General features: G+C 42.7%; 1 protein-coding gene across 7 annotated transcripts; it reads left to right on the plus strand.

The window, feature by feature from the left end:
- Positions 1-27,769: 27,769 nt before the first annotated feature.
- LOC118386491 (sodium channel subunit beta-3-like) lies at positions 27,770-60,453 on the plus strand. Of its 7 annotated transcripts, none has more exons than XM_052526245.1 (7): positions 27,770-27,892; positions 39,158-39,252; positions 42,866-43,029; positions 43,273-43,498; positions 53,579-53,717; positions 55,616-55,704; positions 56,333-60,453. In XM_052526245.1, the coding sequence occupies exons 1-6, from the start codon at positions 27,876-27,878 to the stop codon at positions 55,677-55,679; spliced, it is 705 nt and encodes a 234-aa protein (XP_052382205.1). In that variant the 5' UTR covers positions 27,770-27,875; the 3' UTR covers positions 55,680-55,704; positions 56,333-60,453. The 7 variants fall into 7 exon arrangements, with proteins under 7 accessions (XP_052382205.1, XP_052382183.1, XP_052382194.1 ...); XM_052526223.1 differs by having other exon boundaries at positions 55,616-55,699; XM_052526234.1 differs by having other exon boundaries at positions 55,616-55,681.
- The last annotated feature ends 7,873 nt before the right edge of the window (positions 60,454-68,326 follow it).

The raw sequence follows: 68,326 nt of genomic DNA on the forward strand, positions 1-68,326 counted from the left end.
GAGTGTGAAGGTGAACGGAAAGGCTCTGGAGCAACGAACCCACCCTTGCTGTCTCTGCCTGGCCGGTTCCCCTCTCTCCACTGGGATTCTCTGCCTCTAACCCTATTACAAGGCCTGAGTCACTGGCTTACTGGTGCTCTTTCATGCCGTCCCTAGGAGGTGTTTGTCACATGAGTGGGTTGAGTCACTGACGTGAACCCCTTGGGTTGTGCCGTGGTGGAGATCCTTGTGGGCTATACTCGGCCTTGTCTCAGGATGGTAAGTTGGTGGTTGAAGATATCCCTCTCGGAGTGTGGGCGCTGTGCTTTGGCAAAGTGGGTGGGGTTATATCCTGCCTGTTTGGCTCTGTCCGGGGAGGTCTGGTATCATCGGCTGGGGCCAGAGTGTCTCCTGACCCCTCCTGTCTCAGCCTCCAGTATTTTTGCTGCAGTAGTTTATGTGTCGGGGGCTAGGGTCAGTCTGTTATATCTGGAGTACTTCTCCTGTCTTATCCGGTGTCCTGTGTGAATTTAAGTATGCTCTCTCTAATTCTCTCTTTCTCTCTTCTTTCTCTCTCTCGGTGGACCTGAGCCCTAGGACCATGCCTCAGGAGTACCTGGCATGAGGACTCCTTGCTGTCCCCAGTCCACCTGGCCGTGCTGCTGCTCCAGTTTCAACTGTTCTGCCTGCGGCTATGGAACCCTGACCTGTTCACCGGATGTGCTACCTGTCCCAGACCTGCTGTTTTCAACTCTCTAGAGACAGCAGGAGCGGTAGAGATACTCTTAATGATCGGCTATGAAAAGCCAACTGACATTTACTCCTGAGGTGCTGACTTGCTGCACCCTCGACAACTACTGTGATTATTATTATTTGACCATGCTGGTCATTTATGAACATTTGAACATCTTGGCCATGTTCTGTTATAATCTCCATCCGGCACAGCCAGGGGAGGACTGGCCACCCCTCATAGCCTGGTTCCTCTCTAGGTTTCTTCCTAGGTTTTAGCCTTTCTAGGGAGTTTTTCCTAGCCACTGTGCTTCTACACCTGCATTGCTTGCTGTTTGGAGTTTTAGGCTGTCACGAATCCCGCTTCTTGAGTCTGTGTTTGCCTGTGTTTCTGTCCTGGAGTGTGTTTCCGGTGTCCTGGAACGCACCCTGTCTGGTTGCCGGGCGAATTAGCTTGTTGGGAGATCGATGTTCACCCGCACCTGTATCCCATCAGTAATCTGCACACCTGTCCTGATCATCACCTCTCCCCTTCAAAAGCTCTGACCTGACATCCATTCCCTGCCGGAGCGTTAGCCATGAACAGTATGTTGTGCCATAGTATCAGCCTCAAGTTGGATACAATTTGTTTTGTTGTTTTTTACGTATTGCTTGCCTTAAACTTACCTCCGTTTGTTCTGTCTTCAGTTACTCACCCGGATCATTTACCCCATTCCCGCCTGGTCGGAGGAGGATTCCGCTACTCTATTGGATCCACCTATTTACTCCCATCAATTCACCACCGCTGCCCGCTACGCCACCTGGATGTATCTACCCATTCACATTCACTTGTAAATAAATACTCACCTTCTTCCTACTCTCCTTGTCCTGGTCTGCTTCTGGGTTCGATTTTGAAAGAACGTGACATAGGCTGGGTTTCTGTACAGCACTTTGAGATATCTGCTGATGTTAGAAGGGCTATATAAATACCTTTTATTTGATTTGAAAGAAGGTTTAGGGAGCGATTTGGGACCAGCTCTGAGACTGCTGAAATGTCTTCCTACCCAGGGTCGCTACTGTCCAGAGGGCTCTCCCCTGGCCCTGCCCTGTCCTACAGAAGAGTACCAGCCCAACCCAGGCTCCGACTCCTGCATCCCATGCCGCCCAGGTTTCTACTATGAGGAGGCCATTGTTAGAGAGCCCTGCCATTGCCCCCCCTCACTCCTTCTGCCCTGCAGGTACACAGACATTGGTTATATGTAGAGCCAGGAGTTTTTCCTGACTATATGACTGTACCAGGAAAAACTCTGGGAACTAGATATGATGAACCCAAGGACTCTGAATTAACTTCGGCAAGGGTTCAATATTACAAAGGTTACATTTTTCCCGGTCAAGTCACAGGATCAGGAGAGACACCAGGCATTAGTTATACACCAATATTAAGTTAATATCGACTCATCTGGCCCATATCTACCAGAATTCAAATCCGAAAACGTTATTACAATTCAACAAGCATTAATAGGAATTGATCTAGGCGTGTAGGCCTACACAGAACAAAAACATCAACATCAGCTGCAAAAATACAACCTTGTCATACTGTTTCCACCTTTGTCTTTTCCAGGCATACGTTCACCCCTGCTGACCTGTGGTGGTTACAGGAAGAGTGGGAGTGTCTGCTCTGCCTCCCAGGGGGGTTCTGCAGGTATGGTACTAGAACAGTCTTTTCTCATTAACACCTCACTCTACAGTCAAACACTAAACTCTCAGTTACATACCAAATCAGAAAGGCCCTCAAGCATATGTGGTTCAGTGATTATGGTTCAAGAGAGTGCAAATTATAACACTTTTGAAATCGCTTATTTTGTCCTTTGTGGCCATTGCAATGCAGTTATATTGCACTTCTGTCCCCCCCCCTCCCCCATCCTCTTCTGTGAGCTCATAAGAATCATAAAACACGGGACGAGATGTTAAAAACTGTCCATTGTGCCAATAGATGGAATGCACTCACATGAGATTTGCCGTGATGTTGACAGAGTGGCATGGGAGGTTTATTTCTTAGACTGGGGTAAGATGTCAATTTTGGGACACATCCTCAGTAGTGTGCTTTCGAATCAGTGGGTGTTTCGGCCTTTAATCACTAAACACCCTCATCAAAGGTGGCCAGCTAAAGGGTAATCAAGCCTTAGCTTGTGTCCCATGCCCAATTAAGATGTCCCACGGGACTATGCAAGGCAGGGGCGTCCTCTTCCCTGAGCCAGCCATACAGCTGACCGCATACCTCATATGCCCTCCTCAAGTTGGAGGGATCTGGCCCCCCAATGGTGGAACAAACTCCCCCACGACGCCAGGACAGCGGAGTCAATCACCACCTTCCGGAGACACCTGAAACCCCACCTCTTTAAGGAATACCTAGGATAGGATAAAGTAATCCTTCTCACCCCCCCCCCTTAAAAGATTTAGATGCACTATTGTAAAGTGGCTGTTCCACTGGATGTCATAAGGTGAATGCACCAATTTGTAAGTCGCTCTGGATAAGAGCGTCTGCTAAATGACTTAAATGTAAATGTAATCTGAATTGGGTTCTCAGGTGGGGGTGGGGGGTCATGAAGTTATAGCCCAGCAAGGGTCCTTCCGTTTGATCCAGATCCACTGGCTGCCTCTTTCAGCTGCTTGAGAAACTGCCCTGACGGTCTGCCGCAGAGCCTGTCCATGGATTCCAAGTTCTTTCAGCAACCTGATGATGGAAGAATCCACGAATCCTCTGCATCCCACTTCAACTGGCCAGACCTTTGCATTCCAGCCACGCTGAGTTGCGTCTGCTGCCAACTCTGTGTAACGCAGTTTCTTACGCTCGTAGGCCTCTTCAACAGAGTTTTCCCACGGGACTGTGAGCTCTATGATTGTCGTACTTGAGTAAAAGTAAATGGTATCAGATTCTATATCTTAAGCAAACCAACAACAACAAAAATACAAATAATTATGGACAGACAGGGTCACATTCTGACATATTTACAAATGCAGTATTTGTGTTTAGTAATCAAAGGCAATAGGTATGATAACGCGTTATATTGATAGGTGCTTGAATTGGACCATATTACTGTCCTGCCTGAGCATTTGAAATATAACTAGTACTTTTGGGTGTATGGTAAAATGTATGGAAGTAAAAAGTACAGATTTTCTTTAGTAGTGGAGTAAAATAAAAGTTGTCAAATATAGAAATAGTAAAGTACACATACCCCAAAACACTACTTAAGTAGTACTTGAAATTATTTTTACTTAGTTACTTTACACCACTGGCTATCAGAAGAATACTAATTTAGTGGTGTTTATGGAGGTCTTAGGTCATGTTAGAATAAAATAAAAAATATATAAAAATATAATAGCATTTTCGTTAGTTTGTTACGGTAGGCTAGGGATCATCAACTAGATTCAGCCGCGGGCCGATTTTTTTTTTTCTTGAGCGGATAGTCGGGGGCCAGAACATAATTACAAATAATTTGTAGACTGTAAATTAACCGCAAGAAGCCCAGACAGATATAGTATTGGACTAAAACATAAAAATGTCAAACCTTGCTTACATTTGTTTATGATCACGTGTTTCTCTATTACTCGTGGAAATACAGATTTCCCAAATTAAAATCACTTGAAGCTGATTTCCTGGTGCTTTTATCATTTTTTAAATATCCAACAATGAAAATTCAATAAACAAAGAACTTGGGGGGGGGGGGCACTGAAACACCACAGTTCAATAGTTAAATCAAACCCAAAGAAATCCATATTCATTTTGGCAGGTCTTAAGAAAAAATGAACAGAAAAGCATATTTGAAGTTGTATTACTTTACCAGTCTTTGCTTAGTAGCCTGAGCAATGTTGCCATGAGTGCTTTCAGTGCTGTTATTCTTGAAAAAAGTAATATTTTGAAATAGAACTGAATTTTGAGTTATTTAACTTTCTGGGAAACCGGCCCTTCATGCATAGTAATTAAATGCTTGTTTGACTGTAGACGCAAAGCGCATTTTCCCGAAAGGGATTCATTTAACTTAATTCAAAGTCATAGATTAGGTTGTGGTAAGATGCTCTGTGCCTGTAGCCACAAAACGTTTCAAAGTAGACGTGCTGATCTGGGATCAGTTTAGCTTTTTAGATCAAATTAATAATATTATATGGACAGATCCTAGATCAGCATTCATACTGTGAGATGCTTTATGGATATGGGCCATGGTCATTAATAATGTACTGTAACTATTCTAACTGTAGGACTGGTAAGATCCAGGGCTGTTGTGCAGCAGGGTATCTGTGTATGTCTGGCTTCACTCCAACTGGAGCCGGTGTGAATGGGGAATGCAGTGTGCCGGTCCTTGTTCAGAAAGTGGGTCACTTTTTATGAGTTGTTCAAAAACAGGATAACATACAGTGTATTATTTCAAAGTCCAAGATCATTACAGGGGTGTAATTTATTGTCCATTTACTGTATATGAGAGAGTTTGGCTTATGACTTTGGAATTCCTGTGTTCGACGTTTGTTGTTACAGTACTTGGGCATACAGGTCTGTGTATCGATTTTAATGTGTAATAATTTGTAGTGTTAGTTGTCTCTGGATTCTACTGCCCAGACGTTTCAGAGGAGCCTGAAGTCTGCTGTGACAACACTATCAGAGTTTTACCTGGAGCAGCCAATATCCATTGTCCACCACAATATCCATTGTCCACTGCCTTGTCCACCACAGCAAAGGTGCAAAAAAAGGTAATTATAACGCCAAATAATAATGATGCCTTATAATGCTTATTCTTTCTACCCATTTTAATCAAAATATTGGAATTCAAAGACATGATGTACTATGAGACACCAGACCTAGGTTCAAATAATATTTGAGATTTTCAACTATGTGGATGGGCGGGGTTTGTACTTTTGGGACTTTTATATTGGTTCCATTGCAAAAGGCAGCTCAATCTAGCACAGTTAAATAATTTTTTATTTAAAAAATACTGGACAAAAATATAAATGCAACATGTAAAGTGTTGGTCCCATGTTTCATGAGCTGAAATAAAAGATCCCAGAAATTTTCCATATGCACAAAAAAGCTTATTTCTCTCCAATTTTGTGCTCAAATGTGTTTACATCTCTGTTAGTGAGCATTTCTCCTTTGCTATGATAATCTATCCACCTGACAGGTGTGGCATATCAAGAAGCTGATTAAACAGCATGATCATTACACAGGTGCACCTTGTGCTGGGAACTATAAAAGGCCACTCTAAAATGTTTAGTTTTGTCACAAAACACAATGCCACGCATGTCTCAAGTTTTGCGGGAGCGTGTTATTGGCATGCTGACTGCAGGAATGTCCACCAGAGCTGTTTTCAGATAATTTAATGTTAATTTTTCTACCGTAAGTTGCTGCAACGTTGTTTTAGAGAATTTGTAAAAACGTCCAACCGGCCTCACAACCGCAGACCACATGTAACCACGCCAGCCCAGGACCTCCACATCCAGCTTCTTCACCTGCGGGATCATCTGTGACCAGCCACCCGGACAGCTGATGAAACTGAGGAGTATTTCTGTCTGTAGTGAAGCCCTTTTGTGGGGAAATAGTCTTTCTGATTGGCTGGGCCTGCCTCCCAAGTGGGTGGGCCTATATCCTCTCAGGCACAAAGATGGCAGCGCCCCTGCCCAGTCCTGTGAAACCCATAGATTAGGGCCTAAGGAATTTATTTCAATTGACTCATTTCCTTATGTGAACTGTAACTCAGTAAAATCTTTGAAATTGTTCCATGTTGCGTTCATATTTTTGTTCAGTATAGTATTTGAACCCACTTCTGTGAGACATTCTCAGTATTTTGTCCATGAACAAGGCAATTTTAGAATTCCATTAAACTCTTCTACAGGTGACACTGTTCTGTACCGGTGTCCTGCTGGTCACTACTGTGATGGGGTGGCTTGTAGTGACTACGACCGAGGGGTGGGACCCAGGGCATGTCCATTCTTCACCTACAGATCCACCCCTGGGACAGCCAGCAAGGGGGACTGCCACACCTGTCCCCCTGGATCCTACTGTAACTCTACAGGTCAGACTGAAACACATTAGACTTCAATATCTTACCATACTATTACTGTAGCATTGGGGCGGCAAGTAGCCTAGGGGTTAAAAAGCGGGCTAGCAACCAGAGGGTTGCCGGTTGGACAGAGAAAAAATGTCTGACAGGGAAAACATTTGGCAGGGAAAATGTCTGACAAGGTAAAAAAATCTTGTCCTACATGCCATCTCCTGCCTTTGTGCCTTTGAGCAAGCCACTGAAACCATAAACTGCTCAATGGGCTGCCCTAATACGGCTGCCCTTCTCCAACCTCTGTATGTCGTATGTGTCTTTCCGGGGTTTGGAGTAAAGCAGAAGGCAGTTTCTGCCATTAGACACATTAATGCATTCTTCTTTCATTAAGATCTTTCGGGAACGACAACATTCGTCTGAGTTCTAAAACACATTTTCCTGAGACAACACAAATGAGTACCCTGTGGATTTACATGTAACTATAGTAATCCATTTACTTTCCTTGACAAATGGCATACTATTAGGCCTACAATTATCTTCCAACCACTTGCATTTGAACAAAGCTACGTTGTAATCATTAGGCTCAAATCACCAGTATACTTTTACAGTGATTGCTCTGCCTGGGTTTTTTTTCAGGTTACTCTGGCTACCCCTGTCCCCCGGGCTACTGGGGCGGCAGCTGCCAGTCAGTGTGAGCCATTTGCAGGGGGCACCTACTGCCCTGACCCCATGTCCACAGGGCAGCCCGACATTGCTGGAATCTCCTGTTGTCACGTTCGTCATAACGAGGAGACCAAGGCGCAGCGTGAAAACATTCCTCTTTAATGAAAGAGAAAACTGAACAAATATTACAAAACAAACGTGACGCTATATATCTACCGAGTGCTGACATGCAAATACACATAGGCAATAACCCACAAAACCAAAATGGAAAATGGCGACCTAAATAGGATACCCAATCAGAGACAACGATAAACAGCTGTCTCTGATTGGGAACCAATTCAGGCCACCATAGATATACAAAAAACCCTGTCTACCATGTAAAAGACAGGACAAAAATGCATAGACAATACAACACTAAACCAACCACCCTTGTCACACCCTGACCTAACCAAAATAATAACGAAAACAAAGACAATTAAGGTCAGGGCGTAGACCACCTTTAGACCCTCGTACCAGTGTGCCCCTGGTAGGTGATGATGTATGAAGGAATGTAATGTCTTAGGGCCAGGAGTTTTTCATGACCATAAGTGACCTGACTTGGGAAAGTTCCAGGCCTTAGTTAAGTAGGTTTTTTCTGACCAAAAAACCTGATTAAGCAAAACCCCAGGCCCTAATGTGTGTGTGTGTGTGTGTGTGTGTGTGTGTGTGTGTGTGTGTGTGTGTGTGTGTGTGTATGATGGTCAGGTGCGGTCTTAGAGAAGCTGTATAATGCTGACACCTACTTTGGGCCCCAGACTGCAGAATCTGAAATCTGTCCTGAAAGCTACCACTGTCCAGAGGGATCAAACACTTACAACACACCAAACCAAAGGCCTAACGTAAAACCATGATGTAATACTTACCCCTGTTCCTAGGCACATTCATTATGGTCCTTAACATGACAAGAAACAGTAACATTTATATTACATTTATGCCATGACATCATAGATTTACTTTGAAGATAACATTTAAAATCTGATCATTTGTCATTCCACAGTTGCATGTTTCCCTTCTACTGTCCTGCAAACAGCTCTGCCATGCTGTCCTGTGAGGGGTTTCTGTGCCTCAACACCAGTGGCCCCAGAGCCTCCCAGGAGAGCAGCTGTGGGCTGTGTGAGGCAGGGACCTACCGACCCCCACCCTCACTGTCTCAACTGCCCACTAGGGTACCGCTGCCCTCCAGGTCAGCTGTTTGTGTTACTTTTAGTTTAGTGTGATTGCTTTAGCAAGATTTAGTGATGCTTTCCACAATCCATCCATCTTTTCAACCATCTTTTATCCATTTGTTCATTCTTCCAACCTTCATTCATCCTTCAAAGTTTTATCTATACTTTCCATCCCTGTCTACCATGTAGCGGAACAGAATGTAAGCTTGTGAAATCAGGATGGTTCATACGAGGCTAATACCTTCTTGCCTACTTAAATTAATCCAACCAACAAACCATCATCCATCTATCATACCGTCATCTTCCTTCCTTCCATCCATACATCTATCCAGTCTTCAAGCCTTTCCTTCATCAATTTTTTTCAACATTCAGTTATCCATCCATTCTTCTTTCTTCATCCATCAAACGTTTCATCTTTCTTGATTTCAAAGCTTCCTACCCGTAAAGCTGTCCAATATTTTCTGTCCATCGGGGACAGAGCACTACCACAGCAACCCCTGTCCCCTGGGCTACGTGTGTCCGCTGGGCTCATCCTGTCCCTTGCAACCCCTGAATAATTTGATAATCACGCTAACGCTGAACACCTGGAGGACTGCTACCAATGTCCACATGATACCGTCAACCATCTGGCTGCCCAGAGAGTTTGTTCCTCTACTGGACCCCAAAGCCTGATCCAACAGGCCTACTACACTAAGGGCCGGGTGTTTTTCCCGATCAGGTGACCAGACCAGGAACAACTCCTTACCCTTTGTGTGTATGTGTGCATTTTTTGTGTAACATAATTAGGGCCATGTGTTTTGGACTATCATGTCACATTAGCTAGATTTTTAATAATAATGATGATAATAAAAGTAACAATAATAATAATGGTAACACTTTATTTTATACATGTTAACCACTAATTTGTAGTTTATAAGTAGCTTAAAGGCCTTTATTAGGTCTTATTCGCCATATATTAGGCCTTATCTCAGTAGTTTATTATTCAAACATAAGTCATGTAATACTGGCCAATCCTTAACAACCCAATTATTAACTAGAATAAAGGCATATTTATAGTTAATAAAGAAAAGGTTACACAAGAAACCGATTCTTAGTAAGCTGTCTCAATGTGGGACTAATTAGGGCATACTACCTCAATATGTGTTCCCTATTCTGAATTGTGACTGTATTATTACATGCAGAATAGTTTTTCTCCAGGAATGACCTCATTGGACTGACAGTGGCATACCTCCCCTCACGGATGCCATTCAGCCAACATTCTCACGGTGAGATGAAAGATCTGACATATAGGATGGGGCTAAACCAAGCCTAGCCTTAAATGTGATTAAATGTGATTAATATTCTCAAAGTGACAGGTAGCCAGTGTCGAACGTCTAAAATAGGTGTGATATGGTTACATTTCCTGATGTTTGTTAAAAGCCGAGCTGCAGCGTTTCGAACTGTAGACGATGGAGTGATTTTGAACATACAGCTTGATGTTTAGGTCAGGGTTAAAGAAGACACCAAGGTTTCTGGCCATTTGCTTTACATTTGTGGACAAATTACCAAGATTATTTACAATCTGAATTCTAGCAAGGTAGAGGCCAAATACAACCTCAGATTGTTTTATCATTGAGCTGAAGAAAATTGTCAGACAGCCAACATTTGATTTCAGCAAGACATTTGTGAAGGTTAGCTACGCTAGCTTTGGTCACTGGGTTTTATTTGTAAATAGAGCTGTGTGTTATCCACATATCAGTAAAACTGAATTTTATGATTGTGGATGATCAAAACAGGGAACCATATACAAGTTAAAAAGGATGGGGCCCAGAATTTACCCCTGAGGGACACCGTATTGAAAAGGTGCTTGGGACAATACTGAGCCACCCATTCTCACTGAGAAAAGTGAATTTTCGAGTTGTGGGAGTGCTCAGAGATCGCGATAGATAAGTAGTTAGCTCTTGCATCTTGAATAGCAACATTGTAATTTCTCATAGAATACTTGGAGGTTTGCAGGCCTTCCATTTATGTTATGCCTTTCGAATTTCACTTTTTAAAGCACACATGTGGTTATTTAACCAGGATGAGACACTGGCAGACAATTTATTATTGATTTTAACTGGTGCCACTGAGTCTAAAGTACCCTGACATACACTAAATGACCAAAAGTATGTGGACACCTGCTCATCAAACATCTCATTCCAAAACCATGGGCATTAACATGGGCCCCCCTCCCACCCACCCCTTGCTGCAATAACAGCCTCCACTCTTCTGGGAAGGCTTTCCACTAGATGTTGGAACATTTCTGCTGGTACTTGCTTCCATTCAGCCACAAGAGCCTTAGTGAGATTGAGCATTGATGGTGGACAATTTTCCTGGCTCGCAGTCAGTGTTCCAATTCATCCCAAAGGTGTTCGATGAGGTCAGGGCTTTGTACAGGCCAGTCAAGTTATTCTACACTGATCTCAACAAACTATTTCTATATGGACCTTGTTTTATGCACGGTGGCAATGTCATGCTGAAACAAGAAAGGCAAGAAAGAAACTGTTGCCACAAAGTTTTGTCTAGAATGTGATTGTATGCTGTGGTGTTAAGATTTCCCTTCACTGAAACTAAGGGGCCTAGCCAAACCATGAAAAACAGCCCCAGACCATTATTCCTCCTCCACCAAACTTTACAGTTGGCACTATGCATTGGGACAGGTAGCGTTCTCTTGGCAAACACAGATTCGTCCGTTGGACTACCAGATGTTGAAGCATGATTCAACACTGCAGAGAACACGTTTCAATGGCGGCGAGCTTTACACGTATCCAGCCGATGCTTGGCATTGCGCATGGTGATCTTAGGCTTGTGTGCGGCTACTCGGTCATGGAAACCCATTTCATGAAGCTCCCAACGAACAGTTCTTGTGCTGACGTTGCTTCCAGAGGCAGTTTGGAATTCAGTAGTGAGTGTTGCAACCTGAGGACAGGTGATTTTTACACACTATGTGCTTCAGCACTGTGATCTTGTGTGGTCTACCACTTTGCGGCTGTCGTTGTTGCTCCTAGAAGTTTCCATTTCATAATAGCCGCACTTTCAGTTGACTGGGGCAGCTCTAGCGGGGCAGGAATTTTTCAGAACTGACTTGTTGGAAAGGTTGCATCCTATAATGGTGCCACGTTGAAAGTCATTGAGCTCTTCAGTAAGGCCATTCGACTGCCAATGTTTCTCTATGGAGATTGGATAGCTGTTTGCTCAATTTTATACACCTGTGTGGCTGAAATATCCGAATCCACTTATTCGAAGGTGTGTCTACAAACTTTTGTGTATATATAGTGTATGTCATCGAATCTGTTCACTAAATTATCGGTGTGAAGATAAAGAACAGGATCAGTGGTAGGGGATAGAAAAGCATTTGTAAATGTACTAGCAGTCGTGGAGTTAATGATACAAGAGCGAGTGGGGAAAGACATTTTAGGAGGATAAAGCATTTTAAAAAACAACACTGAGATGGTCAGTATTGATATCAATAGTTTCCAAGTTATCAATATTCAGACCATAGCACAATATCAAGAGTATGGGCTTTGTGATGTGTAGGCCTTGTGGCATGTAGCACAAGTTAAATTATTCTAACAGGTTAAGAAACTCCCCTGCTAGTGCATTGTTTGGGCAACACACATGAATGTTTAGATCTCCATGAATAATTACCCTGTCATATTTAGGCGTAACCAAAGAAAGCAGGTCAGAGAATTCATTACGAACAAACGATTATGTTTAGGAGGGTGGTACACTAAAAAGGTGGCAAAATATGAGAATATATTTCTCAAATGAGGAAAAGTTGCCACTTGACACAGGGCTCCATATAAACTTGTCTCTATGAATGACGGCTACCCCACCACCATAGCCAAACGGCCTTGATTTCTGTAGTTAAGAAAAGAAAAGGATGGAGGGGTAGTTTCATTTAGAGAACTTAAATCCTCAAGTTTAAGCCAAGTCTCGGTTAGCTTGAAAATATCAATGTCATTGGAAATAATAAAATCATTGCATATGAACAACTTATTATTTTAGAGATCTTGACATGGATAGCTGTCACGTTCTGACCTTAGTTCCTTTGTTTTGTCTTTGTTTTAGTATGGTCAGGGCGTGAGTTGGGGTGGGCAGTCTGTTTGTTTTTCTATGTTGTATTTTGCGTTTGGCCTGGTATGGTTCTCAATCAGAGGCAGGTGTCGTTAGTTGTCTCTGATTGAGAATCATACTTAGGTAGACTTTTCCCACCAGTGTTTCGTGGGTGATTGTTTTCTGTGTCTGTGTGTTCCACACGGAACTGTTTCGGTTTTCGTTTCTGTCTTTCAATTTGTTATTTTGTATTTTCGTGGTCAAGTGATTTTGTTCATTAAAACATGACAAACACGTACCACGCTGCATATTGGTCCGATCTCTCATACTCCTCGTTAGAGGAGAACAAATCCCGTTACAATAGCTGCAGGATTTACCGAGGTATTCAGGGGAGTTAGAGGAACATAAAATGAGGTTACTTACATTAACTGCGCTACGGGACATAATATACTTTTCATGTCCTCTGTTGCTAATTATGGAAGGGAGGACTGGAACACTACCGGAGCCAGGCCATCAGTCGTCTCAAACAATTTGCAATGTTGCTGAATGTAACCCTGGAACCTTGCGGTTAGGGTGAATCCCATCTATGTTAAAAAGTGCTGGTTGCTCCTCCCACAGCAAACAAAATTGTCACTAAAGGAGGTATGTCATAGCAAAGTTTCTTCAAGTACTCGTTTAGGGCAACGAGGCATCTGAAATGTTCTGAACCCCTCCGACAACCTTTTATTTGAGCCTTTTCCAGAAATAAAAAATGTAACAAAAAATGTAAGCAATTGTCTGAGGATAGTGCTGGACCGTCTGACACAAAAATAAAAGGGGACAGTTTGATGAAGCTTTAAAGGTCATGCGACACAACTTTAAGAAAAGGTCATGTGACATGATTGTCCAAAACACAGGGCCCTAAAATGATATGTAACTTATATTTGATGTTGCCTCATAAGTTTGAAAGTCTGCTTCAATAAGGCTGCGTTTACACAGACAGCTCAATTCTTATCTCTTTTTTTTTTACCACTCTTTTGACCAATCAATTACCAATAATAATATCAGAATTGGGCTGCCTGTGTAAATGTAGCCTACGTATCACAACTTGACTTTTATCTTCTTATATCACAGGCACTTGCGTTTGGAAGAACGGTGCTTTCCAGCACTAAGATGGCTCCTGTCTGTGTCAAACTGGATATTTTCTACAGAGATCTGTATTTCAAGAGCTCCAGCTCTGACAATGAACTGGACTGCCAGTCTGAGGTTCGATTCAGCAGTCAGTGTAGTCGGATGCATCAGTGTTTGGCTGCTCGGATACAAATGTAACCACACATGACACTTGTCATGTTTTAGAATCAAATCAAACTTTATTTGTCACCTGCGCAGAATACACTGTGTAAACCTTACTGTGAAATGCTTGCTTTTACAAGCCCTTAACCAACAGTGCAGTTCAAGAAAGAGTTAAGAAAATATTGACCAAATAAATTAAACTAAAACATTATAAAATGTGACATAATAAAATCACAATAACGAGGCTATATACAGGGGGTACCGGTACCGAGGCAATGTACGGGGTTACAGGTTAGTCGAGGTAATTTGTACCGCTTGCCGTGCAGTAGCAGAGAAAACAGTCTATGACTTGGGGGGACTGGAGTCTTTGGCAATTTTTTGGGCTTTCCTCTGACACCGCCTAGTATACAGGTCCTGGATGGCAGGAAGCTAGGCCCCAGTGATGTACTGTGCCATACGCAGTACCCTCTGTAGCGCCTTACGGTCAGATGCCGAGCAGTTACCAAACCAGGTGGTGATGCAACCAGTCAGGATGCTCTCGATGGTGCAACTGTATTACTTTTTGAGGATCTGGGGACCCATGCCAAATATTTTCAGTCTCCTGAGGGGGAAAAGGTGTTGTCGTGCCCTCTTCACGACTGTCTTGGTGTGTTTGGACCATGATAGATCGTTGGTGATGTGGACACCAAGGAACTTGAAACACTCGACCCGCTCCACTACAGCCCCGTTGATGTTAATGGGGGCCTGTCCGGCCCGCCTTTTCCTGTAGTCCACGATCAGCTCCTTTGACTGTTCCTTGTGAGTGCATGTTTGTATCCTGCTGAACTAAGGGAGGGAATAGGAGTAGGAACCCTCTCTGGTCTCTGTACTGTAGGTGAACAAGAGCTGTAATGCGGAACAGGTGCGTCTTGCTGTGTCCAGAGAATGTTTCTTTCCCGTCTCATCACTCCTGTAACATCCCCTGTGGACCTCAGGAAGGGAGTCTGGATGTGGAGATGGGCATGTGAGTACTCTGTCAATGTAATATAGTATAACATATGCCATTTAGCAGACACTTTTATCCAAAGCGACTTCTTTACGTATGGGTGGTCCCGGGAATCGAACATCCTGGTGTTGTAAGCGCCATGCTCTTCCCACTGAGGTACAGAGGACCACATGTCCAATTTTTACCATGTCAAATATTTCTGTTGTATTTACTGTTGGCTTATTCAAAACTATCTCTGGTCTTTTGAATTAACTGTAATATTGTTCAATGTTACAGTCGTCCAGTATCCTTTTTACCGACCGTTCTGTGTGACTCAGTTGGTAAGCATGTGGTGCTCGCAACACAAGGTCATTGTTCAGTTCCTGCAGGGATCACATATACTTACTATGTACTGTAGGCACTCCCTGTAAGTCACTTTGGATAAAAGCATCTGCTCAGTTATATTACAGTTGTATTTGTGTATAAGCAGATCTATTTTATATTAATCTATGCCATTAGTCGCTCTGGATAAGAGCGTCTGCTAAATGACTTAAATGTAAATGTAAAATGATGAATAGTAGGCTATATAAATCCCTCCTACTTCCAACTCAGTAGCTTACAGTCTCTCTCCTCATCAGTTGCCACTGTGAGCGCTACATATCAGCAGAGGAGCTGTGCAACACCTCGTGTCTGTCCAGACTGCCCCACATATCTGCCAGGCTCTCCCCAGATGGACAGCTGCTGCTGGGGATCAAAGAGCCAGATGAAAGCTGAGTGTGGAGCAGAGTGAGCACCACCAGCCACCACTGCATGCTTACTGTACAGCTTTATGGCCCGATCCATCTGGAACTTTCTGAGAAGTAACACACTCAAGGGACCTGACATCCATCACATGACTGTGCCCAAGATGGCTTCAGTAGCCTCAAAGCCATACTGTATGTGCTATAGCCAACTCTGCTGTCGTGATGGTATTTGGATTTGTATCTCCATAAACTGCTGTCAAGGCAGCAGCTACTCTTACTGGGGTCCAGCAAAATTAAGGCAGTTATACCATTTTAAAAGCATTACAATACATTCACATATTTCACAACACACTGTGTGCCCTCAGACCCCTATTCCACCACTACCACATATCTACAATACAAAATCCATGTGTAGGTGTGTGTATAGTGTGTATGTTATCTTGCATGTGTCTATGCATATGTTTGTTGCTTCACAGTCCCCGCTGTTCCATAAGGTGTGTTTTTATCTGTTTTTTTACATCAGTTACTTGATGTGGAACAGAATTCCATGTAGTCATGGCTCTATGTAGTTCTGTGCTTCTCTCATAGTCTGTTCTGGACTGTGAAGAGACCTCTTGTGACATATCTTGTGGGGTATGCATGGGTGTCGAGCTGTGCACCAGTAGTTCAAACAGACAGCTCGGTGCATTCAACATGTCAATACCTCTCAAATGTAAAAGTAGTGATGAAGTCAATCTCTCCTCCACTTTCAGCCAGGAGAGATTGACATGCATATTATTAATATTATGCCCGTGCTGCCCAATTGCAATTTTCCTGCGTCCCTTTTTGTGGCACCTGACCACATGACTGAACAGTAGTCCAGGTGTGACAAAACTAGGGCCTGTAGAACCTGCCTTGTTGATAGTGCTTTTAAGAAGATAGAATAGACTTCTCCCCGTCTTAGCTACTCCTGTATCAATATGTTTTGACCGTGACATTTTACAATCTACGGTTACTCCAAGAAGTTTAGTCACCTCAATTTCCACATTATTTATTACAAGATTTAGTTTAGGTTTAGCGTATAGTGAATGATTCGTCCCAAATACAATCATTTTAGTTTTAGAAATATTTAGGGCTTGTCACGCCTTGGTCTTAGTATTTTGTGTTTTCGTTATTTATTTGGTCAGGCCAGGGTGTGACATGGGTTTATTTTGTTGTGTTTCGTATTGGGGTTTTAGTAGGCATTGGGATTGCGACTGAGTAGGGGTGTCTAGCATAGGCTTGGCTGCCTGAGGCGGTTCTCAATCAGAGTCAGGTGATTCTCGTTGTCTCTGATTGTGAACCATATTTAGGTAGCCTAGGTTTCACTGTGTGTTTCGTGGGTGATTGTTCCTGTCTCTGTTTGTTTTCGCGTTTCGTTTGTTGTTTTGTAATTTAAGTTATTTCATGTATCGTACATATTTTCATTAAAGATCATGAGTAACCACCACGCCGCATTTTGGTCCGACTCTCTTTCAACAGATGAATGCCGTTACAGGGCTAACTTATTCCTTGCCACCCACTTTGAAACTAACTGCAACTCTTTGTTAAGTGTTGCAGTCATTTCAGTTGCTGTAGTAGCTGACATGTTGAGTCTTCTGCATACATATACACATTGGCCAGTGGCATTTCATTTGTAAAAAAGCAAGGGGCCTAAACAGCTGCCCTGGGGAATTCCTGATTCTACCTGGATTATGTTGGAGAAGATTACATTAAAGAACACCTTCTGTGTTCTTTGGACTGGTAACTCTTTATCCACAAAATAGTAGGGGGTGTAAAGCCATAACACATGTTTTTCCAGCAGCAGACTGTGATCGATAATGTCAAAAGCCGCACTGAATTCTAACAAAACAGCCCCCACAATCTTTTTATCATCAATTTCTCTCAGTCAATCATCAGTCATTTGTGTAAGTGTGAATGTCCTTCCCTATAAGCGTGCTGAAAGTCTGTTGTCAATTTGTTTACTTTAAAATAGCATTGTATCTGGTCAAACACAAATGTTCCCAAAAGTTTATTAAGGGTTGGCAACAGGTTGATTGGTTGGTTATTTGTGCCAGTAAAGGGGGCTTTACTATTCTTAGCTAGCAAAATGGCTTTTGCTTCCCTCCAGGCCTGGGGGCACACACATTCTAGTAGGCTCAAATTGAACATTTGGCAAATAGGAGTGGCAATATCGTCTGCTTATTATCCTCAGTCATTTTCCATCCAAGTTGTCAGACCCTGTTGCCTTGTCATTGTTGATAGACAACAATTTTCTTACCTCTTCCACACTCCCTTTACGGAATTTAAATGCTTGTCTTTCATAATTTGGTCAGATATACTTGGATGTGTAGTGTCAGCGTTTGTTGCTGACATGTCATGCCTAAATTTGCTAATCTGTCCAATAAAAAAAATCATTAAAGTAGTTGGCAATATCAGTCCTTTTTTTAAATGAATGAGCCATCTGATTCAATGAATGATGGAGCTGAGTTTGCCTTTTTCCCAAAAAATGTATTTAAGGTGCTCCAAAGCTTTTTACTATCATTTACTATCACTACTTTGTTATTTATCTTTGTTTCATAGTGTAGTTTCTTATTTTTATTCAGTTTAGTCACATGATTTCTCAATTTGCAAAACGTTTGCCAATCGGTTGTGCAAGGAGGCTTATTTGACATTCCTTTTGCCTCGTCCCTCTCAACCATACAATTTTTCAATTACTCATCAATCCACAGGGATTTAACAGTTTTTACAGTCATTTTCTTAATGGGTGCCTGTTTGCTCATCATTACACACCATGGACCAACAAATATTCTTTACATCAACAACAGGAATTACTACAAAACTTATTGTATGACCTATTTTACACCATATTAGGCCCAGCCGGGTTTTCCTAGATATGGCTACTATATTATTATTATATTATAGAATAAATAGACCACTATATAGGGAATAATAGGGAATAAGATGCCATTTCAGACTTCTTTTACCATATACGGTATATGCCCTCTGAGACAGAGAAGTACAATATGTGAATGGTCTCTGGGAGAAAGTAGTGCACTATATACACTCTTAGAAAAACAGTTGCTATCTAGAACCTTGAAAGGTTCTTCGGCTGCCCCCACAGGAGAACCCTTTGAAGAACCCCTTTTGGTTCCAGGTAGAACCCCTTTGCTTCCATGTAGAACCATTTTGGGTGGAATGTAGAACCCTTACCACAGATGGTTCTATATGGAATCCAAAAGGGTTCTACCTGGAACCAAAGGGGTTCTAACTGGATCCAGAAGGGGTACAATTTTGTGGCTTGCTATATCTAGGATTGGAGGGACTCTCCACAACTATATTCAATGTGCGGGACAAAATTGAGGCCATGATTAAGAAGTTGGTGCTCTTCCTCTTTCTGCATTAACAAAGACAGGACACAGGTCTTTGTATGATTTTTTGTGTGTAAATGAACTCAAGCTTACGGACAATGTCAAATGTGATATAGCGAAGCACCTGAGTGAGTTGGGTGCGCAATTAAGTAGGTATTTTCCCAAAATGGATGACACAAACAACTGGATTTTTTATCCTTTTCATTCCCTGCCTCCAGTCCACTTACCGATATCTGAGCAAGAGAGCCCCATCGAAAATGCAACAAGCGGTTCTGTGAAAATTGAATTGAATCAGAAGCCACTGCCAGATTTGTGGATTGGGCTGCATACAGAGTATCCTGCCTTGGCAAATCGCACTGCTAAGCCACTGATGGCCTTTGCAACCACGTACCTATGTGAGAGTGGATTCTCGGCCCTCACTAGCATGGAAACTAAATACAGGCATAGACTGTGTGGAAAATTATTTAAGACTGCGTCTCTCTCCAATACAATCCAACATTGTAGAGTTATGTGCATCCATTCAAACACACCCTTCTCATTAACCTGTGGTGAGTTATTCACAATTTTCGATGAACACATAAGGTTTTATATGTAAGATGGCTAAATAAAGAGCAAAACTATTTATTATTATTATATTATTATTTGTGCCCTGGTCCTATAAGAGCTCTTTGTCACTTCCCACCAGTCAGGTTGTGACACAAACTCACACTAATTCTTATGTTTCGTATAGTGTGTGTGTGGCAGGCTTTCAATGATGGCAGAAAAATATATATTTGAGATTGTGCTGACCCTGGTGCTAGAGGGGGTGCGCAGCTGGACGCTGAATGATTGAAGGGGTACGGGACTAAACAAAGTTTGGGAACCACTGCTTCAGTGGAATACATCTACAGTGGAGAAAGGTCAGCCAGACGCAACCAAACGATCAATACTGGTTTATTCTATTAGCTTTTATTAGCTTGGCTAATAGCTTTCAGGAAGTGTGCCAGCCATTTATCTGACATCTGATCTCACCACAGTTATGATTGAGAGTTGGTAGATAGCAGGGAATGGCTCTACTAACAGCTTTCTGGTCAGAATTCAATCATGGCAGATAATGGGTTCTCTGAATGGTATTTTCAGAGGTGTATTTTATTTCCACTGCAGCATGTCCCTTAGAAATCAGCAGTCCTGTGGTATTACCCATTCAATTCTGATAGTGAGCATGGCTGAGAAGTCTTCAGGTGCTTCATGCAACAGGACTGTTGTTTTTTAAATCCATCCATCTGACCAGGGATACCTTGCTGTGCAAGTGAAACTCCTCTCTGAAAACCTCACTCTGAAAATCCACTATCTACAATTATTGACTTCTATCTTTTGTTTTTGTCTCAGCCTGAATGGCCAGGGCTGCAGAGGAGTGTGAGAGGGGGCCGAGGCTGAGGAGCCTGCAGTCTACTGTGGAGGAGGTGACTAAACTCAGTTAAATTAGTCACTGCCTTAATGATGATAGGTTCATAGTCATGATGGGTTAATCCCCATCTACACCGCAATTTCACAGCCACCTATGCATGGTACAGTACATACAGTTGAAGTCTGACGTTTACATACACCTTAGCCAAATACATTTCAACTCAGTTTTTCACAATTCCTGACATTTAATCCTAGTAAAAACTCCCCGTCTTAGGTCAGATAGGATTTTAAGAATGTGAAATGTCAGAATAATAGTAGAGAATTATTTATTTCAGCTTTCATTTCTTTCATCACATTCCCAGTGGGTTAGAAGTTTACATACACTGAATTAGTATTTAGTAGCATTGCCTTTAAAATTGTTTAACTTGGGTCAAACGTTTCGGGTAGCCTTCCACAAGCTTCTCACAATAAATTGGGTGAATTTTGGCCCATTCCTCCTGACAGAGCTGGTGTAAGTGAGTCATGTTTGTAGGCCTCCTTGCTTGCACATGCTTTTCAGTTCTTTCCACAGATTTTCTATGGGATTGAGGTCAGGGCTTTGTGATGACCACTCGAATACCTTGAATTTGTTGTCCTTAAGCCATTTTGCCACAACTTTGGAAGTATGCTTGGAGTCATTGTCCATTTGGAAGACCTATTTGCGACCAAGCCTTAACTTCCTGACTGATGATTTGAGATGTTGCTTCAATATATCCACATAATTGTCCTACCTCATGATGCCATCTATTTTGTGAAGTGCACCAGTCCCTCCTGCAGCAAAGCACCCCCACAACATGATGCTGCCACTCCCGTGCTACACGGTTGGGATGGTGTTCTTCGGCTTGCTAGCCTCCCCCTTTTTCCTCCAAACATAACGATAGTCATTATGTCCAAACAGTTCTATTTTTGTTTCATCAGACCAGAGGACATTTCTCCTAAAAGGACAATCTTTGTCCCCATGTGCAGTTGCAAACCGTAGTCAGACTTTTTTATGGCGGTTTTGGAGCAGTGGCTTCTTCCTTGCTGATCAGCCTTTCAGGTTATGTCGATATGGGACTCGTTTTACTGTGGATATAGATACTTTTGTACCTCCAACATCTTCACAATATCCTTTGCTGTTGTTCTGGGATTGGTGTGTACTTTTCGCACCAAAGAACGTTCATCTCTAGGAGACAGAACGTGTCTCCTTCCTGAGAGGAATGACGGCTGCGTGGTCCCATGGTGTTTATACTTGCGTACTTATTGTTTGTACAGATGAACGTGGTACATTCAGGCGTTTGTAAATTGTTCCCAAGGATGAACCAGACTTGTGGAGGTCTACAAATTGGCTGATTTGTTTTGATTTTCCCATGATGTCAAGCAAAGAGTCACTGAGTTTGAAGGTAGGCCTTGAAATACATCCACAGGTACACCTTTGAGTCAATACTCAAATTATGTCAATTAGCTTATCAGAAGCTTCTAAAGCCATGACATAATTTTCTGGAATTTCCCAAGCTGTTTAAAGGCACGGTCAACTTAGTGTAACGGTATTCGTCGTCTGAAGAAGAGGAATCATCGGACCAAAGCACAGCGTAGTAAGTGTTCATGCTTGTTTTATTAAAACTGAACACCATAATGAAAATCAACAAGAGAATAATCGAAACAGTCCTGTAAGGTGAAAACACTAAACAGAAATTAACTACCCACAAAAACACTGTGGGGGAAAAAGCTACCTAAGTATGGTTCCCAATCAGAGACAACGATAGACAGCTGTCCCTGATTGAGAACCATACCCGGCCAAAACAAAGAAATACAAAAAACATAGAAAAGGGAACATAAAAAAGGACCAAACCAAAATAGAGACATAAAAAGCTCTAAGGTGTATGTACACTTCTGACCCTGCCGGAATTGTGATTCAGTGAATTATAAGTGAAATCATCTGTCTGTAAACAACTGTTGGAAAAATGACTTGTGTCATGCACAAAGTAGATGTCCTTGCCGACTTTCCAAAACTATAGTTTGTTAACAAGAAATTTGTGGAGTGGTTGAAAAACGTGTTTTAATGACTCCAACCTAAGTGTATGTAAACTTCCGACTTCAACTGTATACAGTCATGTACAATATTATTTCCCCCACTCGATGAATAGTTAACGTTTTTGATTATACCCACATATCCCACATATCATAGACACTGAAATACAATGGGTAATAGGTTCAGGGGTATTTTGGTATCAATTTTACATTTTATAGCCATGATAATGTACAAGTGAGGTTATTTCTATCAATGACATGATCAGTAGTCTTGCCTTTAGCATTTCAAGTTAATATTATTATCCACTTTCTCCACCAATGCTTCCCAAGGAATCATGACTGGAAAGTTTGAGCTGGAGGAACTCAACGTGAAAATTATTTTCTACAAGCTGGAGGATCAGAAGCTGCATTTGGCATCCCAGCTGGCCAGGCACCGCAAGGACACCCAAGAGTTCTACCGAAATATCTGCCAACAGACAGATGCCCAGAGGGTACGCAAAATATGGCATAATTGGACGGAAGAAAGTAAGGGACCTGAGTTCAACTACTATTTGAAACCTTTCAAATACTTTACCTGCCTGGAAGGCCAAGTGAGCAAGTTTTGCACTTTTGGGACGTTTCTATTGGTTCCATTGCAACAGCCATGTTCAATTTAACACAGATGAAATATATTAAATTATTTCAAGTTGTATTTTAACTCAGGTTAGAAATAGTCCTCCTCAAATCTGCAAAGTAAAAGAACATAAACATCACACCTATCAGTACTTTGAACAGTGTAACTAGTGGTTTTATGTTTTATTAGGATGTTCTGGAGAACATGGAACCCAACATGTTGAGTCTGTTGAAAGAGCTGTTGAAACGTGATGCCTTGCAGAATGATCCATACACCAATACTGATGCAGACGGAGATGGACATTTCCAATAAACACAAGGTAAGACTAAATTATGTCAATAATTCTGTGGCTGTGGCTTGCGATATAAAGCAAAACGAGTGACCTAAGCGACTTTGAGTATGGTGTGATCATCGGTGCCAGGTGCGCCGGTCCTAGTATCTCAGAAATGGCCGGTCTCCTGGGCTGTTCACGCACAACAGTGTCGAGGGTTTACAGAGAATGGTGAAATATTTTTTTTTTTATTTGCAGTCCTGTGGTCGCAGTACAACAGTGGTGTGCAGAAAGGCATCTCGGAACACACAACTCGACGGTTCTTGTCACGGTTGGGTTATTGCAGCAGACGACCACGCCGGCTTCCACTTCTATCAGCTAAAAACAAAAAGAAGCTGCTCCAGTGGGCACGCGATCACCAACGCTGGACAATTGAGGAGTGGAAAAAACATTGCCTGGTCTGACAAATCCCGGTTCTTGTTGCGTCGTGCTGACGGCAGAGTCAGGATTTGGTGTAAGCAGTAGGAGTTCATGCCTGGCGTCAATGGTGGTGGTGTATTGATGTTGGGAATGATTTCCTGGCACACGTTAGGTCCCTTGATACCAGTTGAGCAATGTTGCCTTGTAAATGTTGCCAGAATTCTGGCTGTTCTGGAGGCAAAGGGGGGTCTGACCCGTAATATGTGCTGTTTAGCAGACACTTTTGTCCAAAGCGACTTAGTCATGAGTTCATACATTTTGGATGGTCCAGGGAATCTAACCAACTATCTTGGCAATGCAGGTGCCATGCTCCACCAACTGAGCTACCGAGGACCACCGCCAATCACCGGCAAAGTTGTATTTACATTTTCTTTGAGAATCTATAGGAATGTGGGATGTGGATGTTGTTTCTAACTCATCGACTAATAGCTCATCATAGTATTTCCGTTTTTAGTTTTCCAACACGACCAAACCTGCATCAAGCCATGAGACAGGACCACCACCTCACGATCTAGGTAGGATACAGACACTGTACACATTTTTCCCCTGATGTACACCTGTAGACTCATTCACCAGCTGTGAGTATATTTCCACACAACTTCTTATTGGAATGAATAGAAGAGTCAGTCATATTGCGAGAATATGTAACCTCGGTCCACTGTGAACTCAGTAGATAGTGTTAAGTTAAGAAGTGAGGAGACACGGACACCGTAGTTGGGTCACGTTTAGGAAAAGTGGTTTTGTTTATTGAACCTGAAAGACTTTAATACTTTTCAACGCAGTATTTTTAAACTTCGTCAACTTGCATCGCCCTATGAAGTGGGACATGCAACTACTCCCACACGTATAGGACATTGTAGTGTTGTGTAATTCATTTCTGAGTTATCTTCTGATTTCTTTGTACTAGTACACCTACAGAGCACAGCCCCCTGTCTGAGTGAGCAGGACCTGTCCAAACTTGTGGCCATGACCCCTTTGTCCAGGACCCTGCAGGAGATACAGGAGTTCCTCTAGAACCTATCCAGTGTAGACAGAGGGTAGGGACAGCTTGAACCTCTCGAAAGCTCCATGTTTCTCTTCTCTGAGATAAGAGATAATCCTCTGTAACTGTTGATTGAAATGTTGGAGATAACAACTGATACTCGAGACGGACTCGAGTCCAACACAATATTGACTAGAGTGCCCATCATGGGCTATGGTCAATTATACTGTACAACAATAAATGCTGCATATTACTTTTATTCACATACATTCTATAAAAACTTAAATAAATATTGATATACCAATCAATTAAAATGTCATTGTCCTCATAATACAGAAATTGTTCAGTAAGTCACTCAGAAAAGTAGGCCACAAAAAGACTATCTTAGTGTTTATCTGGGTATCTGACTTTATCTGGGTATCTGACAGTACACGAATGATGTCCTCTGACACTATAGTTTGTATTCCAGCCAGTACTGACAAGAACACAGAGGACCCAGCAGTGCACCTGATCCCCGTTGCCCTGGACAACGTCTCCCCACAGCGCTTTGCCTTCTTCCTGTTCGGCTGTCATGTTGTGAAATCGCTGTGCAACACCCAAATCTTCCCTCCCGGTCACACTGCTTCTGGCCAAAATGGTTCCTGTCTCAGCCTACGAGGGCGTGGTGTCACACTGCAATGGGCACTTTTAATTTGACACCACCAATCAGATTCTGTATCTCTGTGAGGCAAAGCTTGAGAGTGTTGGACAGTTTATTGCCACTCTCCTACAGTCTATGGCCTTTATTGCTTCAGGTAAATAGATAAGAAATAATGTTGTGAAGCATGGTCACATTTTAAGCAGATTTTTTTTACAACTTTGTTGTTGATGTTCTCCCACTGTAGGTTTATCATGTCAAATCAACTTCCTGTATTTAGGTTCCAAGCCTGAAAGCTTCATGCAAGCCCTCCGTCATGCCATCTATGCTTTGAGCCTTCAGTTGTTTAACTCCTCTTTCACATATGAAGCAAACAAGGTAAGAAGCCTTGAAGTTTCTGTTACACATTTATTCAAAGTTAAATATACTGTAATGATGCCTTACTTTTACAGGCAAAGAGGGACATCTCACTGAATTCAGACCAGCCTCCTGGGAAGTTAGAGGGGGACTTTCTCAATGTCTCTGTCCCCACTGAAAGCCCGTTCACAGAGCACCTCTTGTCAGACAGGTTTGTGTTACACTTTTGAGAATTACTTTATGAAAATTGTAAAATCGTATTAAACGGGGATGAGCCAGTGCCAGCTAGACGACAGTCCAGAGGAAAAGGAGCACACCAGAGAACACCCAGAGCCAGACAACCATAGAGCAGAAGGTCAGGAGGAACACAGTAATTATCCAGACCATGAAGATCTAGAAAGCAGGGTACCAAAGAACCATAAACAAGAAGATAACCAGAGCCCATACAATCAGGAAGTAGAAAGCTAGGGATCAAGCAGTCAGATGACACCCATGGGTAAAAAAGGCTACACAGAACTAGATGTATGGGAATGAGCCAGTCAGAAGCATGTGAAAATGGAGCACTATTGAAGTGTGTGGTTTTGGTATGATTTGTCTTCTTGTGATTTTGTCAATCACATCTGATTTAATCAAACTGGTCATTTTCATTGGACTGATATTTATTAAAGATATGAATTATGCTTGTGCCATACCACTTCTATCACAATGTCGCCAAGTAGAAATACTTCCCAGGTCATCGGCCCTCCATATATTTCAGGCTTCAGCCACCATTGTCAAATCAAAACATCACCGTTTCATTGAATGACCAGTCTGCTCTGGCGCCTGCTTCTCTTTGTTTCAACCCAACATCTTTGGACGAGTAACCCAGAACGTTTTAAGAGTATTTATTCATATTTTATTACACAATATTCTTTCTTCCATTAATGGTCATATCCCTCTCTCTCCGAGCAGTGGTAAATGTATTGTCATCGCTCCAACCCCAGGACCCGTTCCAGGCTGAGTAATCCAGACAATAGTCACTCTGTTAATAGAGAGGGAGTATTCCTACAGGTGGGTGGGGATTGGGGGGGGGTAGACTGTGAGCAGATTTAGGAGGTCTGTGGCCAATCGTCAATGGCTATCAGTATCAGTGCCCACAACTCGGTGCCAAGTCTCGGTTTAGTTCCATAGGCTGACTCAGCCTGACAGACCCTATCATGGAGATTAGAAACAATGTCTGACTAAAAATCATATCTCATACCACCCAAGATCTGACTACTTGTCATACCTCGCTCAGCTGGCACTGTGCGTTCATCCACCTCTGGCCTGCTCGCCTCCCTACCACTGAGGAAGTACAGTTCCCGCTCAGCCCAGTCAAAACTGTTCGCTGCTCTGGCCCCCCAATGGTGGAACAAACTCCCTCACGACGCCAGGACAGCGGAGTCAATCACCACCTTCCGGAGACACCTGAAACCCCACCTCTTTAAGGAATACCTAGGATAGGATAAGTAATCCTTCTCACCCCCCTAAAAGATTTAGATGCACTATTGTAAAGTGGCTGTTCCACTGGATGTCATAAGGTGAATGCACCAATTTGTAAGTCACTCTGGATAAGAGCGTCTGCTAAATGACTTAAATGTAATGTAAATAGAGAAAGGGTTGCCAAAGGGTTCTTTGTGGAGCGGTAACCCGTAGAAGCCTTCATGGTTCGAGGTGGCACCTTTCCTTCAAAGAGTGTAAACCTGCATACATCTTTCTCATGTACGGATTTGCAATATTACAATATTATTTCTGCTCCGGTTGCTTAAACGAGAACAACAGTGATATTTATAGAAAGCAAAGCCCTGTGTATGTTTTTGTCCTCAGGTTGGCATAATGTTACCTTTTGCCAGCTGCTAGTGGAGCCCACAACTATTCCTGTCCCTTCACTGTCTGTCGATAACAAATGGACAGACAGCTGCAAAACATAGTCCATGATACAAACACAAAATACTTTTCCCAAATGTTATTTGAACTTGTTTGGTCATTACAGTTTTGTTTGGAGCAGCACATATTTTTGAGGAAATGCGTTTGATTAAGTAAGATTTTTCAGGATCCTATGGATACAGACTCACTGTAAGTGTTGCTATTTGATTTCATTTGGGGGCGGGGGATAATGCTGTGTTACATACAATTAAAAAGTTATATTTGCTGCAGTATTAAAATCTCTAATTGTGGTACATAAATATTGAAATTGATGAGTATATCAGTGATGCCACAAAAAAAAAGATGCTCAATAACAATGATCAGACCCTTCAAAATCTATCCTCCTCTTCATGTAGGAGTGTGTAAACCCCATATGCATGTTTTGTATTGAACATCTGAACTACACCACTGGGGATAAGCATGTAGTCTACTTCTCATTAATTTAGCACTGAGTTTGAATAATTTAAAATGTTTCTATAGTTGCTGGACAGATTTCGCAGTTAAGTTCCAACATTTCCCATTAGTGTCCACATGCTGTAATCATGTTGTAATCTTGAAATCCCTCCAAATCCCCGAAACTCTGTTCACTTGCCCCGGACACCATGCAGTAGTAAACATAAGTTAGGGTTTTATAAACGTTGGAACAAAGCGTTTTAATGTTTAAAAAAAATGTTTTTAAATGTTTTACTAAATTCTTTTAATGTTTGTTTTTGAGGGAAAACATTTAAGTTTGTAAGAATATTTTTTAATAATATACATATATATACACATATATATATATATATATATATATATTTTTATTTTTTTTTTTTTTTTTTTACAGCAAATGTCTTTCTTATTGGACAGTACTGTACCTTCCTATTTCACTCTGTTCCAAAAAAAAAAAAAAACATTTTCTCCTTACTGAACTCCACCCACTTGTGGTGAGCCTCATAGTTGTGCTAGTTATAATTTTTGGTCATCCCAATTCACAGTCTCATATTTCTACTGAGCTAAAGTGTCACTTGACCAGTGCATCTACTTACCAGTTGGGTGTCAATATCCAATCAGTCTACTTTACCGTAAGTAGGCCACCAGTGATTGCTTGTATTTGCTTGGTGTGCATTACCACCACCCTCAAAGCTTAGTGTTGTGTGTACCTTTATTAGGACATGATCACTTGATTTTCACACTACACAGTACCCACTGAGGACAGATGTCAATTTTTTTTTTTAATGTTATTGGTCACATGCAGATGTTATTGCGTTTGTTTGCAAGTGTAGCAAGTGTAGCAAAATACATGTGTTTCAAGCTCAAACAGTGCAGTAATATCTAATAATTGACATCAATATACACACAATACAGACACATCTAAGTAAATGAATGGAATTAAGAATATATAAATATATCGACAAGCAATGTCAGAGCGGCATAGACTAAGATACAGTAGAATAGAATAGAATACAGTATATACAAATTAGATGAGTAATGCAAAATATGTAAACATTATTCAAGTGATTAGTGTTCCATTTATTAAAGTGACCAGTGATTTCAAGTCTATGTATATAGGAAGCAGCCTCTAATGTGCCACTGATGGCTATTTAACTGATGGCCTTGAGATTGAAGCTGTTTTTCAGTCTCTCGGTCCCAGCATTGATGCACCTGTACTGACCTCACCTTCTGGATGATAGCGGGGTGAACAGGCAGAGGCTCGGGTGGTTGTTGCCCTTGATGATCTTTTTGGCCTTTCTGTGCAGTTGCCATACCAGGCGGTGATACAGCCCGACAGGATGCTCTCAATTGTGCATCTGTAAAAGTTTGTAAGGGTTTTAGGTGCCAAGCCGAATTTCTTCAGCTTCCTGAGGTTGAAGAGGTGCAGTTGTGCCTTCTTCACCAGGCTGTCTGTGTGGGTGGACCATTTCAGTTCGTCAGTGATATGTACGCCGAGGAACTTGAACCTTCTCCACTGCGTTCCCGTCGATAGTCCACTGCTGTTTCCTGAAGTCCAAGATCATTGCTTTTGTCTTGTTGACATTGAGTAAGAGGATGTGCGCTCCTTTTTTAGTCCGTGATTGTCTGTAGACCCTGCCACATACGTCTCGTGTCTGAGCCGTTTAATTGTGACTCCACGTTGTCTCTATATTGATGTTTTGCTTGTTTGATTGCCTTACGGAGGAAATAACTACACTGTTTGTATTCTGCCATATTCCCAGTCACCTTGCCATGGTTACACAAAAATATGTCTGGCCTAATAATGTAAGAAATAACATATAAAAAAACCAAAATACTGCGAAGTTGCCTCGTGGCTAGAAGCGCGGCTACCCTCTCTATCGGAGACATTCAACGTCTATTCCACGTTGGTTTCACATAATTCTGTGGAATCAACGTTGATTCAACCAGTGTGTGCCCATTGGGTAGGAACAAATCCATTTGTTTTGTTCTTAGAAAGGAGAATGATAAACAAACCAGTGTGGTTCCTTCTCAGAGCTGAGCTTCTCCTGTGTTAGTCTAAGGGTTTTTCCTTTTCTCTGCCGTGTTCCCGTCATCCGGTCCTTGTGCATCACTGTTGCCATGGTTCCCTTATCTCTGGGATGTGGCAGTGGCAGCCACCAGGCCTGCCATATTTAGTGTTTCTGAGACACCCAGCCTGCTGGGAACAACACACTGCTTATTCTCCACTCCCATTTTCATTGTTTATGTGTTTTCATTAGAAATAATATGCCGTGGGATTAGTCATTCAAATGATTGCTGCCTACTTGCCTGATGCCATGGATATATCAGCCATGTGCTCTGATATTTAAACAGTGAAAAAAATGTATGACATACAACATCCACAGAAATAGAATGGCAACATACTCCAAATTAAATTTGTAATCCATGGTAGAAAGCTGAAATCATTAAACCTATGGTATACTTTGAGGTAAGCCTTTCTTATTCCTCCATGCACACATACTGTACATCGGCCACTAGATTAAACACAGTGATCTCATTGTTAAGAGTACACTGAATTATTTTCATTTGAGCACTACAAATACACTGTATCTGCTTCATGAAGTTGAATGGAGTTTTAAGATATCTTCACTGGATAAACCTTTGATTTTTTTTTTCCCAGATTAAGACCATTGAAGAACAATCGAGAGTTTAAGAGGTCGACGTGCCATAGAGAAATGTAGAAATACTGGTTAGAAGATTTCGGAATAAATATCACAATAGCTTTACTTGAGATGCTGGGTTCAGAATGAACTGTATTTATGCAATGTATGGAATACTCACACACACAGTACCATCCATTACAGTACAAATCTGATTTATCATATTCCATATGTCAATGCCTAACAGTTCGTTAAACAGCGTAGTCTTTCCTAAATAAATGTCTAGGAAGGCAAACATAATTCATACTCAATGTGACTCATGGAGAATAATGGGTATAGTTGATACCATGCCGATCCTTCATAAGTACTTTAGCGCCACGTCTCAAAAGGTACACTATTCCCTATAAGTGTACTACATTTGACCAGGGCCCATAGTGTCCTCTGGTCAAAGGTAGCACACTATATTGGGAATAGGGTGACATTTGAGATGCAACCCAGGCTTCTTTCACACTGGTGTGTGGGTGAACTGGTTGGGGGGTAATGACTGCTCTCAGAGGTAATGGCAGAGAGAAGCAGTGAAGCAGAATGGAATAAAACATAATCGAAAAACTCATCGCTTTGTGTCAAATGCAGATTACGTTTTATGTAGATGAAAGGTCATTGCATCATCCTGCTATAAGCACCAAATCTGAGCGAGAATCATGGGGATTGTAAAGGTTGCATTAGAAGCTCTGTAGGCTGGTTTTTCTTGGCATGCTCAGAATGATGTGTTTTTCAATGGCCTACACATGCCCTAGTTTAATGCCCTACACACACCGTACACACCGATGTCAGAGTATACATTAAATCAAGAGTTAAAGATCTATTCCAGGGTGATCTTTGAGCTCTATCACTGCTGTGTGATTCTTTGGAGATGCCTGAGGGGGTGAAGACAAATATATGTGCTTCACTGATCTGTATTAAATGAGTGGCTATGAGTAAGCACTCTCCTTCCAGATGCTCAACAACATTATAGAACATTTGTGTGGTTGTGGTGGTACATTGGATGTCTGTTGTCATTTTTGTTCATAAGTCTTAAATGATTTGTACGAGAGGACCTCGCACTTGCAACTCATAACATTAACGTTGAATCGCCCTTCAGAGAAATTCCCTCCTGTACATTTTTTGGTGGTAAAAAAGTTAGAATTGGATGTGTTTATAGGGCACCCGAACTGACATTGATAGTTTTAATGATGCCCTTGCATCAAGATTGGTTTTAAGGTGTCGACCGGTTGCACCCTCTACAACCATAATAATATTATTATTATTTTACCCTGCTGGTCATCTCTGAACGTTTGAACATATTGGCCATTTATAATCTCAACCCAGCACAGCCAGGAGAGGACTGGCCATCCCTCAGAGCCTGGTTTCGTCCTAGGTTCCTGCCTTTGTATGGAGTTTTTCCTAGCCACCATGCTTCTACATCTGCATTGCTTGCTGTTTGGGGTTATAGGCTGGTTTCTGTATAGCACTTTGTGACATCGTGTTAAAAGGGCTCACTGACATCAGGGTTTTTGAATACTTTATACACCAGCTGTCTATATCTCCTCAACTACAAAGCCCACAAAAGTGACCAGTTCATCGGTCATCCTTATTAGTAATATTTTTACTGATTAATTGAATAATGTGGCAAAAACAGGTACACTTTATACTGACATTTATGGCCAATTTCCAATATTCCACTTCTCTTTGTCAGCTAGAAAAATGTACAAATGAATAGGTGGGAATGAATAGTAGCATTAAATGTAGAATATTTGACCAAAGTATTTACCGAGCACTTGAATATGTTGATTGATGATATTTAATGGGAACATTTTTATAATAATTTACTGTGGAGTCTCCTTTACCCGACTTTTCTCACATCCTTCAATTCTGTATTTCAGCGCTGCTTTCCCTTATTCAGACCTCATACGAGAGCAGCAGATTGGTTCTGGAAACAATCGTTTACAACCTGTCTCCAAAAATCCTCAGTAAAAAAAAGTTTCTCAAAAATCCTCCCCCTCTTGAATTCTGCCAATTCAAAATATACTCAACAAAAATATAAACGCAGCATGTAGTGTTGGTATCATGTTTCATGAGCTGAAATAAAATTTGTTTACATGCCTGTTCGTGACCATTTCTCCTTTGCTAAAATAATCCATACACTTGACCGGTGTGGCATATCAAGAAGATATTATTAAACAACATGAACATTACACAGGTGCACCTTGTGCTGGGGGCAACAGCTGCAGCTGTACACAGCCCATCTGTAAATAGTAGCCCAGTGGTTAGAGCATTGGACTAGTAACCGGAAGGTTGCATGTTCCAACCCCCGAGCTGACAAGGTACAAATCTGTTGTTCTGCCCCTGAACGGGCAGTTCACCCACTGTTCCTAGGCCGTCATTGAAAATAAGAATTTGTTCTTAACTGACTTGCCTGGTTAAATAAAGGTAAAATAAAAAATCCCCATACTGTATTAATTTACTTTTTTGCTCTTTTGCACACCAGTATTTCTACTTGCACATCTATCACTCCAGTGTTAATTTGCTAAACTGTAATTACTTCACTACTATGGCCTATTTATTGCCTTAACCCCTCACAACATTTCAACACACTGTATATAGACTTTTTCTATTGTGTTATTGACTGTACGTTTGTTTATTCCATGTGTAACTCTGTGTTGTTGTTTGTGTCGCACTGCTTTGCTTCATCTTGGCCTGGTCGGAGTTGCAAATGAGAACTTGTTCTCAACTGGCCTACCTGGTTAAATAAAGGTGAAATAAAAAAATAAAAAAATTGCTGTTTTGTAAGACAACACAATGCCACAGAGTTTTTAGGGAGCGTGCAAATAGCATGCTGACTGCAGGAATATCCACCAGAGCTGCTGGCAGAAATTTGAATGTTAATTTCTCTACCAAAAGTCACCTGCCATGTCGTTTTAGATAATTTAGTAGTACGTCCAACCGGTCTTACAACCGCAGACCAGGTGTAACCATGCCAGCCCAGGACATCCACACCAACTTCTTCATTCACCTTCTTCTGAGACCAGCCACCTGGACAGCTGATGAAACTGAGGAATATTTATCTCTGTAATAAAGCCCTTTTGTGGGGGAAAACTCTGATTGGCTGGGCCTGGCTCCCCAGTGGGTGGGACTATGCCCACCCATGACTGCGCCCCTGACCAGTCATGTGAAATCTATAGATTAGGGCCTAATGAAGTTATTTCAGTTGACTCATTTCGTTATATGATCTGTAACTCAGTAAAATCGTTGAAATTATGCATGCTGTGTTTATATTTTTGTTCAGTATAGTATAACAACACATTTATCCATCTACTTCGGATATCCACAAAAATATACTAGCAAATTACAAGAATATGCAAACAATATAAAGTCAACATGGAAAATCATCATATGTTGAACAAGAAAAAAGTCTTCTTCAGCTCTCCCATCTCAATTCAATGTTGGAAGTAAGACCTAGGGTGAACCTTTGTTATTTTATGTGAATTTAATAACTTTTTGTGAACTGCACAGTAGTCTCCTCCATGTAGCCTAACTCTCATGCACACACACAAAACAAAAGTATTACAGTACACTGAATCTATTATGCTTTGTTTTAATTGATTGACCAAATTTATTGTACACACACTGTCACGATCGTCTGAAGAAGTGGACCAAAGCGCAGCGTGGTGGCGTACATTTCTTTATTTATAAAATGTCGCCAACAAAAACAATCAAAACAACCATGAAGCTTATGAGGGCTACAGAGCCACTAACAAAGACAACTTCCCACAATAACAAAAGTGAAAAAGGCTGCCTAAGTATGATTCCCAATCAGAGACCAATATTGACAGCTGTCCCTGATTGCGAACCATACCCAGCCAAAACATAGAAATAAGAACATAGAATGCCCACCCAAATCACACCCTGACCAAACCAAAATAGAGACATAAAAGGCTCTCTAAGGTCAAGGTGTGACCCCCCCAAACCCCCCCCCCCCAAAGATGCAGACTCCGGCCGCAAAACCTGAACCTATAGGGGAGGGTCTGGGTGGGCATCTATCCGCGGTTTCTGCTCTGGTGCGGGACATAGACCACGCTCCACCTCTGGCTCACCCCACTTTGGTAGCGCCGAACTGGGGACCCTCACTGCCGGCCCTGGACTGGGGACCCTCGTTGCGGGCCCCAGACTGGAGACCGTCGCTGGAGGCTCCGGACTGGAGATCGTCGCTGGAGGCTCCGGACTAGAGATCGTCGCTGGAGGCTCTGGACTGGAGCTCGTCGCTGGAGGCTCCGGACTGGAGACCGTCACTGGAGGCTCCGGACTGGAGACCGTCGCTGGAGGCTCCGGACTGGAGACCGTCGCTGGAGGCTCCGTACCATGGATCGTCGCTGGAGGCTGCGTGCCATGGATCGCCATTGGAGGCTGCATACCATGAATCGTCACTGGAGGCTGTGTGCCATGGATCGTCACTGGAGGCTGCGTGCCATGGATCATTACTGGAGGCTTCGTGCCATGGATCATCACTGGAGGCTTCGTTTGTGCAGCAGGCACAAGACTCACCAGGCTGGGGAGACACACAGGAGGCCTGGTCCATGGATCAGGCACAGGACTCACCAGGCTAGGGAGACACACAGGAGGCCTGGTCTGTGGAGCAGGCACAGGACTCACCGGGCTGGAGAGACACACTGGAGGCCTGGTGCGTGGAGCAGGCACCGGATATACTGGGCCGAGGAGGCGCACTGGAGGTCTGGAGCGTAAGGCTGGCACCACCCTTCCTGGCTGAATGATCAACCTAGCACGGCAACTTCGGGGTGCTGGCATAGGAAGTACTGGGCTGTGGAGACGCACCGGAGACACAGTGTGCAGAGCCGGCGCAGGATATCCTGGGTCGTAGAGACGCACTGGAGGCCAGGAGTGCTGGGCCGGCACCATCCGTCCTGGCTGGATGCCCACTCTAGCCCGGCCGAGGAGCTGGGTTATAGCGCACCGGGCTGTGAACGCGCACTGGAGACACAGTACGCTCCACCGCATAACACAGTGCCTGACTAGTACCACGGTCCCCACGGTAAGCACGAGGAGCCAATCTCCTCGTGTGGCTGCCTCTTGGGCTTGCTTCGTTGCCGTGACTCCTGGTATCGTTGTCGTTCCTCCCTCGCTACTTCCACCTGTTTCCATGGCAGGGTCTTGTCCCCTGCCATAACCTGCTCCCATGTCCAAGATGTCCTCCACTCTTTCTTCTCCCGGGCCCAGGATCCCTGCTCCTCCTAGCCACGCTGCTTGGTCCTTTGAAGGTGGGAAGTTCTGTCATGATCGTTTGAGGAAGTGGACCAAAGCGCAGCGTTGTGAGCGTACATTTCTTTATTTATAAAATGTTGCCAACAAAAACAAGAAGCAACCAAAATGACCATGAAGCTTACGAGGGCTACAGTCCCATTAACAAAGACAACTTCCCACAATAACAAAAGAGAAAAAGGCTGCCGAAGTATGATTCCCAATCAGAGACAACGATAGACAGCTGTCCCTGATTGAGAACCATACCCGACCAAAACATAGAAACACAAAACATAGAAATCAGAACATAGAATTCCCACCCAAATCACGCCCTGACCAAACCAAAATAGAGACAGAAAAAGGCTCTCTAAGGGCAGGGCGTGACACACACACACACACACACACACACACACACACACACACACACACACACACACACACACACACACACACACACACACACACACACACACACACACACACACACACACACACACACACACACACACACACACATGCTGTACATATACAGTACCAGTTAAAGGTTTGGACACACCTACTCATTCAAGGGTTTTTCTTTATTTTTTATTATTTTTCTACATTGTATAATAATGACATCAATAATAAGACATCAATACTATGAAATAACACATGGTATCATGTAGTAACCAAAAAAGTGTTAAACAAATCTAAATATATTTTATATCTTAGATTCTTAAATGTAGCCATCCTTCGCCTTGATGACAGCTTTGCACACACTTTGCATTCTCTCAACCATCTTCACCTACAATGCTTTTCCAACAGTTTTGAAGGAGTTACCACATATGCTGAGCACTTGTCTGCTTTTCCTTCACTCTGCGGTCCAACTTATCCCAAACCATCTCAATTGGGTTAATGTCTGGTGAATGTGGAGGCCAGGTCATCTGATGCAGCACCCCATCACTTATGCAGCCTTACACAGCCTGGGGGTGTGTTTTGGGTCATTGACCTGTTTAAAAACAAATGATTGTCCCACTAAGTGCAAACCAGATGGGATGACATATTGCTGAAAAATGATGTAGTAGCCATGCTGGTTAAGTGTGCCTAAATCACAGACAGTGTCACCAGCAAAGGACCCCCACACATCTCCTCCATGCTTCATGCTGGGAACCACACATGCAGAGATCATCCGTTCACCTACTCTGCATCTCACATTTGCACTCATCAGACCAAAGGAGGGATTTCCACCATTCTAATGTCAATTGCTCATGTTTCTTGGCCCAAGCTTGTATCTTCTTATTATTGGTGTCCTTTAGTAGTGGTTTCTTTTCGGCCATGAATGCCTAATTCACGCAGTGTCCACTGAACAATTGATGTTGACGTGTCTGTTACTTGAACTCTGTGAAGAATTTATTTGGGCTGCATTTTCTTACGCTGGTAACTCTAAAGAACTTATCCTCTGCAGCAGAGGTAACTCTGGATCTTCCTTTCCTGTGGGTGTCCTCATGAGAGACAGTTTCATCATAGCCCTTGATGGTTTTTGCAACTGCACTTGAAGGAACTTGTAAAGTTCTTGACATTTTTCTCATTGATTGAGCTTCATGTCTTAAAGTAATGATGGACTGTCATTTATTTTTTCTTATACATTTACATTTAAGTCATTTAGCAGACGCTCTTATCCAGAGCGACTTACAAATTGGTGCATACACCTTATGACAACCAGTGGAACAGCCACTTGCATCTAAATCTTGTTGGGGGGGGTAGAAGGGGGGCGGTGAGAAGGATTACTTACCCTTACTTACCCTATCCTAGGTATTCCTTGAAGAGGAAGAGGTATTTGAGCTGTTCTTGACATAATATGGACTTGGCCTTTTACCAAATAGGGCTATCTTCTGTATACCATCTCTACCTTGTCACAACACAACAGATTGGCTCAAATGCTTTAAGAAGGTAAGAAATTCCACAAATGTACAAATGTACAAGGTACACCTGTTAATTGAAATGCATTCCAGGTAACTACCTCATGAAGCTGGTTGAGAGAATGCCAAGAATGTGCAAAGCTGTCATCAAGGAGAAGGGTGGCTACTTTAAAGAATCTCAAATCTCAAATATATATTGATCTGTTTAACACTTTTTTGGTTACAACATGATTACTTATGTTATAGAGGTCCATAGGTTTGATGTTATTCTACAATGTAGAAAATAGTAAAAAATTAAGAAAAACCCTTTTAATGAGGAAGTGTGTACAAACGTTTAACTGGAACTGTACTTCGTATTGTCCATGTGCCTGGGAACAAGAAGATAGGGAGTGAAAATAAATAGGTTGTGACTTTTACGCATGCGCATCGATGGAAACGTTATCGTAGCCCTAAGTGACGACCGCTTATTGCGAAAAACAAAGGCAGTGAACAGCTGAACAGAACGTCATTTTCGGATTGTTCCTCATTTTATGAAGAGTCTGACAAGAGTATCATTTTTTGATTAAACCAATTTATTATTCGCTATTCATGTAAAACTTTTTACAATCCATCGTCATTGTATGATTGAGGATTTCTAGACGCTCACCCAAATCCCGCAATAGAAAGTGGCCTCAGCGGAGTGTGGAATCTACAGGTCTCTTTTGGGTTTTATTCATGGTGAAGCTGCGAGGAATATCGAGTGAATGACTGTGAGTTTGAGTATAATTTTTTTTTCTCACCACAAATATACTTGAATAATGTGGGATAAGTTTACTAAAAGATAAGTGATAAATCTTAGGCAACAGGCCAGTCAATGATCATATTAAATTAACGTTCTCTTCAGACACTTTTCAAATTACCATCATATAGCCTAAAGCAAGATTTTTATTACACTTTGTGAAATCTCTACAGAGAATGTGTTATATTTATCGACGACCGATCTCCTGGGTAGCGGTGCGTTGTCCATTGTCCTGAAATTACGCTCTTCAAATAGCCTAATCAAACTAGGGCATTAAACTAACACGCCATAGATATACTGTCGATGAAAATACTGTAGATGAAATATGAGATTATTCGGGGTTTAACGTGTTTTTTCTTTCTTTGATTGTGAACAGGAGAGCGTGTCCAAGACAGCTATCCCAGAGAATACCGAATATGAGAACTCGAACCAGGGTTATATTGCATTCTCTATTACTGTTGGTTTTAGTAGGTAAGTGTTTGCACTTACAATATGTGTTTTGTCTCTAATGGTTGAAAATCACACCTAAATTAGATTTGTGATGCAACGGTTTTTGACATTAATTGACACGTCACGATCAAACAAATCCCAACACTTAGGCCTTTTATGTTCCATCTACAAACTACTGTGACATTCTTGGTTTCCATGTGGCTGCATGGAACTATCAAACTATCATGGTCCAAACACATTAAGACAGTTGTGAAGAGGGCACGACAAAGCCTATTCCCCCTCAGGAGACTGAAAATATTTGACATGGGTCCTCAGATCCTCAAAAGGTTATACAGCTGCACCGTCGAGAGCATCCGTACTGGTTGCATCACTGCCTGGTATGGAAATCGCTCGGCCTCTGACCGCAAGGCACTACAGAGAGTATAGCCCAGTACATCACCGGGGCCAAGCTTCATGCCATCCAGGACCCCTATACCAGGCGGTGTCAGAGGAATGCCCTAAAAATTGTCAAAGACTCCAGCCACCCTAGTCATGGGCCGTTCTCTCTGCTACTGCACACCAAGAAGTACTGGAGCGCCAGGTCTAGGTCCAAAGGGCTTCTTAACAGATTCTACACCTAAACCATAAGACTCCAGAACAGTTAATCAAAGGGCTACCTAGACCCTGCTTTTTTTACGCTGCTGCTACTCTGTTTATTATCTATGTTACTCTGTTTATTATCAATGCATAGTCACTTTAACTCTACCTACATGCACATAATTACTTCAATTACCTCGACTAACTGGTGCCCCCACACATTGACTCTGTACCGGTACCCCCCCAGGGCGGCAGGGTAGCCTAGTGGTTAGAGCGTTGGACTAGTAACCGGAAGGTTGGAAGGTTCAAATCCCCGAGCTGACAAGCATTTCACTGTTGTATTCGAAGCATGTGATAAATGCATTTGATTTGATTTGTTTGACCCTTCATGAGCTGGTGATATGATCGATGTTGACAAATACTACAATAATAATACTACATAATAGATACAATACTACATAATAACTACAAATACTACATAATAATGGGTTGCATAATACTAACTGTGTGTTTTGTCAATCAATCACACAAAGACTCCATTCAGAAAACCACACATTTTCACCGCTCAATCACTATAGCAGCCTGGCTGGGTTTGACTGGGTTTGGTTGTGTAACGGTTTTCATTGGTGGAAGAAGGAGTAGACCAAAACGCAGCGTGGTAAGTGTTCATGTTGGAAATTTAATCAAAACTGAACACTAAACAAAATAACAACAAGGAATAACGAGAATGAAACATAGAATGCCCACCCCAACTCACGCCCTGACCAACCTAAAATAGAGACATAAAAAAGGAACTAAGGTCAGGATGTGACCCTCGGGCCGCAAAACCTAAACCCATAGGGGAGGGTCTGGGTGGGCATCTGTCCACGGTGGCGGCTCTGGCGCGGGACATTGACCCCACTCCACCTTCCGGGCCCACTTAGGTGGCGCTTTTGGAGCGGCGACCCTCGCCGGACTGGGGATCCTTTCAGCGAGCCACGAATAGACAGGAGACTCTGGTAGCGCCGGAGTGAAGGGCGACTCTGGCAGCGCCGGAGTGAAGGGCGGCTCTGGCAGCGTCGGAGTGAAGGGCGGCTCTGGCAGCGCCGGAGTGAAGGGCGGCTCTGGTAGCTCCTGAATGACGGGCGGCTCTGGCAGCTCCTGACTGACGGGCGGCTCTGGCAGCTCCGGAGAGGAGAGAGGCTCTGGAAGCGCTGGACAGGAGGGAGATTCTGGAAGTGCTGGACAGGCGGGAGCACCTGGAGGGAGGAGACGGAGAGAGACAGCCTGGTGCGTGGGGCTGCCTCAGGAGGCCTGGTGCGTGGAGGAGGCACCGGATGGACCGGACCGTGGAGGCGCACTGGAGGTCTTGAGCACCGAGCCCGTACAACCTGTCCCGGCTGGATACTCCCCGTAGCCCGGAAAGTGCGGCGGCGTGGAACAGACCACACTGGGCTGTGCTGGCGAACCGGGGACACCGGGGGTAGGGCTGGTGCCATATAACCCGGGCCGAGGAGACGCACTGGAGACCAGATGCGCTGAGCCGGCTTCAATACTCCTGGCTCGATGCCCACTCTAGCCCGGCTGATACGAGGAGCTGCGATGTAGAGCACCGGGCTATACCTGCGCACTGGGGACACCGTGCGCCTCACGGCATAACACGGTGCCTGCCCGGTCATCCTCTTGCCACGGTAAGCACGGGGAGTTGGCTCAGGTCTCCTACCTGACTTAGCCACACTCCCCGTGTGCCTCCCCCAAGAAATGTTTGGGGCTGCGTCTCGTCCCTGTTGCGCTGCCGTGCTAAATCCTCATATCGCTGCTGCTTGGCTGTAGCTGCCTCCAGCTCTTCCATGGGGCGGTGATATTCCCCAGCCTGTGCCCAGGGTCCCTTACCATCCAAAATGTCCTCCCATGTGCAGGAGTCCAAAAAAGGAACCAAGGTCATGATGCGACACGTTGCTTCCCAAACGGCACTCTAATCCCCATATAGTGCACTACTTTTGACCATATATTGCACTACTTTTGACCTGGGCCCTGGTCTAAAGTAGTGCATGAAATATGGAATATGGTGCTGTTTGGGACTCAGGCCTTGTATGTGGGGTTGATGATATTACACTCACTGCAAGTGCCAGTCTAGTGTGAAATGCACAGTTGAAGTCGGAAGTTTACATACACCTTAGCCAAATACATTTAAACTCAGGTTTTCACAATTCCTGACATTTAATCCCAGTAAAAATTCCCTGTTTTAGGATAGTTAGGATCACCACTTTATTTTAAGAATGTGAAATGTCAGAATAATAGTAGGGATAATTATTTATTTCAGCTTTTATTTCTGTCATCACATTCCCAGTGGGTCAGAAGTTTACATACACTCAATTAGTATTTGGTAGCATTGCCTTTAAAATTGTTTAATTTGGGTCAAAAGTCTTGGGTAGCCTTCCACAAGCTTCCCACAATAAGTTGGGTGAATTTTTGCCCATTCTTCCTGACAGAGCTGGTGTAAGTGAGTAATGTTTCTAGGCCTCCTTGCTCACGCACGCTTTTTCAGTTCTGCCCACAGATTTTCGATAGGATTGAGGTCAGGGCTTTGTGATGGCCACTCCAATACCTTGACTTTGTAGGAAGACCTATTTGCAAGCAAGGTTTATCTTCCTGATTGATGTCTTGAGATGTTGCTTCACTATATCCACTTAATTTTCCTACCTCATGATGCCATCTATTTTGTGAAGTGCACCAGGCCCTCCTGCAGCAAAGCACCCCCACAACATGATGCTGCCACCCCTGTGCTTCATGGTTGGGATGGTGTTCTTCGGCTTGCAAGCCTCCCCCTTTTTCCTCCAAACATAACGATGGTCATTATGGCCAAACGGTTCTGCTTTTGTTTCATCAGACCAGAGGACATTTCTCCAAAAAGTACGATCTTTGTCCCCATGTGCAGTTGCAAACCGTAGTTAGGCTTTTTTTGTGGCGGTTTTGGAGCAGTGGCTTCTTCACACACATGTATGTATCTCTGGGTGATGTGTACTGTACATGCTACCGTGTGGTGCTGGTGAGATGCTCTGTGTGTTACTATCTCCAGTGCAGGTGAGCAGGCCAGTATGTGTGGATGTGCCCTCAGAAACAGAGGCTGTTGTTGGGAACCCCATGAAACTGACCTGCATCTCATGTATGAAGAGGGAGGAGGTCAACGCGGAGACACGCGTGGACTGGTACTACATCCCACCTGACAAAGAACCCATCTCTGTAGGTCTCCTCCATCTAACATCCATTTGCACAAACAAAAACGTATACATTTTCAGTACAACTATTTCACCTGACAGGACCAGCATTATTTCCTGACCATGTGACCTGACCAGGAATGATTGCCTATAACTTTGTCCTGGTCAGGCTGTATGGTCCACAAATACTTTGAATTATGAGGGAAAAATCTGTCAAAGTTAGCTAACAACGATTAATGTGTGTGTTCTTGCTACGTTGCCCCATCAGATCTACCTGTTTGATGGAAAACCCAGGGACCTGGAGGGGCCTTGGAGGGGTCGCCTGATGTGGAATGGAAGTAAAGACCTGCAGGAACTCTCCATCAGTATCCTCAACGTCACAATGAATGACACGGGCACCTACAAGTGTGTGGTCTTCCGACAGTTTGAGTTTGACTGCTACTCTCCCTCGGTTACCAACAGCCTGATAATCAACCTGGTGGTCAGAGAGGAAGGTAAGAGTACTTCCTGTTCTGTAATTGTACTTCCTGTCATTTCAAGCTCCCTGCTGGAGGCTAAACTATCTGTGGTTTGCAATGTGTGATTTGTGTATTTATATGTGCTTTACCCATAAACCTTCTTCTTGTTGCCAATGTATTATTTTGTCTTAGGTGCTATTCGGTATGTTAATCCTATTTACAATTTTCATGAAATGTTTTTAATAGTTGTATTGTATGAGTAATTGTATGTTTTTGCTCTGTTTTTATTATCAAAGCTCAATTGAAGGCCTCATAGTAAGGGATGTTTTTTTTTTCTAACCATGTACTTTGGTTTCCATTTACTGGATGCTAGCTGGATTGGTCACCTTACTCATAAATACTATTTAATAGGTATACTTGTATATAATTATTCGCACATTCACTTTACATTGCCTCTATCTGCCTATCTATTGTGGACTGCTGGGGGCTTTAAATTGTCCCCCATCAATCTACACACAATACCCTATAATGACAAAGCAAACACAGGTTTTTAGAAATGTTTGCTAATTTGTAAAACCTAAAAAAAACGGAAATATAATATGTAAGTATTCAGACTCTTTACTTAGTACTTTGTTGAAGCACCTTTGGCAGCGATTGCAGCCTCTAGTCTTGTTCGGTATGACGCTACAAGCTTGGCACACCTGTATTTTGGGAGTTTCTCCCATTCTTCTCTGAAGATCCTCGTAAGCTTTGTCAGGTTGGATAAGGAATGTTGCTGCACAGCTATTTTCAGGTCTCTCCAGAGATGGTCGATCGGGTTGAAGGCTCTGGCTGGGCCACTCAAGGACATTCGGAGACTTGTCCCGAAGCCACTCCTGCGTTGTCTTGGCTGTGTGCTTAGGGTCGTTGTTCTGTTGGAAGATGAACCTTCGCCCCAGTCTGTGGTCCTGAGCACTCTGGAGCAGGTTTTTATCTAGGATCTCTCTATATTTTGCTCTGTTCATCTTTCCCTCTATGCTGCCACCAACGTGCTTCACCACAGGGTTGGTGCCAGGTTTCTTTCAGACATGACACTTGCCATTTAAAAAATATCTATATATTTCACCTTTATTTAACCAGGTAGGCCAGTTGAGAAAAAGTTCTCATTTACAACTGCGAGCTGGTCAAGATAAAGCAAAGCAGTGCGACAAAAACAACAACACAGAGTTACACATAAACAAACGTACAGTCAATAACACAATATAAAAAATCTATGTACAGTGTGTGCACATGTAGAAGAGTAGGGAGGTAAAGGCAATAAATTGGCCATAGAGGAGAAATAGAGGCGAAAATGATAGATGTGCAGATGATGATGTGCAAGTAGAGAAACTGCGGTGCAAAACAGCAAGAAGATCAACAACAATATGGGGATGAGGGTGTGTTATTTACAGATTGGCTGTGTACAGGTACAGTGATCGGTAAGCTGCTCTGACCGCTGGTGCTTAAAGTTAGAGAGGGAGATATGAGTCTCCAGCTTCAGTGATTTTTACAATTCGTTCCAGTCATTGGCAGCAGAGAACTGGGAGGAAAGGCGGCCAAAGGAGATGTTAGCTTTGGGGATGACCAGTGAAATATACCTGCTGGAGCGAGTGCTACGGATGGGTGTTGCTATGGTGACCAGTGAGCTGAGATAAGGCTGGGCTTTACTTAGCAAATACTTATAGATGACCTGGAGCCTGTGGGTTTGCCGGCAAATATTTAGCGAGGGCCAGCTAACGAGAGCATACAGGTCACAGTGGTGGGTAGTATATGGGGCTTTGGTGACAAAACGGATGGTACTGGGATAGACTACATCCAGTTTGCTGAGTAGAGTGTTGGAGGCTATTTTGTAAATGACATCGCCGAAGTCAAGGATCGGTAGGATAGTCAGTTTTACGAGAGTATGTTTGGCAGCATGAATGAAGGAGGCTTTTTTGCGAAGTAGGAAGCCAATTCTAGATTTAATTTTGGATTGGAGATGCTTAATGTGAGTCTGGAAGGAGAGTTTACAGTCTACCCAGACACCTAGGTATTTGTAGTTGTTCTAAGTCAGAACCGTCCAGAGTAGTTATGCTAGTTGGGCGGGCGGGTGCGGGCAGCAATCGGTTGAGGAGCATGCATTTAGTTTTACTAGCATTTAAAAGCAGTTGGAGGCCACGGAAGGAGTGTTGTATGGCATTGAAGCTCGTTTTGGAGGTTTGTTAACCTCATAGTCCGCCCCATCCCGCATGCGGTCGCGTTACTACAGCCTCAAGCTCATTACCATAACGCAACGTTAGCGATTTCTAAAAATCGCAAATGAAATGAAATAAATATGCCTGCTCTCAAGCTTATCCTTTTCTTAACAATCCTGTCGTCTCAGATTTTCAAAATATGCTTTAGAACCAGAGAAAATCAATCATTTGTGTAAGAGTGGTGATAGCTAGCTTAGCATTTAGCGTTAGCATTTAGCACGCAACATATTCACAAAAACCAGCAAAGGGATCAAATAAAATAATTTACCTTTGAAGAACTTCAGATGTTTCAATGAGGAGACTCTCAGTTACATAGCAGATGTCCAGTTTTTCCTGAAAGATTCTTGTGTAGGACACAACGTTCCGTTTTGTTATTATGCATTTGGCTACCGAAACTAACCGAAAATTCAGTCACCTACACGTCAAACTTTTTTCCGAATTAACTCCATAATATCGACTGAAACATGGAAAACGTTGTTTGAATCAATCCTCAAGGTGTTTTGTCATATATCTCTTCATTGAAATGCCGTCCCTGGAAGCCTGCATTCTTCTCTGATTCGGATGGAAAAATACTGGTAGCTGACTTTTGCGCACCAATTTCCACGCAGACACCGTGCGGGACACTTGGCAATTGTAGTCTCTTATGGTCAATCTTCCAATGATATGCCTACAAATACGTCACAATGCTGCAGACAACTTGGGGAAACAAGAGAAAGTGTCCGTTCATTCCTGTCGCATTCACAGCCATATAAGGCGATCATGGAAAACGTAGCCTCAGAAATCCTGTTCATTTCCTGGTCGGTCAAACATCTTGGTTTTGCCTGAAGCATTTGTTCTAGGGCACTCACAGTGAAAATCTTTGCAGTTCTGGAAACGTAAGAGTGTCTTCTTTCCAAAACTATCAATTCCAAGCATAGTCGAGCATCTTTTCATGACAAAATATTGCGCTTAAAACGGGCACGTCTTTTTATCCAAAAATGAAATACTGCCCCTATAGGACTAACAGGTTAACACAGTGTCCAAAGAAGGACCAGATGTATACAGAATGGTGTTGTCTGCGTAGAGGTGGATCAGAGACTCACCAGCAGCAAGTGCGACATCATTGATATATACAGAGAAAATAGTCGGCCCGAGAATTGAACCCTGTGGCGCCCCCATAGAGACTGCCAGAGGTCCGGACAACAGGTCCTCCGATTTGACACAGTGAACTCTATCTGAGAAGTAGCTGGTGAACCAGGAGAGGCAGTAATTTGATAAACCAAGGCTATTGAGACTGCCGATAAGAATGAGGTGATTGACAGAGTCGAAAGCAGTTTGGGTCTAGAGTGTCTCCCCCTTTGAAGAGAGGGATTACGCGACAGCTTTCCAATCTTTGGGGATCTCAGACGATTCAAAAGAGAGGTTGAACAGGCTAGTAATAGGAGTCGCAACAATTTCAATGGATAATTTTAGAAAGAGATGGTCCAGATTGTCTAGCCCAGCTGATTTGTAGGGATCCAGATTTTGCAGCTCTTTCAGAACATCAGCTGTCTGATGTTCTGAAAGAGGTGGTGCTCTTATTCTCCATGGACTTTAAAGTGTCCCAAAACATTTTGGAATTAGTGCTACAGGGTGCAAGTTTCTGTTTGAAAGAGCAAGCCTTAGCTTTCCTAACTGACTGTGTATATTGGTCCCTGACTTCCCTGAAAAGTTGCATATCGCAGGGGCTATTCGATGCTAATGCAAAACGCCACAGGATGTTTTTGTGCTGGTCAAGGGCAGTGGAGTGAACCAAGGGCTATATCTGTTCTTAGTTCTACATTTTTTGAATGGTGCATGCTTATATAAGATGGTGAGGAAAGCACTTTTAAAGAGCAACCAGACATCCTCTACTGACGGGATAAGGTCAATATTGAAAAAACCTACACTCGATCCCTCCGATGTCAACAACTACAGACCAGTATCCCTTCTTTCTTTTCTCTCCAAAACTCTTGAACGTGCCGTCCTTGGCCAGCTCTCCCGCTATCTCTCTCAGAATGACCTTCTTGATCCAAATCAGTCAGGTTTCAAGACTAGTCATTCAACTGAGACTGCTCTTCTCTGTATCACGGAGGCGCTCCGTACTGCTAAAGCTAACTCTCTCTCCTCTGCTCTCATCCTTCTAGACCTATCGGCTGCCTTCGATACTGTGAACCATCAGATCCTCCTCTCCACCCTCTCCGAGTTGGGCATCTCCGGCGCGGCCCACGCTTGGATTGCGTCCTACCTGACAGGTCGCTCCTACCAGGTGGCGTGGCGAGAATCTGTCTCCTCACCACGCGCTCTCACCACTGGTGTCCCCCAGGGCTCTGTTCTAGGCCCTCTCCTATTCTCGCTATACACCAAGTCACTTGGCTCTGTCATAACCTCACATGGTCTCTCCTATCATTGCTATGCAGACGACACACAATTAATCTTCTCCTTTCCCCCTTCTGATGACCAGGTGGCGAATCGCATCTCTGCATGTCTGGCAGACATATCAGTGTGGATGACGGATCACCACCTCAAGCTGAACCTCGGCAAGACGGAGCTGCTCTTCCTCCCGGGAAGGACTGCCCGTTCCATGATCTCGCCATCACGGTTGACAACTCCATTGTGTCCTCCTCCCAGAGCGCTAAGAACCTTGGCGTGATCCTGGACAACACCCTGTCGTTCTCAACTAACATCAAGGCGGTGTCCCGTTCCTGTAGGTTCATGCTCTACAACATCCGCAGAGTACGACCCTGCCTCACACAGGAAGCGGCGCAGGTCCTAATCCAGGCACTTGTCATCTCCCGTCTGGATTACTGCAACTCGCTGTTGGCTGGGCTCCCTGCCTGTGCCATTAAACCCCTACAACTCATCCAGAATGCCGCAGCCCGTCTGGTGTTCAACCTTCCCAAGTTCTCTCACGTCACCCCGCTCCTCCGCTCTCTCCACTGGCTTCCAGTTGAAGCTCGCATCCGCTACAAGACCATGGTGCTTGCCTACGGAGCTGTGAGGGGAACGGCACCTCAGTACCTCCAGGCTCTGATCAGGCCCTACACCCAAACAAGGGCACTGCGTTCATCCACCTTTGGCCTGCTCGCCTCCCTACCACTGAGGAAGTACAGTTCCCGCTCAGCCCAGTCAAAACTGTTCGCTGCTCTGGCTCCCCAATGGTGGAACACACTCCCTCACGACGCCAGGACAGCGGAGTCAATCACCACCTTCCGGAGACACCTGAAACCCCACCTCTTTAAGGAATACCTAGGATAGGATAAAGTAATCCTTCTCACCCCCCCCCCCTTAAAAGATTTAGATGCACGATTGTAAAGTGGCTGTTCCACTGGATGTCATAAGGTGAATGCACCAATTTGTAAGTCGCTCTGGATAAGAGCGTCTGCTAAATGACTTAAATGTAAATGTAAATATCCTTCCAGGATACCCGGGCCAGATTGATTAGAAAGGCCTGCTCACTGAAGTGTTTTAGGGAGCGTTTGACAGTGATTGGGGTGGTCCCATTACGGACCACGGACCCATTATGGACGCAGGCAATGAGGCAGTGATCGCTGAGATCCTGGTTGAAGACAGCAGAGGTGTATTTTGAGGGCATGTTGGTTAGGATGATATCTGAGGGTGCCCATGGTTACGGATTTAGGGTTGTACCTGGTAGGTTCCTTGATAATTTGTGTGAGATTGAGGGCATCTATCTTAGAATGTAGGATGGCCGGGGTGTTAAGCATATCACAGTTTAGGTTACCTAACAGTACGAACTCTGAAGATAGATGGGGGGCAATCAATTCACATATGGTGTCCAGGGCACAGCTGGGGGCTGAGGGGGGTCTATAACAAGCGTCAGCGGTGAGTGACTTGTTTCTAGAAATATGTTTTTTTTTAAAGTTGTTTGTGGATAGTGTAATAAGAACTCTGCAGGCTATCTCTGCAGTAGATTGCAACTCTGCCCCCTTTGGCAGTTCTATCTTGTCGGAAAATGTTGTAGTTGGAGATGGAAATTTCTGGATTTTTGGTGGCCTTCCTAAGCCAGGATTCAGACACGGCTAGGACATTCGGGTTGGCGGTGTGTGCTAAAGCAGTGAATAAATACTTTTACGGTTACAGAAGTCAACAAATGAGAGCGGCTGGGGAATGGGAGAGGTGTTGGGCGCTGCAGGGCCTAGGTTAACCCCTGGAGGAACCGAGGAGGAGTAGGATAAGGGTACGGCTAAAGGCTATAAGGACTGGTCATCTAGTGCGTTTGGAACAGAGACTAAAAGGAGCAGATTTGTTGGCGTGGAAGAATAGATTCAAGGCATAATGTACAGACAAGCATGTGGTAGGATGTGAGTACAGTGGAGGTAAACATAGGCATAGAGTGGCGATGAGAGAGGTTTTGTCTCTAGCGGCACCAGTTAAGCAAGGTGAGGTCCCCTTATGTGTGGGGGGTGGAACAAAAAGGGCTATCTAAGGCATATTTGGCAGGGCTGGGGGCTCTATGGTGAAATAAGACAATCACTAACCAAAACAGCAATAGACAAGGCATATTGCCATTAGTGAGAGGCATGTGTAGCCGAGTGATCATAGGGTCCAGTGAGTATCAATAGATGAGTCAGGGAGCCGATTCAGTAGTCGCTACTACGCTAGATGAACTGGGGACACAGTGATTCAGACAGCTAGCGGGCCGGGGCTAGCAGATGGGCCTCCAGCAACGTCGTAACGGAGGGGCCTGTTGAAACCACCTCGGATGATTACGTCGTCAGGCCAGTCATGATGGATCGGCGGTGCTCCGTGTTGGCAGTAAAGGGTCCAGGCCAATTGGCAAAATATGTATTGTAGCCCAAGAATTGGCTGGTGGACCTCTTCGGCTAGCCGGGAGATGGGCCGAGCTCGAGGCTAGCTCAAGGCTAACTGGTGCTTGCTTCGGGACAGAGACGTTAGCCAGGAATAGCCACTCGGATTGCAGCTAGCTAGCTGCGATGATCCGATGTAAAGGTTCAGAGCTTGTGGTAGGAATCCGGAGATGTGGTAGAGAAAAAGCAGTCCGATATGCTCTGAGTTGATATCGCGCTGTTCAGACTGGCAGGTATTGACCGAGCTAAAGCTTGCTTGTATCCGAGTTAACAGTGAAGAACGCTAGCAGTGGCTAATTGACTACTAGCTAGAAGCTAGTTAGCTGGCCAACCTCTGATGGGGGTTCCGGTTCTAAAGTATAAAAATAGCAGATCCGGGTGAGGTGGGTTGCAGGAGAGTATATTCAGTCCGTAGATGGAAAGTGAGATTAAAATATATAAGAAATATATACGAATAAACAAGGGAAAAAACTATATTTACATGGGACGGGAAAAGACAAAACACACGTCCGACTGATATGCCATCTTGGAACACAAAGAGGCCAAAGTTTCATCAGACCAGAGAATCTTCTTTCTCATGGTCTAACAGTCTTTAGGACTGTCGTGTGCCTTTTACTGGGAAGTGGGTTCAGTCTGGCCACTCTACCATAAAGACCTGATTGGTGGAGTGCTGCAGAGATGGTTGTCCTGCTGGTAAGTTTATTTCATCTCCACAGAGAAACTCTAAAGCTCTGTCAGAGTGACCATCTGGTTCTTGGTCAGAAACCCTGACCAAGGCCCTTCTCCCCCGATTGCTCAGTTTGGCCTCATAGCAAAGGGTCTGAATATTTAAATGTATAAGGTATTTCAGTTATTTTTTTATGCAATTGCAATTTAAAAAAAAATGTTAACAGTTTTTTCTTTGTAATTATGGGATATTGTGTGTAGAATCATTTTTGAATTTAATCCATTTTAGAATAAGGCTGTAACGTAACAAAATATGGAATAAGTAAATGGGTCTGAATACTATGTAAGAAGAAGAGAAGAAGAAATGGCATGATTGTTGAATAATACTGTTGGGTTTGCAGTATGACAATTGTTTAACTGAGGGAATTTGACTATTTGAATTTCAATATGTGCTACAATATCTAATGTGTTTTGCATAGAGCTACACTAACTGTCAGCTGGCAATAAATTGCCTGGACTATAGTGGTAGAGAATGTACTATGCATGGAGGAAATCACTAAAGCATCATGAGAGGACTTTTTGGTTATTCCTAATAAGGTTATGTGAAACACTATTCTGTATACTTTACAAATGTGATTATACTAGCAATAATTGGATCTTACCATCTTTATACGTAGAATGTATGCACACATGACTGTAAGTCGCTTTGGATAAAAGCGTCTGCTAAATGGCATATATTATTATATTATTATATTATTTATCATTGGACCATTATCCCATCAAATGTATCTTCTCAATATGTACCAATATTTTTTACAAAACATGTATCTACACACAAAGCATACCTCTTAAGGATCAGCCCTTTTTTAAATTTTTTTTGCCTAAAATGACATCTAACTGCCCGTAGCTCAGGCCCTGAAGCAAGGATATGCATATTCTTGGTACCATTTGAAAGGACATACTTGTAAGTTTGTGGAAATGTGAAAGGAATGTATGAGAATATAACACAATAGATCTGGTAAAAGATAATACAAAGAAAAAATCAACTGTTTTTTTGTACCATCTTTGAAATGCAAGAGAAAGGCCATCATTTATTATTCCAGCCCAGTTGTAATTTATATTTTGGCCACTAGATGGCTGCACTGTTTGTGCAAAGTTTTAGACTGATCCAATGAACCATTGCATTTCTGTTCGAACTTTTGTATCAAGACTGCCCAAATGTGCGTAATTTGTTTATTAATAACTTTTCATGTTCAAAATTATGCACTCTCCTCAAACAATAGCATGGTATTATTTCACTGTAATAGCTACTGTAAATTGTACAGTACAGTTAGATTAACATGACTGTAAGCTTTCTGCCAATATCAGATATATCTATGTCATGGGAAATGTTCTTGTTACTTACAACCTCAAACTAATCGCATTAGCCAACATTTGCTCAACCGTATCGTGGAAGTGACACCGATCCCTGAAGAAGTCTGCCTCCTATAATGAATGAGATTGACTTCACCTGGCTAACAGAACTAGCTGTAATGCCCACATATGGGACTGTTTATATTTTTTTATTATGAGTGAATGGATAAATCAGAAATAGATTGCTACATACTGAAGCCATTTGAATTAGAATTGCCATTTCATTGCTAGTGGCGACAGGACAGTTATTTATTATGGCTGATATGCTGGGTCTCAAAACATATTGAGAATTTGTTCACCGTCCCATACAAACAAATAGGCCTACATAGTTATCTAAATAACACATAGTTATCTTTACAGCTCTTTGCTTTATTCAGAAATCACATAATTGTAGAACAGTCTGTGCAAGATTTACAGTAAGTCCCTATCAAATAAATGCAGTTTAAATACATTGTCTATTTCTGTTGTCTTGCAGTGGTCCATCCAAACAGATGTGGTGTGGGTTGTGTCATAGAGATGGAAAGAGGGCATACCTATCTTTGCCATTCATCACTTCTGTGACAGCATGGGCAGAACCATTGAGGGCTAAATCAATTTCAAAGTAGTCAATGTCTTCTTCTTCTAATTCTATGAGTTTATTGGCGGTTTGTAATCAAACTAAAAAGGTGTATACCTACACCTATTGTGTTCGAGTGTGTATAGCCTGAACAGGCATTACGCTAAAGTTAATAATTTAACTGCCACCTGTTGAGATTGAATCTTTGCTCAGAAGTATTTGCTGATCCCTTCTGCTGACTTGGATTAAATTCTGTTATCCTTCCTTGACCCATAGGTAGTCCCACCCAGTTGCCTACTTTAAAATGGTGAAAGCCTTTGATGGCGCTGCCAATGCTGAAACCGACTTTGTAGCAAGTGTGCCCTATATCCATCTCTATGGGTTGTGTGTGTCTGTCTGGCAGCCAGTGAGGACACCACTGCCCTGTACTCAGAGATCATGATGTATGTCCTGCTGGTCTTCCTTACCTGCTGGCTCCTGGTGGAGATGGTATACTGCTACAGGAAGATCTCCAAGTCAGAGGAGCAGGCCCAGGACACCGCGTGAGTAGCTCTTAGCCATGTGTCTCATGGCTTTTTATCTGATATGCTTGTCTTGTATCTCGTAGCTTTGTATCTCGTAGCTTTGAATCTTGTAGGCTTGTATCTCTTAGCATTAGATCTCATACGCTCATATCTCGCGGTCGTGTCTTGTATCTCGTAGCGTTGTAACTCGTAGTCTCGTATCTTGTAGCCTCGTGTCTCGTAGCCTCATATCATGGCCTCGTCTCCATACTGAATGTACCAAGGCCAACTCTAGTTTCTATCGTTGCTTTGCACCACGTATCTAGATGTAGGCTGTAGGACAATGATAGACAACTAGAGTTGGCTTCAGCACATACAGCATGGATACGATGCTAAGTGTCTCATACTATATGCGGAGTTTAGGCTTTACCAACAGTAAGCATTACTGACAATGTTGCGTAAAATTCCCCTTGCTGATTTTACGACTCCTTCAATAAATTGGGGGTAGTGAATAGTTTACATTTACTGTTAGGCCATGCAGTATCCAATGTATAGGTTGTGCGTTCTGTGAAAGAGTGTAATGGAGGTGTAATTGTCTGAGGGCTCATGCTGTCGGTCAATAGTAGTCAGTCAGCTTTTTCAGTAAGTCGTCTTTCTGCTGAGGTCCCTGGATAGTTTGGAGCGCTCTGCTGACTCCTGTTCTGCCATTTTCAAACAACCAATTTAGTGCTCTGTGGATTTGCAGCCGGATCTGAAATTGACTTGTTCTGTGGCCAAGGCTTCAATATATTTTGGTGCTGTCAGCTCCCAATGATTGGTGATGGTGCTGGGCGGTAGATGGAAGTCGGTACAGTGGATTGTGGGCCATCAAATTGAAACCTTACTATAAAGATATTGGGTAATATACCGTGAATGTTTGATTCCAATGACACTTTTCCTGTACCTTACACTGGAAGTACCAGTAGTGCAGGATAGATGTACACAGAACTTACTTGGGAAATTGAGAGAATGTCTGATGGCATGGATTGAGGAAATGCGTTAAAATAATGCACTTCTGAACAAATGAAGAGAGTGTACACTGCTACATTTTACATGGCTTGTGTCAGTTGTTCCCGAAAATGCTTTTTAAATAGACAACTCTTTGCACTCAGTCTAGAGCCAATGCCTAATGACCCTATGCCCAAGAATACCACAGTAAGTTTAACCACCAGTGGTGTGTTGCAAGGCGTGACCTCTGTCCGTTCTAGTGCCGACAGGACTTAGGGCGCTGGTTAAAAAAAAGAATGCACTGTATAGGGAATAGGGTGCCATTTGGGAGGCAGATGGGCACTGAGCTGTTTGTGCAGATAAACATTAGAGGCGCACTGATGGCAGCCAGCCATAATATAGTGTATCTGACTGGCGGTTCAACAGCACAGGATAATGCATCCATTTAAAAGGATCTGAAGCATGCATTACTGATCCTAAATCACATCAATCGTGGACTGTTGGCTAGGAGACAGGATGATCCCCCACCAGTTGCAAGTGTGATTTACTGATTTCCTACCATTACCCCACTTTCATTTGACCTGCTCCTCTTACTTGAATACTTTTTTTCTTGTAGAATAATGGCTAGGAAATAGGCTAACTCATGGGTTGTGGGAATCCTATTCGCAAAGTTGAAAGAAATCGATGTCATGTTTCTTAGTCAGTGTCCAGGCTTATGTTCAGTATGTTCAGTATTGTTGTTGTCATGGCTTATGTTCAGTATGTTCAATATTGTTGTTGTCATGAATGAATAAACTGTAACATTCCCAATGGTAAGTTACCCCAATTGTCTCAATTGTTTTCCGATGACAGAGTTCAATAAGAAAGGCCCAATGAAATGTTCATAGTATGGTGCTCCATGGATGCACCACAGGGTCTCAGATTTGCCTCTCTTTTGTACCCATCTACAGGACAAACTACCTAGCCATTCCCTCAGAAAATAAAGAGAACCCGGGTGTTCCAGTTACAGAATAAAAGTGATTGTCTCAACACCAGTACGGTATTTTGAATGTGCCTCTAAATCTGATCTCGATCAGAAAATCACTCTCCACTTCAACTCACGAGTCTCTCTCTGCTGCAACTGCATCCCCCATTTTCTTCCGTAAGACATTGCTCACTCACACCATAGTAAGGAACATTCCCTTCCTCAGCCACTCATCTCTGTGCTTTTATCCCCATTTACCATCAGCTCTTTCTCACTCATAGCACTAGTACTAATGTTAAAAGTCGACCTAATAGTGAAAATAATGAGAGGTGAATACAATAGTTATATAAGAAATCCACTCTCCACGTGAGATTCTTTGGTACTTGATGTAAGTGTCGTTTTCAAAGGGAGAGTGGCCCGATTACAACAGCGAAAGAAATGAGGCCTGTGAACACTTTGAACATGCCCCCTGCTGTGTTCTCAGAACAGTGGACGGAGACGTGTATTCTTAGTATTGCTAAGGGGCTGTGTGAGGCACAGTGGTACTTTCTCAGAGTGGTACTTTCTGTTTTTTTTAAGTGGAAGAAAGTTTCTCGCAAGTTACTGTTTTACATTTCTGAATCTGTATTAGAATATCTGTTGCTGTTGTACCTAATCTGAATATTTCAACACATCAAGCAATTTAGTCTATCCTCTATTTCAGGTACTGACCAATGGTGTATGAAGCAGTTCATAGTCACCTGACGATACAGACTGAACTCTTTGAAGGGAACATTCAGTGAAGATGTCGCAACGCCTCTCAGCAACCAGGAAACCTGCCAAGTGGAGTCCCCTTTGTCTTGGTCTTGTGGTGTGAGCTAGCCAAACACTTGAATGCTCAAGTATACTCTCCCTTCTTATTTCACTCCGAACCACTATGTGCCAGACAGCAGTGATTTGATGATTTAGTAAGTTGTTTATGATATTTGAATGTCACCCACAGAAACAAAATTGAACCTACTGCTGCAGAGGATCAACCAATGGCTTCAAAGCAAATGACTTATACTTTAAATGTGAGAAATGTTGTTCAAATGGTACACTGCACATCATTGGATGCACATAAAAGCTTCTGGTACATTATTTTCAGTTCATTTTTACTCTACTGATAGAAAACGACGAGATTATGGGTCAAGGTTTTGCTCTTATACGACCGGTGTCTCGTCGTTATCTTTTTACAGAAATTGGATGGCATAGCTTTTCAAGTTTACTTCACTCAAGTTGTTTGGTAAAATGCACAGTATCATGCACAGTATGACTGTGGTTTATGATATGATATGAACACGGAGTCCTCTCGCTGGTTCTTAGTGTGACTCCAAGGCTCCATTTGGCCTTCTAGGTCAGAGGCTCCTCTTTAAGTTCAATTCTCTTCCACCGAGAGATCCTGGCTTGAGCAGATGTTGTGCATTTTGATCTTAGAGAGTGACTAGGCTATTTTACAAAAGAAGAAGAAGAAGAAGAAAAAAATGGTCACAGTACAAAGTCACAGTAATTGGTACCAGAGATTCCTATATCTTTTACTCACATCAACAATATGGCTTTTTTTACTCAGTGTTTTATGAGATCAAGTTTATTAAATGGCATCTTAAGACATTCAAAACAATGATGCTACATAATATAACTACTGTACGCACCAATAGCCAAATACTTGATCATTCTAAACCATGCTAAATCATATACTGGCTGGTGAGATTGTTTGTTTTTAATATACAGTAGAATTTAAAATGAGACTCATATGTGCCTACTTCTATAGTGTATGAATTGTGTACAATCATACTATATACAGTGCATTCGGAAAGCATTCAGAATCCTTCACTTTTCCCACAATTTGTTACTTTACAGCCTTATTCTAAAATTGATTCAATTGTTTTTTTCCCTCATTTTTGAAAATGTATTACAAATAAAATACTGAAACATCACATTTACATAAGTATTCAGACCCTTTACTCAGTACTTTGTTGAAGCACCTTTGGAAGCGATTACAGCTTTGCGTCTTCTTGGGTATGATGCTACAAGCTTGGCACACCTGTATTTGGGGAGTTTCTCCCATTCTTCTCTGCAGATCCTCTCAAGCTCTGTCAGGTTGGATGGGGAGCGAAGCTGAACAGCTATTTTCAGGTCTCTCCAGATCGGATTCAAGTCCAGGCTCTGGCTGGGCCACTCAAGGACATTCAAAGACTTGTCCCGAAGCCACACCTGCATGTCTAGACTGTTTGCTTAGGGTCATTGCCCTGTTGGAAGGTGAACCTTCCCCCAGTCTGAGGTCTGGAGCAGGTTTTCATCAAGCATCTCTCTGTACTTTGCTCCATTCATCTTTCCCTCAAAACATCACCAAAGCATGATGCTGCCACCAGCATGCTTCACTCTAGGGATGGTATTGGCCAGGTGATAAGCGGTGCCTGGTTTCCTCCAGATGTGATGCTTGGCATTCAGGCCAACGAGTTCAGTCTTGGTTTCATCAGATCAGAGAATCTTGTTTCACATTGTCTGAGAGTCCATTAGGTGCGTTTTGGCCAACTCCAAGCGGTCTGTCATATACCTTTTACTGAGGAGTGGCTTCAGTCTGGCCACTCTACCATAAAGACCTGATTGGTGGAGTGCTGGAGAGATGGTTATCCTTCTGGAAGATTCTCCCATCTCCACAGAGGAACTCTGGAGCTCTTTCAGAATGATCATCAGGTTCTTGGTCACAACCCTGACCAAGGCCCTTCTCCCCCGATTGCTCAGTTTGGCCGGGCGGCCAGCTCTAGGAAGAGTCTTGGTGGTTCCAAACTTCTTCCATTTATTAAGAATGATGGAGGCCACTGTGTTCTTGGGGACCTTCAATGCTCCAGAAATGTTTTGGTACCCTTTCCCAGATCTGTGCCTCGACACAATCCTGTCTCGGAGCTCTACGGGCAATTCCTCCGACCTGGCATGGTCAACTGTGGGAACTTATATAGACAGGTGTGTGCCTTTCCAAATAATTTCCAGTCAATTGAATTGACCACAGGTGGACTTCAATCAAGTTGTAGAAACATCTCAAGGATGATCCATGGAAACAGGATGCACCTGAGCTCAATTTCAAGTCTCATAGCAAATGTATATATTTCAGATTTTTTATTTATACATTTGCAATAATGACTAAATACCTGTTTTCGCTTTGTCATTATGGGGCACTGTGTGTAGATTGATGAGGGGGGAAATAATTGAATTAATTTTAGAATAACGCTGTGGAGTAACAAAATGTGGAAAAAGTGACGGGGTCTGAATACTTTCCGAATGCTCTGTATGTCACTGTATCTCCATATTGAGCTATTATAGGACAATGCATTCCGAATGTATCCGAACCCTTCGCCATACTTATCTAATTTGTAAAGTCCTTCAACATTCATCTTGAAAATGTTTTGATTAAAGAGTCGGCACAGAGACGAGACAAGCAGGTCGCGCGTTTCAATGAAATGCTAAAACACTCGATAAGTGTTTGTGCAAGTCTGTCTGTCAATCTCCTCAACTGATTGTGTGACTAATAACAGAGGAAGGTATTGTAAAGTTTTTTTAGATACCTCAAAAACATAACAGATAAAATAGAACTATTTAGTTATTGCCTGATTAGCGAATACCACAGGGAAAAGGAGCATCATCCCATTTGCTATAGATACAATGTGACTAGTCCACCCACAAGGTTTTGATGACATGTCTTGACTGGGGACTAGTGGTGGTGCCAGACTGGGGGTGGTGGCACGAAACTATTGAGACTGAGGAGGTAGGGTGTGAATGAATTAGGCCATATCTATGTGGGTTTAGCCATTCATCTGTACCACCCATCCTCCTCCCACAGTGCACAGCTGGTGTTAAGCACCTTAGGATGGGGGGGGGGGGCAGTCCTCGGAGAGCAATCTCACCACCACCATGTTCTTGTTCTGGGGCCACCGGTAACAGATATAGCATCTGTCGTTATAGCAACCCAGGCAAGCCCCGAGCAGAGAGCAGATTGGTATTTTTCAATTCAACCATGCCATGATGACAGAGTTGTGCGGGTCATGCACTAACCAGACATGAAGATAATGACTACACAGTACAGGGCACAAGGGTTATCACAACCCTAGCTAGTAATGCACCCTAAAGCATAGGCCTACATCATTAATATGAACGTTCAAACATTTCATTATCTGTATGCTGCACCTCATTCAGCCAGTAATGCTTTTAACCTCCTCTTCTGTTTAACAAGCATTGTAATTCTCTATCTCCCAAAGGGTACAACCCACTATTGTGACCCACATTCAATACTTTATAATTATACCAGGCTGTTACTGCTCTGAAATCAATTCATTTATCACAGAAATGTATTCAACAATGCTAGATGTTCTATTGGAGCTGGAATATTGCCAATCCCTCACAACAATCATCAACATTTTACACAACAACAACGACTGTCACACCCTGATCTGTTTCACCTGTCTTTGTGCTTGTCTCCACTCCCCTCCATGTGTTGCCCATCTTCGACCATTATCTGTTGCTAGTTTGTTTTGTCCGTCCAGCCTACCAGTGTTTTTCCCCTTGCTCCTGTCTTTTTCTATAGTTCCTGTTTTCTAGTTTTCCCGGTTTTGACCATTCTGCCTGCCCTGAGCCTGCTTGCCGTTCTGTACCTTTTCACACCGCCCTGGATTATTGACGTCTGCCTGCCCTGACCCTGAGACTGCCTGTCGTTATGTACCTTTTGACTCTGATATGCATTACTGACCTCTGCCTGCCCTTGACCTGTTGTATTCGCCAACATGTGCCAAATAAAATTAGATTTGAGCTTGATTGACTGCATCCCTGTTTGGTATTACAAGTCCTCTCTGACCGCAATGCGCCACAGAGGGTAATGTGTATGACTCCAGCCACCCAAGTCATAGACTGTTCTCTCTGCTACTGCATGGCAAGCGGTTCCCGGAGCACCAAGTCTGGGACCAAAAGACTCCTGAACAGCTTCCACACTGAAGCCATAAGACTGCTGAACAGTTAATCAAATGGCTACCCATACTATTTACATTGACCCCTATTAATGATATATCCTGATTGCCTCGTCACTTTTACCCTTAACTACATATACATATTACCTCAGTTACCTCAACTACCTCATACCTCTGCATACTGACTCGACTCCAGTACTCCTTGTATATAGCGTTGCTATTGTTACTACCTTTACAACATCAACAAAATATATTGTTATTTTTATCTATTTTAAATAGCCTTATCATTGCCAGAATGTCCCATAGGCCAGCAGCCTATCTCCCGTTTCTGTAGTGTGAGACAGCTTGATGTACAAGTACACCCTCTGCACAGGACGTTAGTACAGTAAGTGCAGTACTGGTGCATCAAAGCTGGGACAGAGAGACTGAAAAACAGCTTCTATCTCCAGGTCATCAGACTGTTAAATAAATAGTCACTACTAGCCGGCATCCGCCCAGTACCCTGCCCTGAACTTTACAGACTGCTGCCATAGGTACTATATAACTACTGCTGTACACACCTTTTCCATTCATATACTGTCTACACACCGTCATATATTTAAATTCCAAACTCTGACATGGCTCGTTCTAATATTTCTATATTTCTTTATTCCTTTATTTCAATGGTTTCAAGACTAGTCATTCAACTGAGACTGCTCTTCTCTGTATCACGGAGGTCCCTTCCGCTCCGAGAGTTGCACCCCTTCTGAAAAAACCTAAATGCTAACTCTCTCTCCAAAACCTCTGCTCTCATCCTTCTAGACCTCATTCAACTGGCTGCTCTTCCTTCGATACTGCTCTCATCCTTCTAGAACCATCAGATCCTCCTCTCCACCCTCTCCGAGTTGGGCATCTCCGGCGCGGCCCACGCTTGGATTGCGTCCTACCTGACAGGTCGCTCCTACCAGGTGGCGTGGCGAGAATCTGTCTCCTCACCACGCGCTCTCACCACTGGTGTCCCCCAGGGCTCTGTTCTAGGCCCTCTCCTATTCTCGCTATACACCAAGTCACTTGGCTCTGTCATAACCTCACATGGTCTCTCCTATCATTGCTATGCAGACGACACACAATTAATCTTCTCCTTTCCCCCTTCTGATGACCAGGTGGCGAATCGCATCTCTGCATGTCTGGCAGACATATCAGTGTGGATGACGGATCACCACCTCAAGCTGAACCTCGGCAAGACGGAGCTGCTCTTCCTCCCGGGGAAGGACTGCCCGTTCCATGATCTCGCCATCACGGTTGACAACTCCATTGTGTCCTCCTCCCAGAGCGCTAAGAACCTTGGCGTGATCCTGGACAACACCCTGTCGTTCTCAACTAACATCAAGGCGGTGGCCCGTTCCTGTAGGTTCATGCTCTACAACATCCGCAGAGTACGACCCTGCCTCACACAGGAAGCGGCGCAGGTCCTAATCCAGGCACTTGTCATCTCCCGTCTGGATTACTGCAACTCGCTGTTGGCTGGGCTCCCTGCCTGTGCCATTAAACCCCTACAACTCATCCAGAACGCCGCAGCCCGTCTGGTGTTCAACCTTCCCAAGTTCTCTCACGTCACCCCGCTCCTCCGCTCTCTCCACTGGCTTCCAGTTGAAGCTCACATCCGCTACAAGACCATGGTGCTTGCCTACGGAGCTGTGAGGGGAACGGCACCTCAGTACCTCCAGGCTCTGATCAGGCCCTACACCCAAACAAGGGCACTGCGTTCATCCACCTCTGGCCTGCTCGCCCCCTACCACTGAGGAAGTACAGTTCCCGCTCAGCCCAGTCAAAACTGTTCGCTGCTCTGGCCCCCAATGGTGGAACAAACTCCCTCACGACGCCAGGACAGCGGAGTCAATCACCACCTTCCGGAGACACCTGAAACCCCACCTCTTTAAGGAATACCTAGGATAGGATAAGTAATCCTTCTCACCCCCCTTTAAGATTTAGATGCACTATTGTAAAGTGACTGTTCCACTGGATGTCATAAGGTGAATGCACCAATTTGTAAGTCGCTCTGGATAAGAGCGTCTGCTAAATGACTTAAATGTAAATGTTAAATGTAATGTTTTGGGATTTGCGTTTATTGTTTTGTATTGTTAGGTATTATTATACTGTTGGAGCTAGCAACATAAGAATTTTGCTATACCCACAATAACATTAGCCAATTATTTTATTTGATTTGATAATAGCAACAACAGAACTTAGCGATAACATAACAAATGTGTCATTGTGTGCTCTGCCAATGCTTCTTCCTACCACTTTTACTCTCAATTTACTATCATTTTACTCTCAATTTAGTTACAGAAGAACAAGATGACATGTCAATTATTACATCAATGGTCTTTGTCTCCCTCTAGTGTAATACAAAAAAAAGGCTTAAGGCCCACCCTAACTGCGTTGTTATATTAGGTTTCATAACTTTCATAACTTTATTTCATATAAAACACCAAGTTACATAGTGATTCAATGACAATAGTATATTATAATGCCATAGGCTCAAGGCCCACCCTAACTGCGTTATATTAGGTTTCATAACTTATTATAAAATACTATTGTCATTGAATCACTTTACGGACAATGAAGTAATTGACAATGGTAAGTAGAGCTATTGTTATAGTTCGTCTTATCACTGTTGTAAAGTAGCCTACTTGAATAAAACTGTTTATTTAGTCAATTTTTTACGAGAATATAAAGCAGACTATTTCACGCTGCGTTAAGTTGTTAAGTCCCTTAATGAGCCAAACTTGACTCCTCACACCTGACTCAGCTCAGAGACTGCAGTGACAATCCCTCAATCCCTCTCCCCAAAAATGCATTTATTTATCTCTATTCAATAAGTATCTCCAGGGCTCTGAAAGATCCCCTTTTGGATAATTTTTTTCCCTGATACATCATTTACAAAAACTGGGAAGACAAAATAATATATTTTGCCCCTATATAGTTTGCCCATTTAGGCCTAGAATATTTGAGTGCATTAGTTCTGTCTGAGTTGATGTTAGTTATGGGATGAGACAGTGCAATATTGTTCTAGGGCCATAGGAGGGCAGTGTACTTGTTTACTGAAGGAATTGTGATTTTGTATGGGTGGCAGGTTGAGAGAAAACAATTGGTTTAAGCCTTACTCTACCCTATGATCTCATTGTGTTTGCTGATTTTATGTTATTGATTGGAGTATACACCCCACCCTGTGTGTGTGAATGTACCCCTATCTAAGCCAAAGTGTGATACTGGCTAAACAATGATACTCTTCTTAAAGGTTTGATAAAAAATCAACCTTTTGGAAATATACTATATGCGAAGGGAATTTTAAGCCTAGTGAGAATTAGGAATACATCTGAGTGTAAGAGATCCACAAGCAGTGATCCATTTGAATGTTACCATTGCACAACTGAATTCTGAAATGTTAATTGAAGATAAATAATGTATGCAACTGCAACAAAAAACATATAATCCAAAGTGAATTAACTGCCTGAAGTTGGGAGGGAACGTTTGTAAAATAATGAAAGCAGAAGGACATTTTTGCATAGAGAGAATTTGCAGCCTCTCATGTATTGGTGACATTCATTTTTAAGTCTCTCTTTTACATGTTTCTTCAGTAACTAAGAAATCCCTTTCCTCCTTCAAATTATCTCAGCAGATGTGGGCTTTCAACTAGGAATGTTTTGAACTCCATTTTGAAACTTGAAAATGTTTTCATGAATTTCCTTGACTCTCCCAGACTGCCAGGACTCCATAAAATAGACAACAGAAGCATTGATGTTCTTCCTCGTCACATCTCCCCTGGCCTGGACATCTTCAAAGTGTCTGGCTATGCAAGATGGCGACAACAGATAGGGCAGCTCTGCTTCTGGCTCTTACAAGCATTTTGCTACACCCGCAATAACATCTGCTTAACATGTGTCTGTGACAAATACAATTTGAATTGATTTGAGAAACCCACAGGCAAAAATGCCAGCATGTTTAAGTAAGCACTGTCTGTCTGCAGCACAACACTAAATTATGCTTAAGTAGTCAACAGAGCACCCACAGAAGCTCTTCTCAAATCCAAACGTCAATCTGATATGAAAGAATGCAAATTACTGCATTTTCAGAGGTGAGGGCTTAAGTTAATTTGATCAAACTTGTTATTGCCGTAATTTGATCAAACTTATAATTGCCGTGTATTGGCTAATAAGTCACAAGGGCATCTTAAACAGTTCTGAGTGTGAGGGGGTCCATGGTTTAGACAGGTATGAAGTAAGTTAATTAAGTCTGGGACACCTTTGGAATATCCTGTACTTATTATAAGTTGATATGCGTCAAAGCCACCGTGTACTACACTCTACAAGTACTGTATAAGCAAAAGTGAGTGAAAATGAGCAAAACACCAAATGAAGACTAAGGGCTAAAAAATATGTTTTACTTTTAAAGGCCCAGTGCAGTCAAGTTGAGATATATATATATATATATAATTTCACAGTATTATTCCAAACTCATATATATATATATATATATATATGAGTTAATAATAATACTGTGAAATTGTGAACATTATGATAATGCCCTTTTTTTATGATAATGCCCTTTTAGTGTAAGGGCTGTTTAAAAAGACGTTTGAAATTTCAGCCTGTTTTGGTGGGATTGAGATTTGGCCTGCCTGGTGACATCACCAGGTGGCAAATTATTTAATAGACAGCTAGTTTTCTGTTTTTCCTCCCCACTCAGACCACTCAGTCCTAGCAAAATTATATCTTGAGTATTGCTCCTTGCTAAGAAGCATTATTTTAAAATATGTTTACCATTTTAATTGAAAAAAATAGCAATAAGGTACTTAGTTGTTACCCAGAAATGATTTGATATTGAAATCAAAACGGCTGCATTGGACCTTATTTAACAAAAAATAAGCTGTTTTAGCAACTTCCGTTGTCCTCCAAGAGTTGCTGAATTTTCTCTTCACTTCAGCTTGTTCCTCAATTCATGCAACTTGGTTGGAGAGCACTGAAAATGAGCAAAAGTAATAACCTTAGTTTTACACCACCTGGCTGTTTGTCACTTACACAGCTTCCAACATTCTTACAAACATGCTGAGGCCATAACATTTTATGTTGTAAGGCTGAATGAATGATCATTCAGCCACAAGCCCACAACCCATTTGGAAGGAATTTGCCATTTGTCATGGTCCTATCATGGTTCCGAGGTTGCATTGCATCATGTTTCTCAAATAGACATATTGACACTATTGTACTTCCCTATAAGTCTTGTAAATACCCAATATTGTGGCAGGTTTTTCTCTACGCCTACACATAATTCTGTTATATGGTGAAAAACACAGAAATACTGTAGGTGTTCCCTTATCCTTTGTGTTCCCTTATCCTTGTGAAATACCACAGACACATGTCCTTGGTTTCTTTCTATTTCCTACAAAGACAGGAGATATAGATATTCCTGTTCAAAGAACAAGATTGAGCATGAAATGAAAGTTGAAACATTTTATTTGGTCTATTCTGATATTTTGATATAATCAAAAGAGGGATCTCTGTCTATAATTTCAAAATCTGGTTTGCCCCTTAGGGCCACCATACTATGTTGACTCTCTATCATCTCTCCCCATAAAAAGAATTGGAGATATGAATTAACCAAAAGGCTGTCCACCAATATTTACTTTCTACTAGCCCCCTCTCCCTCACCACCATTTCATTCACCTGCACTTCAAACACAAGACATCTTTGATTATTTGCACAAAGGGATGCCTTAAATAAAAAGAGCATTAACAAGTCAAGATGCACAGTGAACCAATGGCTGGGGCTGCTTTATCATGCGTGATTAGAGAACCAAGCTGGTGTCGGCTCTGATTGACGTCGTATCTCCATTGTAAGTGAAATGAACACCTGGCTGTTAGCGACGTGCTAAATTACTGGGATATGTTTAGCCCCACCTGAGACCTGGGATGGATTCCATATTCTTAAATTACACTAACTGTAAATGTGCACAATCTGCTGGTGCTTTCCTGTTGGGCCTTCTGATGATTTATTTATATTTAACTAGGCAAATCAGTTAAGAACAAATTCTTATTTTCAATGACAGCCTAGGAACTAACTAACTGCCTTATTCAGGGGTAGAATGACAGATTTGTACCTTGTCAACTCAGATATTTGAACTTGCAACCTTTCAGTTACTAGCCCAACACTGTAACCACTAGGCTACCTTGCCAATACAGTACCAGTCAGAAGTTTGGACACACCTACTCATTCAAGGGTTTTTCTTTATTTTTGACTATTTTCTACATTGTAGAATAGTAGGGAAGACATCAAAACTATCAAATAACACACATGGAATCATGTAGTAATCAAAAAAGTGTTCAACAAATCGAAATATATTTTAGATTTGACATTCTTCAAAGTAGCCACTCTTTGCCTTGATGACAGCTTTGTGCACTCTTGGCATTCTCTCAACCAGCTATATGAGGTAGTAACCTGGAATGCATTTTAAATAACAGGTGTGCCTTGTTAAAAGTTCATTTGTGGAATAGCTTTTCTTCTTATTGCATTTGAGCCAATCAGTTGTGTTGTGACAAGGTAGTTGTGATATACAGAAGATAGAAGATAGCCCTATTTGGTAAAAGACCAAATTATGTCAAGAACAGCCCAAATTATGTCAAGAACAGCTCAAATAAGCCATCATTAATTTAAGACACGAAAGCAAGTCAATGCATAAAATTTCAAGAACTTTGAAAGTTTCTTCAAGTGCAGTCGCAAAAACCATCAAGCGCTATGATGAAACTGGTTCTCATGAGGACCGCCACAGGAAAGGAAGACCCAGTGTTACCTCTGCTGCAGAGGATAAGTTCATTAGAGTTACCAGCCTAAGAGTTCAAGTAACAGACAAATCTCTACATCAACTGCTCAGATGAGACTGCGTGAAAACACCAGTCTCAAAGTCAAGAGTTCCTCTGTCCAGTGTCTGTGTTCTTTTGCCCATCTTAATCTTTTCTTTTTTATTGGCCAGTCTGAGATATGGCTTTTTCTTTGCAACTCTGCCTAGAAGGCCAGCATCCCGGAGTTGCCTGTTCACTGTTGACGTTGAGACTGGTGTTTTGGGAGGACTATTTATTGAAGCTGCCAGTTGAGGACTTGTGAGGCGTCTGTTTCTCAAAATAGACCCTCCAATGTACTTGTCCTCTTGCTCAGTTGTGCACCAGGGCCTCCCACTCCTCTTTCTATTCTGGTTAGAGCCAGTGTACGCTATTCTGTGAAGGGAGTAGTATACAGCGTTGTACGAGATCTTCAGTTTCTTGGCAATTTATTGCATGGAATAGCCTTAATTTCTCAGTAAAATAATACACTGATGAGTTTCAGAAGGAAGGTCTTTGTTTCTGGACATGCTGAGCCTGTAATCGAACCCACAAATGCTGATTGCTCCAGATACTCAACTAGTCTAAAGAAGACCAGTTTTATTGCTTCTTTAATCAGAACAACAGTTTTCCCCTGAACTAACATAATTGCAAAGGTTTTTTTTAATGATCAATTAGCCTTTTAAAATGCTTAACTTCGATTAGCTAACACAACGTGCCATTGGAACACAGGAGTGATGGTTGCTGATAATGGGCCTCTGTATGCCCATGTCTACAAATCCATTAAAAATCAGCCATTTCCAGCTACTGTAGTCCTTTACAACATTAACAATGTCTACACTGAATTTCTGATAAATTGGATGTTATTTTA

The sequence above is a fragment of the Oncorhynchus keta genome, chromosome 1, assembly GCF_023373465.1.
Source record: "Oncorhynchus keta strain PuntledgeMale-10-30-2019 chromosome 1, Oket_V2, whole genome shotgun sequence".
NCBI lineage: Eukaryota > Metazoa > Chordata > Actinopteri > Salmoniformes > Salmonidae > Oncorhynchus > Oncorhynchus keta.

Excerpts from the sequence above, each read along its gene's own strand:
- LOC118386491 (XM_052526245.1), top strand. Across the intron at positions 39,253-42,865 it reads ATTACTGTTGGTTTTAGTAG|TGCAGGTGAGCAGGCCAGTA; the intron begins GTAAGTGTTTGC and ends TACTATCTCCAG. Across the intron at positions 53,718-55,615 it reads GAGCAGGCCCAGGACACCGC|GACAAACTACCTAGCCATTC; the intron begins GTGAGTAGCTCT and ends ACCCATCTACAG.